The sequence below is a fragment of the Panthera tigris genome, chromosome F3 (assembly GCF_018350195.1).
Source record: "Panthera tigris isolate Pti1 chromosome F3, P.tigris_Pti1_mat1.1, whole genome shotgun sequence".
NCBI classification, from domain to species: Eukaryota; Metazoa; Chordata; class Mammalia; order Carnivora; family Felidae; genus Panthera; species Panthera tigris.
In genome coordinates this window covers 66,304,593-66,376,681 of record NC_056678.1, presented here as the reverse complement: position 1 = coordinate 66,376,681, position 72,089 = coordinate 66,304,593, and the positions used below count along the sequence as shown (strand labels likewise).

The 72,089-nt window shown below is 41.6% G+C and overlaps 2 protein-coding genes and 1 pseudogene across 2 annotated transcripts in view; all 3 read left to right on the top strand.

The window, feature by feature from the left end:
* Window positions 1-16,767: 16,767 nt before the first annotated feature.
* LOC122235849 lies at window positions 16,768-19,840 on the top strand (annotated as a pseudogene).
* Window positions 19,841-38,918: 19,078 nt separating this feature from the next.
* Window positions 38,919-43,232, top strand: LOC102949118 (T-cell surface glycoprotein CD1a-like). The gene is made up of 6 exons (XM_007084271.3): window positions 38,919-39,560; window positions 40,409-40,675; window positions 41,358-41,636; window positions 41,831-42,109; window positions 42,444-42,534; window positions 42,680-43,232. Exons 1-6 carry the CDS (start codon window positions 39,500-39,502, stop codon window positions 42,756-42,758), a joined length of 1,056 nt encoding a protein of 351 aa, XP_007084333.2. The 5' UTR covers window positions 38,919-39,499; the 3' UTR covers window positions 42,759-43,232.
* A 26,204-nt stretch (window positions 43,233-69,436) lies between these two features.
* LOC102948833 (T-cell surface glycoprotein CD1a-like) overlaps window positions 69,437-72,089 on the top strand; it is a 4,834-nt gene continuing 2,181 nt past the window's right edge. Inside the window, exons 1-3 of the mRNA XM_042976108.1 lie at window positions 69,437-70,078; window positions 70,916-71,182; window positions 71,863-72,089. The exon at window positions 71,863-72,089 is cut by the window's right edge and continues 52 nt beyond it. Coding sequence (XP_042832042.1) covers window positions 70,018-70,078; window positions 70,916-71,182; window positions 71,863-72,089 — 555 coding nt within the window. The 5' untranslated portion in view covers window positions 69,437-70,017. The remainder of the gene's footprint in view (window positions 70,079-70,915; window positions 71,183-71,862) is intronic.

The following is a 72,089-nucleotide window of genomic DNA, read 5'->3' as shown; positions in this document are numbered from 1 at the left end:
GTTTGATAAGTTCTTTATAGATTTTGGATACTAACCCTTTATCAGTTATGTCATTTGCAAATATCTTCTCCCATTCTGCCAGGAGCCAACCCATCCAGCTTTCCTGATGGCACAACCCGGGTGGTTGGTGGAAGGGCAACGCACAGCAACCCTCCAAACGGGAAGCTACTGGTATCCCTCCTGTTACTCATCATGGCCATCCCCATGGTCCAATTGGCATTGATGATTCAAAATAAAGCCTTGGGGGCAAACTCGGGGATATTTTCTGGGGATGAGGGAAAAACCATGAGAATCCAAAGACGGATAATGAAACCTTGTATCTAGTCAGTGCCACCCCTGCCTGCCCATCCCCTATCTAAAGGAAGGATAGAGCCATATATTTCCCAGCCAAGGAGGGGGGCAAATGGGTTTGAAACCCCAATCCGGCAACAAAGGAATGTATCTATGGATACAAGTTACTCCAACCCCTAGAACCACTTGGCCCCCAGGAGGCATTCCAGAGCATAACTGGACCTGGTGGGTTAAGGTACAGAATGGTTCATTAGTTCCTAGATATACATTGTCTCTCTGGGAGCACATGAAATGTGGGTTCCCAGGGCCCTCTTGGTTTCCTCCCGGCACCCCAGACCAAAGCGAATACTTTTGTTCCTTGTACCGCAAATGGTTCAAAGGAACAATTAAGAAGTCATGTCCCTGTAAATGTTCCACTTGAGGTGTTGAGAGCTAGATGACCTTTCATGAAAATAGCGAAGCAAACGCTTTATAAACTATAAATAAACATAGATACATAATGAAAGTAGTATGAAGAAATCAATCAATAAGCAAAGGGCGGGAGGGAATATTTTAAGAAAATAACTATGTTATTCCTTAATGGGTGATTATATAAAGGAACACTTTTAGAATTAGGTAATGTCGAGAAACACAGATGACGCACGCTACAAGGAAATTGCTAACAAATATGATGCCACGTTTGCCACAATAAAGTGGCCAGTCTAACCCACTGCTGTTGTCTGTGTCCATTTGTTATTTTTGCCAATGCCGTTCATCCTTCGGGAACCCCTGGACCTGCTGGGGCTGGACCTCAGCACCATTCCTTAGGCTGCTCTCAGTTTTAGTTGATAGTTTCCTTGAGTGTACAGAAACTTCTTATCTTGATCAAGTCCCAATAGTTTATGTTAGCTTTTGTTTCCCTTGCCTCCAGCAACATGTCTAGTAAGAAGTTGCTATAACCAATGTCAAAGAGGTTGCTGCCTGTGTTCTCCTCTAGCATGTGATAGTTTCTTCTCCTAAATTTGGGTGTTTCATCCATTTCAAATTTATTTTTACGTATGGTGTAAGAAAGTGGTTCAGTATCATTGTTCTACATGTTGCTGTCCTGTTTTCCCAACAGTGTGTGTTGAAGAGACATTTTTCCACTGGATATTCCTTCTTGCTCTGTTGAACTTTAGTTGACCATATAGTTGTGGGTTTTCTAATTGTTCCATTGATCTATGTGTCTGTTTTCATGCCAGTAGCTTCCTGTCTTGATGACTACAGATTTGTAAATATAGTTTGAAGTTCAGTGTCATGATGCCTCCAGTTTGCTTTTCTTTTTCAAAAGTATTTTGGCTATTCAGGGTCTTTTGTGGTTCCACACACATGTTAAGATTGATTGTTCCAGCTCTGTGAAAAATGCTGGTGGTATTTTGATAGGGATTGCATGAAATATGTAGATTGCTTTGGGTGGTATAGACATTTAAAAAATGTTTGTTCTTCTAATGCATGAGTATGAAATATTTCCCTATTTATTTGTGCCCTGTTCAATCTTTTATAAGTGTTCTATTGTTTTTAGAGAACAGATTGTTTACCTCTTTTGTTAGGTTTATTCTTAGGTATCTTATGGGTTTTGGTGCAATTGTAAATGGGATCAATTCCTTGATTTCTATTTCTGTGCTTTGTTATTGGAATATAGAAATGCATCATATTTCTGTACATTGACTTTATATCCTGGAGCTTTGCTGAATTCATGTATCAGTTCTAGCAAATTTTGGTGGAGTCTTTTGGGTTTTTTTTTTACATGGAGTATCACGTAGTCTGCAAATAGTGACAGTTGACTTTTTTCTGGATGATTTAGATGCCTTTTATTATTATTTTTCTGTTGTTGTCTGATTGCTGAGGATAAGACTTCCACTACTAGATTAAATTGTAATGGTGAGGGTGGATATCCCTATCTTGAACCTGACCGTAGAGGAAAAGTTCTTAGTTTTTCCCCACTGTGGATGAATTAGCTATGGGTCTTTGATATACGGCCTTTATGATGTTGAGGTATGTTCCCTCTATCACTACTTTTTTGAAGGTTGTTATCATGAATGGATGTTGCAATTTGTCAAATGCTTTTACTGCATCTATTGAGACGATTGTATGGTTCTTATCCTTTTTTCCATTAATGTGCTGTATCACATTGATTGATTTGTGAATATTGAACCAGCCCTGAAACTCAGGAATAAATCCCACTTGATAGTGGTTAATAATTCTTTTAATGTACTGTTGTATTTGATTTGATATTATCTTGTTGAGAATTTTTGAATCCATGTTCATCAGGGATCTTGACCTGTAATTCTCCTTATTTAGTGGGGTCTTTGTCTGGTTTTGGAGTCCAGGTAATGCTGGCTTTGTAGAATGAGTTTGGAAGTTTTCTTTCCATTTCTAATTTTTGGAACAGTTTGAGATAATAGATATTAACTCTGCTTTAATTGTCTGCTAGAAATTCCCTGGGAAACCATTTGGCCCTGGACCTTGGTTTGTTGAAAGATTTTTATTAATGATTCAATTTCTTTATTGGTTATGGGTCTGTTCAATGTTTCTATTTCTTCCTGTCTCACTTTTGCTGGTTTGTATGTTTCTAGAAATTTTCCATTACTTTAGGATTACCCAGTTTGTTAGCATATAATTTTTCATAATAGTTTCTTTTTTAAAAATTTTTAATGTTTATTTATTTTTGAGAGAGAGAGAGCGTGAACAAGAGAGGAGCAGAGAGAGAGAGAGAGAGAGAGAGAGAGAGAGAGAGAGAGAATCCAAAGCAGGCTCCAGGTTCTAGCTGTCAGCACAGAGCCTGACACGGGGCTTGAACTGACAAACCATGAGATCATGACCTGAGGTGAAGTCGGACGCTTAACCAACTGAGCCACCCAGGTGCCTCAGTTTCTTAAAACTGTTTGTATTTCTGTGATGTTGGTTGTGATCTCTCCTCTTTCAGATTTTATTTATTTGGGTCCTTTCTGTCTGGCTAAGGTTTATCAATTTTACTAATTCTTTCAAAGGACCATCTCATAGTTTTGTTGATTTGTTCTATCCGTGTTTTTCTTTGGTTCTGCTCTAATATTTTTTATTTCCTTTTTTCTGCTGGCTTTAGGCTTTATTTGCTACTCCTTTTCTAGCTCTCTTAGATGTAAGATTAAGTTGTGTATTTGAGTATTTTCTTACTTCTTGACATAGGCCTGTATTTAATATACTTCATTCTAGGACCACCATTGTTGCATCTCAAAGGTTTTGGACTGTTATGTTTTCATTTTCATTTGCTCCATGTATTTCTTTTATCTTTAATTTCCTGGAAAACCCATTTTTTTTTTAGTGGGATATTATTTATTCTCCATGTTTTTGTGATCTTAAGAAAATTTTTCTTGTGGTTGACTTCAAGTTTAATAGCGTTGGGGTCTAAAAATATGCATGGTCTCAATACTTTGTACTTGTTGAAGGCTGATTTGTGACAGCATGTGATCTATTCTGGAAAGGTACTCTGTACCCTTGAAAAGAATGTGTGTTCTGCTGCCGTAGGATGGAATATTCTGAATACATTTGTTAAGTCCATCTGGTCCAGTGTGTCGTTCAAAACCATTGTTTCCTTGTTGAATTTTTGCTTAGATGATCTGTCCATTGTTGTAAGTGGGGTGTTACTGTCTCCTATTATTATATTATTATCAGTGAGTTTCTTTATGTTTGTCATTAATTGACTTATACATTTGGGTCTTCCAAGTTGGAGGCATAAATATTTAAATTAGATCTTCTTGATGGATAGACCCTCTTATATATGATATAATGCTCTTCCTCATCTCTTGTTACAGTCTTTGGTTTAAAATCTAGTTTGTCTGGTATAAGTATGGCTACTCAGGCTTTCGTTTGGCATTCATTTATATGATAGATGATTCTCCATTCCCTCACTTTCAATCTGTGTGGGGAATAAGTTTAAGAGTTCTCTGAGCTTGCACTAATGGGTTAACCAGGCTTAGGCAGAAAGCTGCCACAGGGCAAAAGCACCCTAGTGTAGAACAAAGCATGGAAAGGAAAGCCCCTCCACAGGACAAAAGTGACTGAGAGCAGGTAGAGGCAGAAAACCATCGCAGCAGGGCAAAAACAGTTAGCGACCAGAACCAGTTAGCAAGAAAAATGCCTTGTTAAACCTGAGGTAGCATGCTCTATATGTCTTTGCCCTTAGAAAAGTTAAGATAAGTAGACACAGTGTCTGGTGCCTGTGGTAAATGGCTATGTGCTTGGTGCTGGGACTTTGATTTGTATTGACCCTAACCCCTAACACTGCATAGCTTTGAGACCCCCTTTCTCTCACACACGAGTTAATGATCAGTGTTTTATTGTCTCTTTCTGCACATCCATGATGTATGTAAGTCTTCTGATCCTACTAACTATGGAGCAAGGACCCTTACTTGGGGCTCTTTTCTCCTCCTGGACATTAGCCTCTCTCATATTCAAATCTGTATCCGCTCTCCTGCTGGACAAGAGAGAACTCCAGACTCAAAGTCTGTGACAAATCTGCAGGTGTCTTTAGGTCTTAAATGAGTCTCTTATAGGCAGCATATAAATAGGTCTTGTTTTGTATCCATTCTGATAACCTATGTCTTTTGATTGGAACATTATTCTATTTACATTCATAGTAATTATTGATAGGTATGAATTTAGTGCCATTGTGTTATCTATAAAGTTGGTGTTTCTGATGATGTTCTCTGTTCCTTTCTAGTCTTTGTTGCTTGCTCTTTCACCCCACTCTAAGTGTCTCCTTTAATATTTCTAGCAGGGCTGGTTTAGTGAACGTGAATCTTTGAGTCTTTGTTTGTCTGGGAAACTCTTTATGTCTCCTTCTATTCTGAACCACAGCCTTGCTAGATAAAGTATTCTTGGCTGCGTATTTTTCTGATTCAGCACGTTGAATATATCCTGCCACTCTCTTCTGGCCCACCACATTTGTGTGTACAGATCTGCTACAAACCTACTCTCTTTTCCTTATAGGTTAAGGAGTTTTTTTTCTCTTGCTTCTTTTAGGATTCTTTTATTATCTGTGTATTCTGTAAGTTTGACTATGTCTTGGTGATGACCAGGTTTGTTGAATTTAATGGGAATTCCCTGTACTTCTTGAATTTTAATGTCTATTTCCTCCACTAGATTAGGGAATTTTTCAGCTATAATTTGGTCAAATAAACCTTGTGCTCATTTTTTTTCTCATCTTCTGGGACTCTTATGATATGAATGTTATTATGCTTTAAGGAGTTCCTGAGATCTCTAAGTATACATTTGTGATATTATACCTTTATTTCCCACTTTCTTTCAGCTTCATTATTTCCCATAATTTTATCTTCTATTTTGCTTATTTCTTCCTCTGCATCATCTATCCTCATTGTCATTGCATCCATTTAGCTTCACATCTCAGTTATAGCATTTAAAATTTTCCTCCTAAATAGATTTTAGTTCTTTTATCTCTGCAGTAAGGGACTCTCTGGTGTCATCTATAATTTCTCAAGCCCAGGCAGAATTTTTATGATTATTGTTTTAAATTCTTGTTCCAACGACTTACTTGTATCTGTATTGATTTAATACTCAGCTGTAACTTCTTCCTGTTCTTTCTTTTGGGGTGAATTCCTCCATCTTGTCATTTAGTCGGGGTCACTGTTTTTTTTTTTGTTAATGAAGAATATAGTATTTCTGCTTCTGTGAGTAATGGCTGTATTAAGAAAAATTCCAAAAATAAAATATGAAAGGAAATGAGACTCTACATGTGTTTTGGTCTGCTTGCTAAATAAGCCAGATCCAAATAATAATAATGATGATAATAATTAATAATAATAAAAAGGGAAGCTGGATTCTATGGGTGTCTGGTTTTTAAAAGAATGCTTTTTAAAAGATAAACATGGATGCAAAAATTCTCAACAAGATACTAGCAAATTGAATTCAACCGCATGTAAAAAGAATTATTCACCATGATCAAGTGGGATTCATTCCTGGGCTACAGGGCTGGTTCAATATTTGCAAATCAATATTTGCAAATTAATACATCACATTAATAAAAGAAGGGATAAGAACCATATGATCCTGTCAATAGATGTAGAAAAACATTTGACAAAACATCTTTCTTAATAAAAACCTTTAAGAAAGTTGGGATAGAAGGAACATACTTAAATATCTTAAAAAATACTTAAAAATACTTTAAAAAGCCATATATGAAAAGCCCACAGCTAATATCATCCTCAATGGGGAAGAACAGAGCTTTCTCCCGGAGATCAGGAACACGACAAGGATGTCCACTCTCACCACTGTTGTTTAACCTAGTGTTGGAAGTCCTAGCTAGCATCAGCAGTCAGACACAAAATGAAATAAAAGGCATCAGAATTGGCAAAGAAGTCAAACTTTCACTCTTTGCAAATGACATGATACTGTACATGGAAAACCTGAAAGACTCCACAAAAATACTCCTAGAACCTGATACATGAATTCAGCAAAGTCACAGCATACAAAATCAATGTACAGAAATTGGCTGCATTTTTATACACCAATAATGAGCAACAGAAAGAGAAATAAACTGATCCCATTTACAACAATTGCACCAACAGCCATAAAATACCTATGAATAAACCTAACCAAAGATGTAAAAGATCTGTATGCTGAAAACTATAGAAAGCTTATGAAGGAAATTGAAGAAGACACAAAGAAATGCACCAAAGACATGACTAGACACTTTTCCAAAGAACACATCCAGATGGCCAACAGGTACATGAAATGATGCTCAACGTCACTCTTCATCAGGGAAATACAAATCAAATTCTCACTGAGATACCACCTCACACTGGTCAGAGTGGCTAAAATGAACAAGTCAGGAGACTATAGATGCTGGAGAGGATGTGGAGAAACAGGAACCCTCTTGCACTCTTGGTGGGAATGCAAACTGGTGCAGCTGCTCTGGAAAACAGTGTGGAGGTTCCTCAAAAAAATGAAAATAGAACTACTCTATGACCCAGCAATGGGAATTTATCCTGCTAGGAATTTACCCAAGGGATACAGGAGTGCTGATGCATAGGGGCACTCGTATCCCAATGTTTATAGCATCACTTTCAACAATAACCAAGTTATGAAAAGAGGCTAAATGTCCATCAATTGACGAATGGATAAAGAGATGTGGTTTATATATACAATGGAATACTACTTGGCAATGAGAAAGAATGAAATCCTGCCATTTGTAGCAACGTGGATAAACTGGAAGGTATTATGCTGAGTGAAATAAGTCAGGCAGAGAAGGACATATATCATATGTTTTCACTCATATGTGGAACTGGAGAAACTTAACAGAAGACCATGGGAGAGGAAAGGGGAAAAAATAGTTACAAACAGAGAGGGAGGGAGGCAAACTACAAGAGACTCTTAAATACAGAGAACAAACTGAGGGTGGATGGGGGGGTGGGGGAGAGGGGAAAGTGGGTGATGGGCATTGAGGAGGGCACTTGTTGGGATGAGCCCTGGCCGGATGGAGTGTGTTCCCACAGCAAGCGTGACTTAGCATCTGGGAGGTCATAAGCTAACAGCTCTCCTCGGAAAGCAGGAAGGCTGGAGGACAAAGGGAGGGAGAGCTGCTGAGCCCCTGGATGACAGAGCTCAGTTTGGTGGGGAACAAAGGCGCTCGCCAGCGCCATCTCCCCCGCCCATCCCCCAGCCAAAATCCCAAAGGGAACCAGTTCCTGCCAGGGAACTTGCTCGCTCCGCGCAAACACCCAAGTCTGTGCTTCAGCGGAGCCACCCCTCCGGCAGCGGGTCTGACTCCCTCCCGCTGCCACAGGGCCCCTCCTGAAGTGAATCACCTAAGGAGAAGCAAGCTAAGCCTGCCCCTCCTGCCCCCGTGCACCTTGCCTACCCACCCCGGCTAATACGCCAGATCCCCAGCACCACAAGCCTGGCAGTGTGCAAGTAGCCCGGACAGGCCACGCCACCTCACAGTGAATCCTGCCCCTAGGAGAGGGGAAGAGAAGGCACACGCCAGTCTGACTGTGGCCCCAGCGGTGGGCTGGGGGCAGACATCAGGGCTGACTGCGGCCCTGCTCACCAACTCCAGTTATACACCACAGCACAGGGGAAGTGCCCTGCAGGTCCTCACCACTCCAGGGACTATCCAAAATGACCAAACGGAAGAATTCCCCTCAGAAGAATCTCCAGGGAATAACAACAGCTAATGAACTGATTAAAAAGGATTTAAATAATATAGTGAATTTAGAATATTCTTTATTTATTAGAACTATATTTATTAAATATATTTATAAAAACTATATCTATTATATATATTTATTATATTATATTATATTATATTATATTATATTATATTATATTATTATATATTATTATAATTATATTATATATTATATATATTATATTATAATATATTATATATATTTATTATATATATATTTATAAAAACTATATTTATTATATATAAATATAAATATAAAAAACTATATTTATTAAATATTCTTTATTTATTTATTATATAAATTCTAAATTTAGAATTTAGAATAATAAAGTGAATTTAGAATAATAGTCATAAAATTAATTGCTGGGCTTGGGATGAGCCCTGGGTGTCGTATATAAGCCAATTTGACAATGAATTATATTCATAAAAAAATAAAAGAAGGCTTATTCAAAAATAAGAGAAATAAATAAATAAATAAATAAATAAATAAAAAGGAAGCTAGATTCAATTTCCTCTAGAGCAGATGCTTCGCAGCACTCTATGATCAGCAGACTTGGTATGTGAGAGGCTTCTGGGAACAGGTCATCTGTGCTGGTTCTCAGGCGAACTTACCCTAGTGGAGAATGCACCTGCTCCATACAGGAGGGTGGAGCTTGGTGTAAGAGGCTCCAGCCTCTACTGGGTGGCACTTTTTTGCTTATTGAGGTTAAACAGTGCAGAAGGGGGGTGAATGGCACCACTCTCATCTCTAGAGTGAGAAGTTGGTGCCTGCCACTCTTTGGGAAGCCTTCACAAAAGTGCAAATAATCACCACTCTTGTGTCCCTCGCTTCTTCCAGATGCCTGCCTTCACGCTGCCTGTGTCAGAGCTGTCTGTCCACCAGGCAGCACACTTTTTTTTTAAATAAATGTTTATTTATTTTTGATAGGCAGAGAGAAAGACAGTGGAGAGGGTCAGTGAGAGGGGTCACAGAGGATCTGAAGCAGGCACCATGCTGACAGTAGAGAGCCTGATGCCGGGCTTGAACACAGCAACCATGAGATCATGACCAGAGCTGAAGTCAGATGCTTAACCAACTGAGCCACCAAGGTGTCCCATCCCGTGTTTTATATAAGACACACAGCTGAGTTTTAAAACTCCAATGTTTAGAGATTGTGGACTTGTGGTAATCTTGTGGAAGAGAGTCTGTTGTGCTTTTGCTGTTTGACAGTTTGTCCCAGAGATCAGTTGCATGACTGTGCAGCATTTCAGGATTTATGGTAAAGCTCAGCCAAAATCTGGCACCAAGGTTTGCTACCCTTAGGTGGGGTCTGTGCTCCTATGCCAGTAAATAGGGCAGCACATTGGTGCCCACCAGGTTTTTCTCCCCAGAGATACTGTGCCACTTCTCTTAAAGGCACTCCAAGCAGGGGAGCTGTTTATAACCAAGGGGATACTCAGACTATGCTGACCATTTCTGGTTTCTTTGCCTTCTTTACTCACTGGGGCACCACCAAACCCACCAGGCAGGACACTGGAGATGGTGTGGACCTCCAAAACTTTAGACTCTACACTCCACTCTTATCAAAATTTGCGATGGTCAACCCCTCTTCTTTTTCCAGCCGATGGTTTTGGGGAAGGGTTCTTACTGTGAAATTCCCTACGGGCACCTTCAACTTTCTCTCTCTCTGTCCTTCACACTCTCTCTCAGCTCTCTCCTCTCTCCACGATTAAGGCTCCCTCCCTTTGCAACACCCACAGTTCTTTTGTCCCCAGATCAACTCTTTGCAGTTCTTACCTTTCATGATGTGGCCACTTTTCTACCTCCACTTCTGCAATTTTGCTCTCTCAGTCCCCAGATCAATTCCTTGTGTACTCAAAAGTGATTTGATATTCATCTAGCTGTGTTCAAGGAATGAGGCAAGCTCAAAGTCCCCCCACCATTTTTACATCTTAACTCCTCCCTGATAGACAATTTAAAGTAATTGTCATATACTCACTTGACTTGAGATAATAGAGGAGGACTTCAATGAGACCCTCAACAAAGAGAGAGAAAACATAAAAAAAGAACCAATCAGAGAAGAAAAGCTCAATACATGAAATTAAAAATACATGGATGGAATGAAGGGTAGACTATAGGAAGCAGAGGAATGAATCAGCAACCTGGAGGACAGGGTAATGAAAAGCAATCAAGCTTAACAGAAGAGAGGAAAAAAGAAAACGAAACATACTTATGGAACTCAGAGATACCATTAAGCATAATAACATCGGAATTATTGAAATCATAGAAGGAGATGAGAGAGAAAAAGGGGCAAAACTTTTATTTGAAGAAATAATAGCAGAAAACTTCCCAAATCTGGTGAAGAAAACAGAAATCAAGAATCAGAAGGCTGAGAGAGCCTCCACAAAATCAACCCAAGGAGGTTCACATCAAGACATGTAGTAATGAAAATGACAAAGCATCATGATAAAAGAGAATTTTAAAACCAGCAAGTGAAAAGAAGACAGTTGCATACAAGGGAAACCCATAAGCTATCAGCTGATTTTTCAGCAGAAACTTTGCAGGCCAGAAGGGAGTGCCATGATTTCTTCAAAGTGCTGAAAGAACAAGAACTATAAATGAGAATATTCTACCCAGCAAGGCTATCATTCAGGATAGAAATAGAGATGAAGAGTTTTTCAGACAAACAAAAGTTAAAGGAATTAATGACCACAAAACCATCAGTACAAGAAATATTAAAGGGGACCGTGAGTAAAAAGGAGAGGAAAGACCAAAGGTGAAGTAAGCACAGAAGCAGTAAAAATAAGGATAGCCATAAAAATCAGGGGATTCACAAAATAAAAACACATAAAGTATGACACCATATACCTAAAACGTGGGTCACTTTGCAATAAGTTAATATTCACTGCTATATACAGATGATATTATGTAGAAACTGAATGAAAACCACAAATCAAAAATTAGGAATAGACTCAAAAAATAAAGGGAAGGCAATCTGAGTATATCACTAAAGAACCCATCTGATCATGAAGAAAAGAGCAAAAAGGGTAAAGAAACAGAGAATACCAAAACAGCCATAAAACAAGTAATGAAATGGCAAGAAATACATACCTATCAGTAAATATATTCAATGTAAGTGGCTTACATGCTCTAATCAAAAGACAGTGTGATGACATAGATAAAAAGGCAAGTCCTATCTCTATGCTGCTTTCAAAAGACTCATTTCAGATGTAAAGACGCATGCAGATTCAAAGTGAAGGGATGGAGAAGAATTTATCTAGCAAATGGATGCAAAATGAAAGCCAGGGTAGCAATACTTGTATCACACAGAATAGTCTTTAAAATAAAAACTGTACCAAGTGACGAAGAGAGACACTATATACCACTAAAGGGAACAATCCAACAAGAAATATAACAATTGTAAATATTTCTGCACCCTACATGGAGGCACCCAAATACATAAAGCAGCTAGTAACAAAAATAAAGGAAGTAATCCATAGCAATACAATAATAGGAGACTTTAACACCCCACTGACAATGATGGACAGACCATCCAAGCAGAAATTCAACAAAGAAGCAATGGCTTTGAATGACACATTGGATCTGATAGATCTAAATGATATATTCAGAAAAATCCATCCAAAAACAACAGAATACACAATGCTTCAAGTACACATGAAATTCTCCAGAATAAATCACATATTACACAACAAAAGAAGTCTCAATAAATTAGAAAAGATCAAAGTCATACTAAGCATGTTTTTCTGACAAAAAAGAATATGAAACTACACATGAACCTCAAGAAAAAAAATCTGGAAAGAGCATAAAATACATGGAGGTTAAATAACAGGCTACTGAAGAATGAATGGGTCAAACAAGAAATCAGAGAGGAAATTTAAAAAATACATGGAGACAAAGGAAAATGAAAACACAATGGCCCAAGATTTGGGAATACAGCAAAGGCAGTTTTAAGAGGAAAGTTCATAGCAATACAGATCACTCTAAAGAAGCAAGATAAATATCAAATGAACAACCTAATCATACAACTAAAGGAGATAGAAAAAGAAGAACAAATAAAACCAAAAATCAGTAGAAGGAAAAATAAAGATTAGAACAGGAATACACAATATAGAATAAAAAAAAAAAAAAACTCAACAGAAGAACAGATCAACGAAGCCAGGAGGTGGTTCTTTAAAATATTGAAAGTTGATAAATATTTAGCCAGATACATTAAAAAAAAAAAGAGCAAGCAATAGAGCAAAGTCAAATACACAAGATCAGAAATGAAGACGGGAAACAATAAGTGACACCACTGAAATACAAAGGATTTTAAGAGAATTTTATGAAAAATTATAGGCCTCCAACTGGACAACCTATAAGTAATGGATAGATTCCTAGAAACACACAATCCCCCTAAATGAAGTGGGAATAAATAGAAAATTTGAGCAGACCGGTTACCAGCAATGAAATTAAATCAGTAGAGAGAAAATTCTGAACAAACAAAAGTCCAGGAACAGCAGTTTCACAGGAAAATTCTACCAAAAATTTAAAGAAGAAATAATATCTATTCTTCTCAACTATTCCACAAAATAGGAGAGGAAGGAAAGCTTCCAAATTCATTCCATGAGGCCAGCATTACCCTGATACCAAAAGCAGTTAAAGACACTACAAAAAGAGAGAACTACAGGCCAACACTTCTGATGAACAAAGATCCAAAACCCATCACAAAATATTAGCAAACCAAATCCAACAATATATTAAAAATTCATTCCTCATGATCACGTGAAATTTATTCTTGCTGTACAAGTGTCATTCAGTATTCACTAATGAATCAGCACAATATATGACATCATGAGAAAGGATAAAAACTGTATGATCATTTCAATAAATGCAGAAAAAGCATCTGACGCATCTTTTGATGATAAAACATCTATTGATGATAAAATCCTTCAACAACATAGATGTAGATGTAACATAACTCAACATAATAACGATTGTATGTAACAGACCCACAGCTAACATCATACTTAATGGTGAAAAATTGAGAGCATTTCCCCTAAAGTCAGGAAGAAGATAAGGATGTCCACTAACCACTGTCACCACTTTCATTCAACATAATAGTGGAAGTGTCAGCCACAGCAATCATACAAGAGAAAGACTAAAAGGCATCCAAATGGGCCAAGAAGAAAAATATTCACGATTTGCAGATGACACAATACTATATATATAGAAACCCTAAAGACGCCTCCCCCAAAACAACAAGAACCAATACATGAATTCAGTAAGGTCACAGGATACAAAATCAGTATGGAGAAGTCCTTTGCATTTCTATACAAAGATAATGAAGCAGCAGAAAGAGAAATTAAGCAAACCATCCCATTTACAGTTGCACCAAAAATAATAACATACCTAGAAATACACTTAGCCAAAGAGGTGAAAGACCTGTACTCTGAAAACTATAACACATTGATGAAACAATTGAAGGTAACACAAAGAAATGCAAAAACAAATATTGGGAACATGGATATATTACCCAAAGTGATCTACAGATTTAGTGCAATACCTCTCAAAATACCAATAGCATTTTTCACAAAACTAAAACAAGCAATCATAAAATTTTATGCCACCACCAAAGATTCTGTATGGCCAAAGCAATCACGAGAGAAAAAGGAAAAAAAAAAAAAACAAAGCTGGAGGTATCACGATTCCAGATATCAAGTTATCCTACAAAGCTGTAATCAAAACAGTATGGTATTGGGACAAAAGTAGACACAGAGACCAATGGAAGAGACTAGAGAGCCCAGAAATAAACCAACAATCTTATGGTCAATTAATCTTTGATAAAGAAAGCAAGAATATGCAATGGGAAAAAGAAAGTCTCTTCAACAAATGGTGTTGGGAAAATGGGACAGCTACATGTAAAAGACAGAAACTAGACAACTTTCTTACACCATACACAAAAAAGAACTCAAAGTGGATTGGACTTGAATGTAAGACCTGAAATCATACACATCCTAGGAGATCCCAGGCAGTAATGTCTCTGACATCGGACACAGAAACTTATTTCTAGATATGTCTCTGGAAACAAGGGAAACAAAAGGAAAAAGAAGCTATTGACACTACATCAAGATAAAAAGCTTCTACACAGCAAAGGAAACAATCAACAAAACTAAAAGGCAGCCTATGGAATGGGAGTAGATATTAACAAATAACATATCTGATAAAGGATTAGTATCCATATTATATAAAGAACTTGTACAACTTAACAGCAAAAGGACAACTAATCAAAAGACATGAATATAAATTTCTCTGAAAAAGGCATTCAGATGGCTAACAGATACTGGAAAGATGCTCCACATCACTGATCATCAGGGAAATGCAAATCAAAACCACAATGAGCTGTCACCTCACGCCAGTCAGAGTGGCTAAATCCAAACACACAAGAAATAAGTGTTGGAGAAGATGTGGAGAAAAAGGAGGTCCTGAACACTGTTGGTGGGAATGCCAATGGTGCTGCCACTGTGGAAAACAGCATGGGGGTTCCTCAAAAACTTAAAAACAGAATTACCATATGATCCATTAATTCTACTGCTGGGTATTTATGAAAACAGCATTTTGAAAAGATACATGCACCCACATGATTATTGCAGCATTGTTTACAATAACCAAGATGTGGTAGCTGCCCAAGTGTCCACGGATAGATGAATGGACAAATAAGATGTCTGTTCATGCAATGGGATATGACTAGCCATAAAAAGGACTGAAATCTTGCCATGCAACCACATGGATGGATCGAGAGAGTATGATGGTCACTGAAATTAGTCAGAGAAAGACATAATACCGTTTGATTTCACTCATAGGTGGAATTTAAGAAACAAAGCAAATGAGCAAACAAATAAGAGACACAAACAACCGCACCCCCCCCCCCCCAGACTCTTAGCTATAGGGAACTCACTGCCGGCTACCAGAGGGGAGGTGGGTAGGCAATGGGTGGAGTAGGTGAAGGGGATTAGAATTACCCATATATTGATAAGCACTGGGTAATGTATAGAAGTGCTGAATCACTATATTGTACACTTAATATAACACTGTATGTTAACTATACTGGAAATTAAAAAAAAAAAAAAACAACCAAAGGAACACTAACTCAGCACACCAAAATGAATAGTTCATGGTTTATGTGTTTTTCTTCCCAAAGAGACTAAAAGCTCCTTGAATAAAGTGATTGCATGATGAATACTGTATTTTCTTACCTTATTTTTTTTAATTTAATGTTTATTTATTTTTGAGAGAGAGACAGAGTAAGCGAGAGAGATCTTTGAGAGAGACAAAGCATGAGGAGAGGAGGGCCAGAGAGACAGAGTGAGACACAGAATCTGAAGCAGGTTTCAGGCTCTGAGCTGTCACACAGAGCCTGATGCAGGGGTTGAATCCACAAACTGTAAGATCATGACCTGAGCCAAAGTCAGATGCTCAACCACGTAAGCCCACAGGCACCCCATGAACACTATAGTTTCATGAATGTAGCAAGGTGCTTGGATCCAGGAAGCTGTTAAGTGACTGTTTGGTGAGTGAATATACATTAATGCAAGTCTGACTGAGGGGGTATTCTTCAGATGTTTCAATGTCCTGTGGTCTCTCTGATGGCAACTGATTCTCCCCTAAAATAATGGTGAACTGGTGGTTGTTGATACTGTTATACAGGCAATCATGGCGAAATTTGGAAAAGCAAATAGAGTAAGTGTTAAAAGAAACCCATGGACTCAAAATGGTGCCTTGGGCAGGCCAACTCCCCAAAACTTGTTTAACCTAACCTAAGTGCAGTCCAACCTCCCCCAGAAATGTAAGTCTTCCCCCGTCAGTGAGGAATTCTCTGTTCATCACAGTGAGGTCCTCTCTCACATGGATCCTCTCCATCCCCCAAGAGGTGAGGTCATTTTCATGATTAGACCCCTACCTTCCCAATTAGGGGAAGGTGACCTTCAAATTCATCTGGTTGATTTTGTTTTTTAGCACAAGCAGTGAGAAGTAGAGATGTGAATGAGCTAGCATGGGGTGAGACATGAAGGATGTCCATGGGGAGTGTCCCAAGGGCATGAGGGACAGGGTGACAGCAGACTCCAGGGTGGGTGCTGGGGAACTGTGTGTTTTCATGGGTTACTGTCTGGATGAGGAGAAAAGGCGCGAGAGGTAGGGTCCCTTTTCCATGCCACACAAGACTTGGTCCCCAGCACCTGAGTTAGGACCTCGGGAAACAGAATGGAGGCTGACAGGGAGAAGCTGGAAGCGGGAGAGGAGGGTCAGACCCAGAGAGGAAGTGAGAGTCTGAGTAGGTGTCCAGGGTTGAGGGTGGAGTCCATCTGCATTGTCGGGGAGACTCAGGCCAGGCGTGTGTGTTGAGAAGGAAGTCAGAAGAGAGGGGCTGCGTGTGGGGAGGTTTGTGAGAACAGACGCCAAAGACCCACTTTCGGAGAGAAAGAAAGAACATCTGCACATAAGATGCTGTTGTTGCAACTGGTGTTGCTCACGGTTCTTGTCCCAGGTGGTGACACTGATGATGGTGAGGACTCTGGGCACGCCCTGTGGGAGCACAAGCATGCACGCTTACATATGCATACCTGTGTGTGCTCATGTGAGTCATGTGTGTTTGCGTGTGTGCACATGTGTGTCTGCATGGGTACACATGTTTGTGATGTGTGTACCTGTGCTTGTGCGTCTGCATGCAAGTGTTAGTAGGTATGAGCATGTGCATATAGGTGCCTGTTTGCATGTCTCTGTGTGTCCGTACGGCTCTTTGCATACGTGTCTATGTTTGTGCATACACATGCAACTCTGAGTGTGTGTGTGTACATATGTGCATTTATCTGTGTGTGTGTGTGCGTGTGTGCACTTGTGGTGTGGGTTCCCAAGCACATTCCTGGGGAGTGAGGGATGTCAGCCTTGTTTGTTCCTGAACATCCCTGATCCCATTTCTGAAGGATGGGGATGAAGCTTGGGGCTCCGGGGCAGCACATGTCTCCTGAGAGAATTACGGCTCCCTGTCCTCTAGATTTTCGGGCCCCTCCCTGGCAACTTTCTTTGGCATTCTCTCTCCTTCCCAATGTCTATCTGTTCTTCTGGCACAGACTTCCAAGAGCCAATCTCTTTTCGAACCATCCTGACAACATCCTTTTGCAACCGTTCCTGGACACAGAATCAGGGCTCAGCTTGGCTGGATGAACTGCAGACTCGTGGCTGGGCCAGCAAGACGGGCGCTTTCATTTTTCTGTGGCCGTGGTCCAGGGGCAACTTCAGCAATGAGGAGCTAATGGAACAAGAAAAGTCATTTCACACATTCTCCACGAGATTTCCTCTGATATTTCAGGAGCATGCCAGTCAATGGCAGCTTGAATGTGAGCTCGGGTCCCTCAGGACAGGTGGGATGGAGGTGGCCTGTGTGTGTCACCATGAATTCCTTCTTCCTCCAGGAAAGAGCCTCCCCTGGCTGCTGAACCTCTCGACTCCCCATCATAAAACAGAATCACACCCCTGTGTTCAGGAGGCAGAAGCCAGACCCCGAACTTGAAAAGCTTCACGCCTTCTGCTATTTCCCCTCCTCTCCTTGACACCAGGCTGTGTTCTCCTGTCTCTCACCAGAGTCTCCCATGACCACCCCATTCCCTGGCCTCCGGCCAGAGACTCTCCTCTTCCTCACTCTGTGACTGATCCTTGAAATGTGCTTTTCTCCCCATTCAGTCCCATCAGAGACGTTTGTCTGTCTACGTGTTCCCTCTGCCTGCTGCCTTCCCCTCACCCTTGACGATTTCATCACAGCTCCCCTGTGGAGCCCTTCCTTGTTCTCTGCCCACATCCTTCCTGCTTCTCCAGCATGTGCTCCTTTCTCAGTAATTTACCTTTCTTCTGCCTCCAGCGACCACCACTTCCCCTCTGTCTGAGTCTCCACTCAAACCAAACTTTGTTCCATTCTGTCCAAAGCCCTCAACTTCTCCTCTGCTTCCTCTGTCCTTTGCTTCCACTCATCTCCTTTCATCTGTTTCCCTCTCCATTTCCTGTAACTCACATTCTCTCTTCCCAGATCCCTTTCAGGTACAGCTGGCAGGAGGCTGCGATTCTCACTTTGGAGGAGCATCAACAGGCTTCATGCAGATTGCGTATAAAGGGTCAGATCTCGTGAGCTTCCAGAACACGTCATGGTGGCCATCTCCAAAGGGAGGAAGGAAAGAGAGCTCAGCAGGTCTCCAAACTATTCAATCAGTACCATGTGGTCAACTTATGAATACAAGCAAATATTAATGACATCTGCCCCCGTTTCCTCTTGGGTCTTCTTGAGGCAGGGAAGGCAGACCTTCAACGACAAGGTCAGTCCTGCTCCCTCTCTCCAAGCATTATCTCTCCGTGCACTCATAAATTTGCACCATATTCTCAAATTTGGTGGAGTAGGGGCCAAGAGAGTCAGAGGATGATGGTGACAGGTTCCTAGAGGTGAAAAGATGTGTATTTCTAATGTGATGTGAAGACGTACCCTCTCAGTCTGAGAATGCCTGTCCTGTCTCTGCAGTGAGGCCAGAGGCCTGGCTGTCCACTGGCTCCAGTCCGGGGCCTGGCCATCTGCTCCTTGTGTGCCACATCTCTGGCTTCTACCCAAAGCCAGTGTGGGTGACGTGGATGCGGGGTGACCAGGAGCAACAGGGCACCCGCCGAGGTGACCTCTTGCCCCATGCTGACGGGACATGGTATCTTCAGATGTCCTTGGACGTGGAAGCCAGAGAGGCAGGTGGCCTGTCTTGCCGAGTGAGACACAGCAGTCTAGGAGGCCAGGACATGGTCCTCTACTGGGGTGAGAAAGGGTAGGGGTCTAGCTGGGAAAGGGGGTGGGTGGTCCTGAAGCAGAGCAGGAGAGTGAGATGAAACATTTGGGATTCTCGGGACTGCAGATCATAAAGGACATAAAATTAATAACGCAAGAAATGGAGAGCTGAAGGTGAGGATCCTACAGACGTGGGAGGAAGCAGAGTGTTTGGTGAAGTGTCCACCTCTGATCAGGGATGGGAAACAAGAAGGAGGAAGGGTGGTTGGTGAGGCAGAGGGTGACAGGAGCAAAAAGGACCAGGTAGGTGCAGGTCAACCCGGGGTGGATGGGAATTGACACCGTCTGCACCAAACCCACAGAGCAGCACCACCCGGTGGGCTTGGTCTTCCTGGTGGTGATCGTGCCCCTGGTGCTTCTGGCAGGTCTTGTGTTCTGGCTCTGGAAGCGTCGGTAAGTCTGGAACCACCTTCCTGCTCTTTCCCATGCATCTCCTTACCTTCCTCTCTGTCCTCAGCCCTCTTCCTCCCCGTGCCCCTCTCCCTGCTGTCCTCACCTACACCCGCTGCAGAGCAATTTCCAATTTGATCTTCCCAGGAAAACACACTGGAGACATCGGTTCACTGGCCTCCCTTTAGAGCAAGATCCCGGCAGCCCAGGAGTCAGGACATACTTAAACCCAGCTCAGTGGTGATGGATTTGCAAGTCTCTGTGTGCAACTTTTGTCTTTTCTCTCTGCTCGATGATGGGTTGTCAAGATGAGTTAAGTGTAATTTAGCAGGATTTCTTGTTCTGACCTGATGCTGGGGCTTAAATCTCTAATTTATCTCAGAGTAAAATGAAGTCTGAGTACCTCCATGGGTCACAGGCATCTGTGTCACTTCCTCCAGGGAGCCTTCCCTGATCCACAAGAGGAAGCAGTCTCTGCCTGGTGTGAATTTCTGCCACTTTAACCTGCACTGTGGGTAATCTGCACCTCACTTCCCATCCTTTTTGCCCCAGATTTACATCCTTTTTCCCTTCCAATTCCTAGGTCTCTTGAGTGCAAAGCCCGTGTCTTTTTAATATTTGCATCCTTGACAAGGAGTCTCACCTGCATGGAATATGTCCTCAATAAAAGTCTGTGTTGAATTGATGCCATTTTCATAGTTTTTTCTTCTTTCGCCTCCTGTCGTGTTTGTAGTACAACAAACGCACGACGTAGTACGACTACGTGTTTGTAGTTGAGACGTTTGATGTTCTTCTTGTTAAAAGTCTTTTCACTTTGTCTGGAGACTTGATACTGTTATGGTTCCTTGGTAACATCCCCGAGCCTCTGAGGAGAATACAATTTTGTCTGTGGATATTTCTATTATTTAAACACAGACACCTGTTGGAGTGGACCTGTTGTGGATGAAAGGAGGAGGGCAGATGCAGGTCCTGGCTGTTTGAGTGGCTCAGGAACAGCAGCAGAGCTGTCACCTTGGGGCTTGTTGGCAATATAGGGGCTTGGCCTCAGCTGAGGTTCACTGCATCACAATTTCCATTTTAGCAAAACCAGCAGGGGATTCACAGGTGCATAAATGTGGTGCCTGAGAGGTAGCAGTGTGAGTGCGTCCCTGGAGGGAAACGAGTGGGTCCAGAAAAGCCAGGAAGAGTGTTGTGCTCAGGAATGAACGGGAATCTGGCAGGGAGAGGGCATACAGAGCATCCTCACATTCGTGGCTGCTGTGTCACAGTCCCTGAGGACATGGAGTCAGCCACATGAGCCGTTGCTCCTGGGGGAAATACAGGGTTCCGATCTTTGAAACCTCTGCTCACAACACTTGCCCACTGATACACACATAGCCTTGTTTCATGTGTCTTTTTGTTTTAAGACAGTATATATATACTGTATATATATATATATATATATATATATATATATATATATATATACGTTTTTCCCCCAAATAATATTGTATGCTCTATTTCCCTATAGTGAAATACCAGCTCAGAAGTGTGTGACATTTCCAGGCCTGGTTTTGTCATCGCCAGAGTCTTCATCTTTCAACCTCACAACTATGCTGCCCACGATGCTTTTAGAAACAAACAAACTAGAAATCATCATCTTCTGAATCCTTGTATTTAGCTCTTTACCCCCTTTTTTGTGGCATCATCATAGCATTCTAGATGTTACTCTAGCGCTTTCTGAGTCAGCTCCACATAGACATCAGGAATTTCCTTTTCCTTTTCCTGGATTTACCGCATTGTTGATCATTACCACTGAACTCAAAGGCACAGGAGTCTGCATCGCGAGCCTGAGCAGGACGTACCTGCACAGGAGTTTTGTCAGTGAGGCTCATCTCACCTTCTTGTGCTTAGGAACACCAGTCAGCCCTGCAACTCTGGGCTTCAGGGCCTTTTGAAACACCGAAATCGCCAGGAAAGTGCATGTAAATGCGGAAAATGTGGCACCAAATAGACTATGAAAAGGACACGTGTTTACAGTGTGGGACTTACCATGGAAATGCAGAGCAGCAACTCGTTCAGCCTCACAGGACACATGCGATGGGTGACACATGTCAGAGCACTCGCCCTGCCATTCGTTATGAGTAGCAGTGAGCTGGTGGGTCTGGGGGTTACAAATCAATGTCACTAGGTGTGTCCATTAGCACAGACAGCCTCCGTAGATATTGAAGATGGATCTTTGTGACTGATTGTTTCAATGGCAGTGCTAGTGCAGATGTCCATGGTTGGACTTCAGTTACTCTAGTGTTTTAACTACCTGCACAAATCATTCTCAAGCCCCGATCATGCAGAAGGGACATTTTGGGTGGAAAGTAGCCAGGGAAGAAAAGATCATCACTGTATTTGGAGCTTAAAAGTTTTGCTTTCCTATTTGATTATGGTTTTCATTGTTGTTTCTATCCGCTTCCCTAGTATAGCAGCTTATTTCGATTCAACTTGAGAAAATGCACAAGTTCTAATTTGTTAAGGGCTTAAAGAAAGGGCTCAGGGCAGGAGAACATCCAGAGGGACCAAGTGCAGGCTCTCACTGCTGCTCATGTGGACCTTCTGGAAAATTTAGTTGAGGTGGAAGAGGTGGCAAAGATGAAAAATACAGGATGGGGGCAAATCACAGGACTTCTCTCTTCTCATTTGAATTAGACTAGTTACTTCTTCTCTTTGTTCTTGTCCACTTTGTTACCCTCACATGGCCACCATGTGGTTTTTTGTTGGTTGACACTATCCTCATTCACAGCCCTGGCTACGATCTCCTCGAGTCAATTAGGAGAAAGCACCCTTGCCAATGTGACAGGTTGAAGGATGGACAGGAAACATTGAGTTCAGCTAAATCATCAGAGAGATGCCAGTTGTCTTCATTCAGAGTGATGGTTCAGAGCCAGGCACTGGCTCTAGGTGACCAAGTCACTAGAAGACAGATTCTTACAGTTGATCAGGGGAAAGAGATCCTCTTTTTTTGTCCTGGACAGTAACATCTGGGAATCAAGCTTGAAACAATTAAAATTATTTGCAACACCAGAGAGGCAAGGATGAGGAAGAAACCTGTACGCAAAAGACAGAGAAATTTTATACATGAAAATTTCCCAGAGAGTACATCCAGAGTGTTCTCACTATGGGGAAGATAAAGAAAAGAAAAGAAAAAGAAAGAGGATGGTTAGGGAAGAGGAACTAAGATCTTAGGGTGTTACATATGCACCCGACTTCTAATGGATCCCCAGTATCTAAGACAGGGCTTGCAAGTGATAGGAGCTCAATGAGTATTTGTGAATGATTGAATAATTTGGTCCAGGCATAGAATTATTCCTAAAAATTATGGAGATATCAACATAAATTTTTGTAAGCTTAAGAAAGCATTAGTTGTAATCATACTTGATGAAATGAGAATCTTACACATTTTTCTTTAGAATAAGCCATATGCTAATAATCATGAAGTTCACACAAAAGATCCTAGTGCAAATCTCCCATTACTTGTAATAAGAAACTATGAGAATTTGTAACGCACGGAGTTAATAGAGTGTTCTGGAATGGTGTTCCCAGATTCTCTTCTTAGTATTCCTGCTAGAATGTTCCGTGGTTGTCTTATCATGAACTGGCCTCTGCTAGACATGCTGAACTACTTTATGGTGTCCTAGAGTGTTTACAGGCTCTTCAATATTTCTTGGTGCTTTATATCATCTGGATAATGTGTTTGGGCTATGTGTCTTGTTATTTCTTCGTTGACCAGTAAATGGATATAATCTCAGGCTAATGTAAGGAGGAAAATAGTTGTGGGGAAAGTTTTCATTGTAACATAGAGAGAAAAAAACTCATTCCAAAGACTCAAGATTTTGAAAAGCTGCATGATCAAAATCACTTGTTGAAGCCATTATCACCAGGGAGCATAAAGAAAGCTGACAGGCAGCAATCAGCAACCCCTTCCCCCCCCCACCAACTTACAGGTGGGATATGTGTGACATTCCTCAGGCACCCCTGGCTGCCCAAGAACAAAGGAAAGGGGGAAAACAAATGGTTAACTGATAAGATCACAGTCCTGTAGGACATGAATCTCCATCAGTTTACAAATATCTTAGTGAGTTGCAAGAAAAAGGCAGTCTTATCAATAGCCTCATCTCCAGAAACCTATAGACTCAGTTTCTTGGAGCCCCAACATCACCCTTCATAGTGATAAGGGGAACAAAGGCAAGAAGGAAATGGCAGGTGAAATTAAATTTCCTTTATGACCTACAGCCCATTGACAAATACTTGGGGCAGGCAGAGTAAAACATTTCTCCAGGAATTGCCTACTGTCTTAATGCTAATTCTTTGCTAGAAGGAAAACAACCTAAGCTTGCCAATAGCTAGGCCTCCAGTATCCTGTGAGTTGTTTTTTAGCATATGACAATCTCATTGGAAACATCCCCTCCACTTTATCTCCCCCAGCTCCCAAATATATAACCAGTCTCTCCACAGGGTCTGGGGCAGCTTTTCCTGCCCATGAGTCCTGTACCCCTACTTTAATGAAATCACCTTTTTGCACCAAAGACGTCTTCAAGAATTCTTTGTTGGCTGTTGGCTCTGAACCCCACAAACACCTCATCATTGCCCCAAAGCCTCATCACATTACAGAGCTGAGGATCAGGGCAGCTTGTTAACGCAAAATCTAGGGAAATACAGATGCCTCCAAGGAAATATGGCATGCAAACCCTTGCTTACATAGGACAGATGCCAGTCTCTATAAACCAGAAAGATTACTTCAGCTATAAGTGTTAACAAATGACTGAAGGCTAGCATGAGTCCCAGAAATTTGCTGTATCCCTAGGCTTTTCCCATCGACCTGGCCAGGGGCTCCTGACAGACTGGCATCCAGGATACCAGATTCTTTCTGGTGGTACAAGCCTGAGGTCTGACAGCAGCTCCCTCCTGAGAGGGGCAGGAAGGCCACCATCCCCCACACAGAAAGGAGTCTTCATTGGGTGTGGGAAGGGCAGAGAGCCCCACTACCTCAGGGCACAGCGAGCCACTCTGCAGCTGAGGGGAGGGGCAGTGGGGGAAGGGACAGGAACACACCTTGTCCCAGACTAAGAGGTTCCATCTGCTGAGGCGAAGGCCCAGTCTCCAAACTGAAACACGAAGCACCTGGCTGAGGAGGGGACTGGACCAGAGCAGAGGTAGTGACCTCCTCTCTGTCCCAAGCAGACCAGCCAGCAGGGAACCAAGGGCAGCTCCTGCTGGTGGGGGAAGAAGACAATGAAGATACGTGCCCTTGAGCCACATCCTGTTAGAAAAAGAAAATCGTAGACCCAAAATGATGTCATCAGCTGAGTTCCCTCCCTGGGGCTTCATACCCCTCTAACTAATTTCAGTGACCCCAGAAATGTAGCCTAAATGAGTCAGGCAGGAAATTTTTCTTTCCATCAGTACCACTAAATCTGTCACCTGGCACCTCTCCAACCCCCTAAGGAAGACAAGGTCATGCGCAGGATAAGACTCCTTGCTCTTCCCACAAGAAAACAGGCCTGAATCCTGGAACAACCCTTCTCCTTTGCTACCAGCCCCCTGGCCCCACCCTCCCTCTGTGGAAACCTTCCATTTGTACAACTTCTGAAAGTGCGTACCTGTGTGCTAGCTGGGGTGATGCGCGATTCATGGGTCATTTAATAAAGAAATTATTGCTCAAATGTATGAAGTTAAATTTTCTTATTTAACAGTTTTGATGTTTGCCTCTGGAAGATGAATGTAGACATCAAAGAATAAAAAGCTTAAAGGATGAGATTATTCATTATATGTTAAGTATCTGGACACACAGCTGCCTCTCATACATTTTGGAACCACTCTCCGAGAACATGTTTCCCATACAAATAGAAAAAGCTGAGTAAGTCATGAATGAATGAATGAATGAATGAATGATAGAATGTATGAAAGAATGAATAAATGAATGAATAGACGTATTGTGTTCAAAAGAAATCCATAGAAAATTTCCTGCATTTTGAGTATTTCACTGCCATTGCCATGACATTTCCTGGTTTATTAAAGGCTGATACAGCTTGTCCTTTCATGGCTAGGAAAACCCTGGAAGAAATTTTTACCAGTCACTTATCCAGCAGCTGAACCAGCACTCTATTCCTGATCAGTGGTTTGTTAGAAACCCACGAAAACACCCAGGATAGGGATTGATCCAGATGTCAGTGTCAATAAGACAGGGTAAGAGTGGGACAGGTGAGGACACGTGAAGAAAAAGGCAAGCAGGTAAGAAAAGGAATAGGGGAATATTTTAAAGAAAGGAAGAGAGAAGTGTGGAGGAACATTGTAAAGAAGACGCACATTAGCCCAGCATTCCCAGGGGCCACATCCACGTCCATCAGAGGGGAGCTTCCAGTCACAAAGGACAGAAAACTGCCTTGCTGGGCTGAGGCATGCAGGGAATGTATTGGCTGGTGGAACTGGGGGGGGGGTGCAAATCATTGGGGCTCCAGTCCCTTCTGTGGGTCTGTGTGTCTGCCTTCACTTTTCTGATGCTTTTGTTTCGTTGTTGCTGCTGCTTTTTGCTTCACTGGAGTATGATGACAAATGAAAATTGTACCTTTGTACAGTGTGCAGCTTTCCAACCACCCAGGGAGGAAGGCTGGGAGGCCCCACTGGCCACATGGGCCTTCGCCAGGTCTGGCAGGTGCAGCACAGCCTGCAATGTGACAAGAACAAAAGTCCTCCTGATGAAAGTCTTCCAACAACTACTCCGAGAGGACGGCCTGAAGAACGTCGGGGGCCCAGTGCACACGGCATGCAGGGAGCTACAGGTGACGCTCAGGTCCTGAGCTGTGGAGCCTCCAGTTTGACATGCAGCATTCTGACCGAAAATGAAGCATTGGTCAAGGAAATTGAATCGAGACAAATTGTGGAAAATAATATTTTATGTAGCATTCATCACCTGTTTGAATGCATTGAACTGCTGTGCAATAAACTCTGTTGTCTTTTGAAAACATAAAAGGAACTAACTGCTTGATGGTTTAGTGTATGTGGACATGGTGACATCAGGCCCACAACTAAGCTAGTTAACATGGCTATCACCTCACATCCCGACCCTTTTCTTTTTTTCCTCTTTTTAACAAAGTTTTAATTTAAATTTCTGTTAGGTAGCATATAGGGTAATGTTACTTTCAGGGGTAGAATTTAGCAATTTCATCACCGACATACAACATCACCACAATGCCCATCACCCATTTCACCCATCCCCCACCCAATCCCCTCCAGGAACCCTCAGTCTGTTCTCTGTAGGTAAGGGTCTGGTTCATGGTTTGCCTCCCTCTTTGATTCTCCTATACTTATCTGTTTAGTTTCTTCAATTCCTCATGTGAGTGAATAAAAATGGTATTTGTGTTTCTCTCACTGACTTATTTTGCTGAGCATAATACACTCTAGCTCCATCCATGGAACTGTAAACATCAAGATATCGTTATTTTATGGCTGAATGACATTCCATTGTGTGTAGATACCAAGTTCCATTCACCAGTCAATGGACATTGGGCTCTTTCCATTATTTGGCTATTGTTGATGGTACTGCTATAAACATCAGAGTGCATGTACCACTTCAAATCAGTGTTTTTGTAGCCTTTGGGTAAAGACCTAGTAGTGACATTGCTGAGTCATAGGTGGTTCTATTTTAACTTTCTGAGGAAGCTCCACACTGTTTCCCAGAGTGCCTGCACCAGTTTGCATTCCCAGGAACAGTGTGAGGTATTCCCCTTTCTTCACATCCTCTTCATCACCTGTTGTTTCTTGTGTTGTTAATTTAGCGATTCTGACCGGTGTGATCTGATGGCTCATTGTAGCTTTGATTTGTGTTTGCCTGATGATAAATAATGATGACCATCCTTTCATGTGTCTGTATCCATTTGCATGTGTTCTCTGGAAAAATGTCTTTTCATGACTTCTGCCCATGTCTTAATGGAATTATTAGCTTCTTTTGGGGGTACTGAGTTTGATAAGTTTGTTATAGATTTTGGAGACTAGCCGTCATCACATATGTCATTTGCAAATATCTTCTCCCATTTTGAAGGTTGCCTTTTAGTTTTGTTGATTGTTTTCTTCACTGTGAAGAAGGTTTTTATCTTGAGCAACTCACAATATTGTATTCTTGCTTTTGTTTCCATGCCTCCCATGACATGTCTAGTAAGAAGTTGCTGAGGCCAAGGTCAAAGAGGTTGCTGCCTGAGTCCTCCTCTAGGATTTTGATGGTTTCCTGTGTCACAGAGGTCTTTTATCCATTTTGACTTTATTTTTGTGTATGGTGTAAGAAATTGGTCCAGTTTCGTTCTTCTGCATATTTCTGTCCCGTTTTTCCAACCCCATTTGTGGAAGAGACTCATTTTTTCATTGGATATTTTTTCCTACTATGTTGGGCATTAGTTGGCCATATGCTTGTGGGTCCATTACTGGATTTTCTATTCTGTTCCATTGATCTATGTGTCTGTTTCTGTGCCCCTATGATACAGTCTTGTTCACCACAGCTTTGTAATAGAGTTGGAAGCTTGGAATTGTGATGCCTCCAGCTTTGCCTTGCATTTTCAAGATTGCTTTGGCTGTTTGGGATCTTTTGTGGTACCATACAAATTTTAGAATTGTTTGTACTATCTTTGTGGTATTTTGCTGCTGGTATTTTGATAGGAATTGCATGAAATGTGTAGATCGCTTTGGGTAGTAAAAACATTTTAACAATATTTGTTCTTCCTATCCATGAGCATTGTCATGGCCTGATTTATGACCCAGCATGTGATCTATCCTGGAGAATGTTCCATTTGCACTTGAAAAGCGTGTATGTGTTGCTTTAGAATGAAATGTTCTGCGTATATCAAGTGAATCCATCTGGTCCATGTGTCACTGAAAGCCATTGTTTCCTTGTTGATTTTTCTGCTAAGTAATCTGTCTCTCACTTAAATTGAGTATTAAAGTCTCCTACTATTTTCTATTAGTATCAGCGAGTTTCTTTAGGTTCATTACTAATTGATGTATATGTGTGCATTGTTTCATGTTGGAAGCATAAATATTTACAATTGTTAGATATTCTTCTCGGATAGTCTCTTTGATTATGATGTAGTGACCTTCTTTTTCTCTTGCTACATAAGACAGCCTTTGTCTTTGCTTTAGAATCTATCTTGTGTGATAGAAGAATGACTACTCCAGCTTCTTATTTTCTTTTGATGTTCATTAGCATGATAACTGTTTCTTCATCCTCTCAATCATTCTGCAGGTGTCTTTAGCTCTCAAATCATTCTCTTGTTAGCAGCATATAAATGTTTTTTGTTTACTTTTTAAAATACATTCTGATACCCTATGTCTTTTGATTGGAGCACTTAATCCATTTACACTCAGAGTGATTATTGAAACATATGAATTTAGTGCCATTGTGTTACCTGTGATGCTGGTGTTTCTGGTGATGTCCTGTGTTCCTTTCTAGTGTTTGTTACTTTTAATCTTTTTTCCCTCCTCAAAGAGTCCCCTTTAATAATCCTTGTGGGGCTGGCTTAGTGGTCACAACTCCTTTAGAAAATCTAAACAAAATGTTTCTCTGGGAAACTCTTTTTCTCTGCTTCTATTATGAATGGCTGCCTTTTTTTTAATTTTTCAATATATGAAATTTATTGTCAAATTGGTTTCCATACAACACCCAGTGCTCATCCCAAAAGGTGCCCTCCTCAATACCCATCACCCACCGTCCCCTCCCTCCCACCCCCCATCAACCCTCAGTTTGTTCTCAGTTTTTAAGAGTCTCTTATGCTTTGGCTCTCTCCCACCCTAACCTCTTTTTTTTTTCCCCTTCCCCTCCCCCATGGGTTTCTGTTAAGTTTCTCAAGATCCACATAAGAGTGAAAACATATGGTATCTGTCTTTCTCTGTATGGCTTATTTCACTTAGTATCACACTCTCTCGTTTCATCCACGTGGCTACAAAGGGCCATATTTCATTCTTTCTCATTGCCACGTAGTACTCCATTGTGTATATAAACCACAATTTCTTTATCCATTCATCAGTTGATGGACATTTAGGCTCTTTCCATAACTTGGCTATTGTTGAGAGTGCTGCTATAAACATTGGGGTACAAGTGCCCCTATGCATCAGTACTCCTGTATCCCTTGGGTAAATTCCTAGCAGTGCTATTGCTGGGTCATAGGGTAGGTCTATTTTTAATTTTCTGAGGAACCTCCACACTGTTTTCTAGAGTGGCTGCACCAATTTGCATTCCCACCAACAGTGCAAGAGGGTTTCTGTTTCTCCACATCCTCTCCAGCATCTATAGTCTCCTGATTTGTTCACTTTGGCCACTCTGACTGGTGTGAGGTGATATCTGAGTGTGGTTTTGGTTTGTATTTCCCTGATGGGGAGCGACGTTGAGCATCTTTTCATGTGCCTGTTGGCCATCCGGATGTCTTCTTTAGAGAAGTGTCTATTCATGTTTTCTGCCCATTTCTTCACTGGGTTATTTGTTTTTTGGGTGTGGAGATTGGTGAGCTCTTTATAGATTTGGGATACTAGCCCTTTGTCCGATATGTCATTTGCAAATATCTTTTCCCATTCCGTTGGTTGCCTTTTAGTTTTGTTGGTTGTTTCCTTTGCTGTGCAGAACCTTTTATCTTCATAAGGTCCCAGTAATTCATTTTTGCTTTTAATTCCCTTGCCTTTGGGGATGTGTCAAGTAAGAGATTGCTACGGCTGAGGTCAGAGAGGTCTTTTCCTGCTTTCTCCTCTAGGGTTTTGATGGTTTCCTGTCTCACATTCAGGTCCTTTATCCATTTTGAGTTTATTTTTGTGAATGGTGTGAGAAAGTGGTCTAGTTTCAACCTTCTGCATGTTGCTGTCCAGTTCTCCCAGCACCATTTGTTAAAGAGACTGTCTTTTTTCCATTGGATGTTCTTTCCTGCTTTGTCAAAGATGAGTTGGCCATACGTTTGTGGGTCTAGTTCTGGGGTTTCTATTCTATGCCATTGGTCTATGTGTATGAATGGCTGCCTTGATGGATAAAGTAGATTTGTCTAGACATGTTTCCCATTCAGCACGTTGAATATATTATGCCACTGTCTTGTAGCCTACCACATTTCTGAGGACAGATGTTGCAAACCTGATCTACCCTCCCTTATACGTTAAGGACTTTGTTTTCCTTTCTGCTTCAGAATCCTTTCCTTGGCTGGGTATTCTGTGAATTTGACTATCATATGTCTTGTGATAGCTGGCTTTTGTTGAATTTAATGGGAGTTCTCTGTGCTTCCTGGATTTAGATGTCTGTTTACTTCCCCAAATGAGGGAAGTTTTCAGCTACAATTTGCTCAAATACACCTTCTGTTCCGTTTTCTCTCTTCTTCTTCAGGGACTCCTATGATACAAATGTTATGATGCTTCAAGGAGTCAGTGCATTTCTTCTACTTTGCCCATCCTCACTGTCATTGCATATTTGGTTTATATCTTGTTTGTAGTTTTATTTTTATTTTTTGGCATGTCTAGTTTTAGTTGTTTTTTTTTTTTCATGCAGGAGGGGATTCTTTAGTGTCTTCTCTGCTTTTCTCAATCCCAAATAGTGTCTTTATGATAATTTTTTTATATTCTGGTTCAGATATCTTGGATTTGTATTGATTGAATCCTGGCTGTGACTTCTTTTCTTTCCTTCTTTGAGGTGAATTCCTCTGTCTTGTCATTTTATCTGGGTCACTGTTTTCATGTTAGTAAAGACATTTGTATTCTTGGTACCAGAGTAATGCCTATGTTATAAAGAAGTCTAGAAAAAAAAGAAGGTAGATCATAGGTGCGTTTTAGTCTGCTTGATAAAAGAAGCGAGATCCAAAATAATAGTAATAATAATAATGATGATGAATAATATAAATACAAAGAATTTAAAAAGTAAAAGTAAAAAAAAAAAGGAAGCTAGATCCTGTGTGTGTTTTGGAATTCTTGTTAACAGAAACTAGATTCATAAAATAATAATTAAAAAATTAAAATATAAAACAATTGAAAAAGTAAGCTAGCTCATATTTCTCCTAGAGTTGAAGATTTGCAGCAATCTATAATCAGAGGACTAAGTGCGTGAGAAGGGTTTGTGTTGGTCTTCTGGAGGTAGGGTCTCTTGCATCGATCTCAGGTGGCCTTGCCCTAGTAAGGGTGTACCTGCAGGGCTCAGAGGGGTGGGGCTTGGTGTAGCTCCGCAGTCCACTGGGTGGGGCTGTGGTGCTCACTGAGGTCAGTCAGTGCTGAGGGGTGTGTGTGGGGAAAGGGTGTCTCCACACCTTCGTGTCCCTAGAGCAGGAATTCATGCCCTCCACTCTTCAGGAAGCCCTGACAGAAGAGCAAATAATCACCCTTCCTGTGTCCCCAGCTTCTGTCAGATCCCTACCTTCACCCTGTAGGCATCAGAGCGGTCTGCCTGCCAGGACGCACAGTCCTCCACAGTACCCTTTATGCTCTCCCTCAGGCACATGGCGGCGGGGGGGGGGGGTGTTCAAAACGCCAAATTTTAGGGGCCCGCTGCCAGCAGAACCCTGCTCATCCTCTGGGAGAGGTTGTGGCCACGTTTTTGGCATTTGCCACTTTGTCATGGAAATTGGTTATGCCACCATGCGCTGATTTGGAGTTTATGGTAAAACACAGCCAAAACCTCTCATCAAGGTTTGCTGCCCTGATTTGGCATCTCTGTTCCTATGCAGTGAGTAGTGCGCCATATTGATGCCTGCAGGGTCTTTTGTTCCCAGAGAGCCCGTGCTGCCTCTCCCAAGTGGTCTCCAAGCAGGGGAACTCTTTCTCCCCATGCAATCCAGCGGACCCTCAGACCACAATGACCACTATAAGGCAACTACCCTCCTTTCCCCTGGAGTACTGTAAAGCTATCCAGTCATGAAACAGGCAATGGCTTGGACCTCCAAAATTTCAGAATTTGCATACTCGCTCTCATAAAAACGTATGGTGGACAGCCCCTCTTTTCCCAGCCAATGGTTTTGGGAAAGAGTTCTTACTGTGAAATCCCCTGAGTGTGCCTCCACTTTTTCTCTCCTTCTGTCTCTCTTCCTCTCTCTTCTCTCTGTGATCAGTTTCCCTACCTTCTGAAGTTCTTTTCTCACCCAAATCAATTCCCTGCAGCTCCTGCTTTCCACAGTGTGGCCGCTTTTCTAGCTCTGGTTGTTCAGTTTTGTTCTCTCAATCCCCAGATCAATTTCTTGCGTGTTCCAAATGATTTCATATTCATCTAGCTGCGTTCAAGGGAAGAGGCAGCCCAGGGTCCCTCTACTCCTCTGCCATCTTCACTTGTCTCTGATAGAAAATTTAAAGTAATGGTCACAAAGATACTCACTGACTTGAGAAAAAACTGGAAACCCTCAGTGAGATTCTCAACCAAAAGCTAGAAAACATAAAAAATAATCAAACAGTGATGAAGAACTCAATAACTAAAATAAAAAGTACACTAGATGCAATGAACAATAGACTAGAGGAAGCAGAAAGATGGATCAGTGACCTGGCAGACAGGGTATGGGAAATGATCAAGCCAGACAGGAGAGGAAAAATAACACAAAATGTAAATAGACCTAGGAAACTCAAGGACACCATCAAGCAAAATAACATTTGCATTATAGATCACAGGAGATGAGAGAAAAAAGGGGAAGAAGATTTATTTGAAGAAATAATAGTTGAAAACTTCTCAAATCTCATGCAGGAAATAGAAGTCAAGAATCAGGAGGCACAGAGAGCCACCAGCAAAATCAACCCAAGGAGGTCCACAACCTATTAATTGAAATGGCACAAGTAGTGATAAAGGTGAATTTTTTTTTTTTTTTTTTTTTTAAAATTTTTTTTTTTTAACGTTTATTTATTTTTGAGACAGAGAGAGACAGAGCATGAACAGGGGAAGGGCAGAGAGAGAGGGAGACACAGAATCAGAAGCAGGCTCCAGGCTCTGAGCCATCAGCCCAGAGCCCGACGCGGGGCTCGAACTCACGGACCGTGAGATCGTGACCTGAGCTGAAGTCGGACACTTAACCGACTGAGCCACCCAGGCGCCCCAAGGTGAATTTTAAAAGTAGCAAGAGAAAAGACGATAGCTACATACATGGGAAACCCATAAGGCTATCAGCTGACTTTTTAGCAGAAACTGTGCAGGCCAGAGGGAGTGGCATGATATATTCAAGTACTGAAAGGAAAAAGTCAGCAGCCAAGATTACTCTATCCAACAAGGCTATCATTCAGAAGAGAAGGAGAGATAGAGTTGTCCAGACAAACAAAAGTTAAAGGAATTCATGACCACTAACCCAACCCTACAAGAAATATTAAAAGGGACTGTGAGGGGAAGGGAAAGGAAAGACCAAAAGGAAAGAAAGCACAAAGTGGTAAAAATAAAAATATCATAGAAATCAGTCAAGAGACTCACAAAATAAAAGGATGTAAAGTATGATGCCATATACCTAAAATGTGGACGCAGAGGAGAAGAATAGAGAATGGATTCAAAGTTCAGTGACCAATAAGTTAATATTGACTGCTCTACACGGAATCTGTAAATATACACACTGATTGATATCTGTTCCAGCCAGAGCCTCAGGGATCCTATTTTGTTCTTGTATCTGCTGTGCTTCCTTTTGCTATATATCTTTTCCTTGCTCTTTCCTCTTCTTGGGATTTTCTTCTCTTTCCCTTTTGTTAAGTGTCTGTCTACAGATGGATGAATAAAGAAAAAGAGGTATGTATATAAAATGGAATGATATTTAGCCGCAAAAAAGGAAATACTGTCCTTGTGATAACATGGCTGAAACTTGAAGACTTTATGCTAAGTGAAATAGTCTAGTCCCAGACAGAAAAAAAGTGTATGATTTCATATATGTGGGTTATCTAAAATAGTGAAACTCATAGGAGCAGAGAGTAGTAGTTACCAGAGGTTTGATGGTGAGTAATTGAGGACTTGTTATTCAGTGTTGAAAGTTTCAATTATGTCAGTTGGGTATGTTAGAGATGTTCTGTACAACATAGTTCCTATAGTTAATAATACCATATTTTCCAAGAGTTAAGAGAGTAGATCTTCTGTTAAGTGCTCTTACCACAACACAAAATGAAACAAAGCAAAGGGCCACAAGGAAACTCTTTAAGGTCTTGGAGTTGTCTACTACCTTGATTGTGGTGGTGGTATCAGAAATGTTTGGTATATCTGAGCTGATCAAATTGTACATGTGAAATTTGTACAGTTCTTTATTTTTACAATTATTGTAAACCAAACTTTATACACGTACATACGCTCCTAATGAACATTAGATGATCACTCTCCACATCCATTTCTATTTTTGTTAATGTGTATAATTTTTAAAATTAATTAATTAACTAATTAATTAGTTTTTAAATGTACATCCAAGTTAGTTAGTCTATAGCGCAGCAATGATTTCAGGAGAAGATTCCTTGACATTCCTTACCCATTTAGCCTATCCTCCTCCCACAGCCCCTCCAGCAACCCTCTGTTTGCTCTCTATATTTAAGAGTTGCTTATGCTTTTGTACAGTTCTTTATATATCAGTTTTATCCTAATAAAGCCGTTAAAAATTGTAATAGTTGTGCAAAAAATAAAGAGAAAAGAATCCAAGTATATCAAGAAACCCAAGTAATCATGAGAGAAAAAAGCAAGAGGAGAAAAAACGGAGAATACCAAAACAACCATAAAACAAGAAACAAAATGGCAATAAGTCATACCCTTCAATAAATACATTGAATGTAAATGGAATAAATGCTCTAATAAAAAGATATACTGTGATGGGATGAAGAAAAAAGCAAGTCGTATCTCTATGCTGCCTACAAGAGGCTCATTTCAGATCTAAGGACACATGAAGATACACAGTGATATGATGGAGAATCATGCATCAAGCAAATGGATGTGAAATGAAATCCAGGGTGGCAATACTTGTATCAGACAAAATAGACTTTTAAAGAAAGGCTGTACCAAAGGAAAAAGGAAGACACTATAAAATAATAGAAGAAACAATCCATCAAGAAGATATAACCATTGTAAATACTTCTGCATCTCAGACGAGAGGAAGGAATAAAAGTTACCCAAAATGGCAAGGAAGAAGTAAAATGTCCACTGTTTGCAGATCACAATACTATATATAGACAACCCTAAAGACCACCCCCCCCGCCCCAATCTACTAGAACCAATAAATGAATTAAGTAAGGTCACAGGATACAAAATCAATATATAGAAATGCGTTGCCTTTGTATACAATAATAACAAAGCAGCAAAAAAAGAAATTAAGAAAACCATCACATTGACAATGGCACCAAAAAATAAGAGAATACTTAGGAATATACTTAACCAAAGGAGTGAAAGACATGTACTCTGAGAACTATAAAACACTGATGAACAAATTGAAGGTGACACAAGGAAATGGAAAGATATTCCATGCTCGTGGATTGGAAGAAAAGTGATGTTAACATGTCCATAGTACCCAAAGCAATCTACAGATTTAATGCAATGCCTATCAAAATACCAATAGCATTTTTCACAGAACTAGAGCAACCCATCTTGAAGTTTGTAAGGAACAAAAAGACTCTGAATGGACAAATCAATCTTTAAAAAGTACAACAAAGCTGGAGGTATCACCATTCCAGATTTCAAGTTACACTACAAAGCTGTAGTAATAAAAACATTATGGTACTGGGACAAAAGTAGACACAGATCAACGGGACAAAAGTAGACACAGATCATTTCACAGAGAACCAAGCAATAAACCCAGGATTTTATGGCCAATTAATTTTTTTACAAAGAGGCAAGATCATGCAATGGCAAATAGAAGGCCTCTTTAAAATGTGGTGTTGGCTCATATTTGGATCTGGAGAAACTAAACAGAAGACCATGGGGGAGGGGAAGGGGAAAAAAAAGTTACAGAGAGGGAGGGAGGAGACTCTTAAGACTGGGTCTCATAAGAGACTCTTAAGGACTGAGAACAAACTAAGGGTAGATGGGGGGGGAGAGGGGAAAGTGGGTGATAGGCAGGGAGGAGGGCACTGGTTAGGATGAGCAGTGTGTGTTGTAGGCAAACCAATTTGACAATAAATTATATTAAAAAAATGCGGCGTTGGCAAAAGTGGACAGCAACATGCAAAAGAAAGAAACTGGACCACTTTGTTACACTATATGCCATAATAGACTCAATGTGGATTCAGGATCAAAATGTGCGGGGCACCTGGGTGGCTCAGTTGATTAAGCTTCCTACTTCGGCTCAGGTCATGATCTCACGGTCTGTGAGTTTGAGCCCCACGTTGGGCTCTGTGCTGCCAGCTCAGAGCCTGGAACCTGCTTTGGATTCTGTGTCCCTCTCTCTTTCACCCTCCTCTGCTTGTGCTCTGTTTGTCTCTCTCAGAAATGAATAAATGTTAAAAAAAACCCCACAATGTGGAACCTGAAATCATAAGCATGCCAGAAGAGAGCACAGGCAGATCTGTCTCTCCATCAGCTGCAGCAATACTTTTCTAGAAATGGCTCCTGAGACAAGGGAAACAAAGCAAAGATAAAATATTGGGACTACAGGGAAATATAAAGCTTCTGCACAGCAAAGGTACCAATCAACAAAATTCAAAGGCAATATACAGAATGTGAACAGATATTTGCTAATGACATATCCAATAAAGGGTTAGTACCCAAATTACAAGGAACTTGTACAACTCAACACCAATAAAACCAATAATCCAATTAAAAACGGGCAGAAGACATGAATAGACATTTCTCCAGAGAAGACATCCAGATGGCCAAACAAACACATGAAAAGATGCTCAGCATCACTCTTCATCAGGGAAATGCAAATCAAAACCACAATGAGATGCCACCTCACTCCTGTCAGTTCGGTTAAATTCAGACACACAGGAAGCGTTGGGGAAGATGTGGAAAAGGACCCTTGTACCCCGTTGGTAGGAATGCAAACTGGTGCAGCCCCTGTGGAAACAGTATGCAGTTTCCTCAACAGTTAAAAACAGATTTCCCACGTGATCCTGTAACTCCACTACTGTATATTTACTCAAGTAATATGAAAATGGCAATTTGAAAAGATGCACGCACCCCTATGTTTACTGCGGCATTATTTACGGTAGCCAAATTATAGAAGCCACCCAGTGTCCACGGATGATGGGTGAAGAAGGACAAAGTGTGGTATATACGTATAATGGGATGTTACTCAGTCAAGTAAAGGACTGAAATATTGCTATATGCAATGACATAGATGGAACTGGAGAGTTTTAAGCTACATGAAATAAGTAAGTCTTCCAGAGAAAGACAAACACCTATTGTCTCACTCACGTGTGGAACTGAAGAAACAAAACAAATGAAAAAGACAAAAGAGAGATAAAGGAAAAAACTGAATGGGAACAATAGAGAACACATTGTTGGTCACCTGAGGGGAGGCAGGTGACGAATGAGAGAAGATGGTGAAGGGAATAGTTTTATACTTATATTGATGAATGCTGAGTAATGCATAGCGTTAACTCGAATTAAAAAAAAACAAAACAAAAGGAAGAAAAAGTAAGTCATCACACCAGAATACACAATTCTTGGTGTATGTGTTATTTCCTCCCAAAGAGACTAAAAGCTCCTTGAATAAAGTGATTGCATTGTGAAGACTGTATTTTCGTGCATGTAGCAAGGTGCTTGGACCAGGCTGGTGTTAAGTGAGTGTTTGGTGAGTGAATATACATTAGTGCAAGTCCGACTGAGTGGGTATTCTTCAGATGTTTCAATGTCCTGTGGTCTCTCTGATGACAACTGATTCTCCCCTAAAATAATGGTGAATTGGTGGTTGTTGATACTGTTACACAGGCAATCATGGGGAAATTTGGAAAAGCAAATAGAACGTGTTAAAAGAAACCCATGGACTCAAAATGGTGTCTCAGGCCAAGCCAAGTCCCCAAACCTTGTTTGATGCCTAAGCTAACGGCAGTTCCAACCTCCCCCAGAAATGTAAGTCTTCCCCTGTCAGCGAGGGATTCTCTGTTCATCACAGTGAGGTCCGTTGTCACGTGGGTCCTCTCCATCCCCCAGTGAGGGGAGGTCATCTGTATGGCTAGACCTCTAAGCTCCCCATTAAGGGAAAGTGAGCTTCCCTGAAACATTTGTTTCTTGTATTTTTCCAACTTCCTTCCTATAAAAACCTCTTATTTGTACGCTTCCTAGGGGCTCCTCTTTTCCATGCCAAATTGTATGCTCCCTCAAACTTGTATCCCTTAATGCAATCGATTAGATCTTCGAATTGACCTGGTTGATGGTTTTTAAACACAAGCAGTAACACATCAGAGATGTGGATGGGCTGGGGTGGGGGTGAGACAGGGAAGGGAGTCCATGGGGAGTGTTCCAAGGGCAGGAGGGACAGGGTGACAGCAGGCTCCAGGGCTGCATGCTGGGGAGCCGTGTTTTCATGGGTTACTGTCTGGATGAGGAGAAAAGGCGCGAGAGGTAGGGTCCCTTTTCCATGCCACCCAAGACTTGGTCCCCAGCACCTGAGTTAGGACCTTGGGAAACAGAATGGAGGCTGGTGACAGGGAGAAGCTGGAAGCGGGAGAGGAGGGTCAGACCCGGAGGGGAAGTGAGAGTCTGAGTAGGTGCCCAGGGTTGAGGGTGGAGTCCATCTGCATTGTCGCGGAGACTCAGGGCAGGCGTGTGTGTTGAGAAGGAAGTCAGAAGAGAGGGGCTGTGTGTGGGGAGGTTTGTGAGAACAGACGCCAAAGACCCACTTTCGGAGAGAAAGAAAGAACATCTGCACATAAGATGCTGTTGTTGCAACTGGTGTTGCTCACGGTTCTTGTCCCAGGTGGTGACAGTGACGATGGTGAGGACGGTGGCCCTGCTGAGGGGGTGTGTGGGTATGGATATATGTATACGTGCATGTGTGCTTGTGTCATGGGTTCCTGCATGTGTGTAGTATGTGCACATGTGCGCACATGTTTGTGTCTGCACGTGTGATGTGCTTACATTTGGGTGTCACACATGTATGTGTGCTGACAGATGTGCCTGTGTGTGAACGTGTGGTCATGTATGTGATTGTGTGTCTGCATGTGTGCATAAGTATTACGAGCGTGTGCATATAATGCCCATGTGTGTATCTCTGTGTGTGTCTTCATTTGTGCATGTGTGTATCATGTATGTATATGTGCTTGAGTGTCTCCATGAGTGTAAGCATGTATGAATGTGTGTGTATAGGTGCCTGTGTGTGTCTCAGTGTGTATCTGCATGTGTGTCTGTGTGTGTGTCCTGTGTGTAAAAGTGCTTGTGTGTCTGTATGTTTGTATTTTAATATGTGTGTGTTTGTACTTGTGTGTGAATGTGTGCATGTGTATCTGTGTATGTTAGTTTGTGCAAGACTGTGTGACTATAACTTTGCATGGGTGTGTCCATGTGTTTGTACACACTCGCTTGTGTGTACACTCGTGGTGTGGGTTCCCGAGCACACACGTGGGGAGTGAGGGATGTCAGCCTGGTTCCTTCCTGAGCATCCCTGACCCAAGGGCCCTGTGCTCTTCTGAATGATGGGTGCCAAGCCTGGGGCTCTGGGGCAGCACATGTCTCCTAAGAGAACCATGGCTCCCTGTCCTCAGGGCCCCTCCCTGGCCTCTTTTCTGATTCTCTCTCCTTCCCTCTGCCCTCCTCTTCCTCACTCTATCTGTTCTCCTGCCACAGACTTCCAGGAGCCGAGCTCCTTCCGAATCATCCTGACAATATCCTTTTACAATCATTCCCGGACGCAATATCACGTCTCAGCTTGGCTGGATGAGCTTCAGACTCATAGCTGGGACAGCAAGAAGGGCATTTTCGTGAACAAGCTCCCTTGGTTCAAGGGCAACTTCAGCAACAAGGAGCTGATGGAACAGGAAAGGGCAATACAGGCGGCTTCCATTAGAATTCCTCTGATATTTCAGGACCACGTCAGTCAATGGCAGCTTCAATGTGAGTTCAGGTCCCTCAGGGCAGGGGGGATGGAGGTGGCTGGTGTGTGTGTCACCTTGAGTTCCTTCTTCCTCCAGGAAAGAGTCTCCACTGGCTTCTGAAGTCTCCACTCCCCATTGTGAAACTGAATGACACCCATCTGGGCAGGAAGCAGAAGGCAGTCCCCACTTCTTAAAAGCTTTATGTCTTCTGCTCCTTCCCCTCCTCTCATTGACCTCAGGCTGTGCTCTCATGCCTCCACTAGTGTCTCCCTTGGCCACCCCATTCCCTGGACTCCACCCAGATACCTACTTCTCCGTCACTCTGTGACAGATCTTTGAATTGTGCTTTACTCCCCATTCAGTCCCCTCAGCAAACTCTATCTATGTACTCCATGTATTCACTATCCTCCTTTCACCCTGGATGGTTTTATCCCAGCTCTCCTACTGAGCCCGTCCCTGTCCCCTGCCCACACCCTTCCTGTCCCCCCCCAACAGTTGTTCCTCCCTCAGTCATTCACTTCTTCCTCTGCTGCAGTGACCACCACTTCCCCCTGTCTGAGCTTCTGCTCAAACCAAATTTGCTCCATTCTGTCCACCTCTCAACTTCGTGCTCTGCTTTGTCTGTCCTTGGCTTCCACTTATCCCATTTCATCTTTTTCCCCACATTTCCCCATCGTGTAACTCACAATCTCTCTTCCCAGATCCCTTTCAGGTTCAGGTGGTCAGAGGCTGTGAGCTGCCCGTTGGAGAGGCACCAGTAGGATTTAAGCGGATTGCGTATGAAGGATCAGATCTCGTGAGCTTCCATAACATGTCATGGTGGCCATCTCCAAAGGGAGGAAGGAGGGCTCAGCAGGTCTGCAATCTATTCAATCAGTACCACGTGGTCAACATGAGAATACAGACACTTATTAATGACCTCTGTCCCCGTTTCCTCTTGGCTTTACTTGATGCAGGGAAGGCAGCTCTGCAGCGACAAGGTCAGTCCTGCTCCCTCCCTCCAAGCTTTCTTTCTGCACTCAGAAACTTGAAACATTTGCTCAAACTCAGGGAGAAAAGGGGCCAAGAGGGAGAGGGCTGATGGTGACAGGTTTCTAGAGGTGGAAAGGTGTGTATCTAAAGCGATGTGAGGATCTTCCCTCTCAGTCTGAGAATACCTGTCCTGTCTCTGCAGTGAAGCCAGAAGCCTGGCTGTCCACTGGCCCCAGTCCGGGTCCTGGCCATCTGCTCCTTGTGTGCCATGTCTCTGGTTTCTACCCAAAGCCCGTGCGGGTGACGTGGATGCAGGGTGAGCAGGAGAGGCAGAGCACCCGACGAAGCGACGTCTTGCCCCATGCTGACGGGACATGGTATCTTCAGACGTCCTTGGATGTGGAAGCCAGAGAGGCAGCTGGCCTGTCTTGCCGAGTGAGACACAGCAGTCTAGGAGGCCAGGACATGGTCCTCTACTGGGGTGAGAAAGCAGTGGGGGCTGGCTGGGAACATGGGTGGGTGGCCCTTCAGCAAAGCAGAAAAGCCAGCTGAAAACTTTGGGATTCTAGGGACTCCAGATCATAAAGGACTAAAATTTAGTGACCTAAGAAATGGAGAGCTGGGTGTGAGGGCCCTGTAGATGTGGGAGGAAGCAGAGGATTGGGTGAAGGATCCTTCTCTGAGTAGGGATGAGAGAAGAGAAAGAAGAAGGGTGGTTGGTGAGGCAGAGGGTGACAGGAGCAAAAAGGACCAGGAAGGTGCAGTTGAACCCAAGATGGATGGGAATTGATACTCTCTGTGCACCAAACCCACAGAGCAGCACCGGCCCGTGGACTTGGTCTTCCTGGCGGTGCTGGTGCCCCTGGTGCTTCTGGCAGGTCTTGCGTTCTGGCTCTGGAAACGCTGGTAAGACTCTGGAACCATGTTTCTGCTCTTTCCCGCTTATCTCCCCACATTCCTGTCTGTCCTCACCTTTCCTCCTCCCAGTGCTCCTCTCCCTACAGTCCTCATCCCCACCTGCTGCAGAGCATTTCCAATCTGTTCCTCCTAGCAAATCACACTGGAGACCTCAGTGCACTGGCCTCCCTTTGGAGAGAGATCCCAGCAGCCCAGGACCAGGACGTCCCTAAACCCATCTCAGCAGTGATGGACCAGCAAGTCCCTATGTGCAGCTTTTGTCTTTCCTTTCTGCTCAGGCATCAGTTGTCAGTATAAGCTGAGTGTCGTTTAACAGGAATTCTTGTTCTGACCTGAGTCTCAGACTTAAATCTCAAAATTATCTTAGAGTAAAATGAAGTCTGAGGACCTCCATGGGTCACAGGCATCTTGTGTTACTTCCTCCCACGCACCTTCTCTGGTCTGCATAGTGGAAGCAGTCTCTGCTTGGTGGGAATTTCCACCACTTTAACCTGCACTGTGGATAATCTACACCCAGTTCCTATTTGTTTTTGCCCTGCATTTAGGTCCCTTTTCCCTTCTAATTCCTAGGTCTCTTGAGTGCAAAGCCCACGTCTTTTTAATATTTGTATCCTTGGCAAGGAGTCTCGCCTGCATGGAATATGTCCTCAATAAACGTCTGTGTTGAATTGATGCCAATTTCATAGTTTTTTCTTCTTTTGCCTCCTGTCGTGTTTGTAGTAGTTGAGACATTTGATGTTCTTCTTGTTAAAAGTCTTTTCACTTTGACTGGAGACTTGATACTGTTATGGTTCCTTGGTAACATCTCTGAGCCTCTGAGGAGAATATAGTTTTGTCTGTGGATATTTCTATTATTTAAACACAGACACCTGTTGGAGTGGACCTGTTGTGGATGAAAGGAGGAGGGCAGATGCAGGTCCTGGCTGTTTGAGGCCCTCAGGACAGCAGTAGAGACTTCACCTTGGGGCTTGTTGGCAATATAGGGTCTTGGCCTCAACTGAGGTTCACTGAATCACAGTCTGCATTTCATTTGATTTATTTTTATTTTTTTTTTTAAAACATTTATTCATTTTTGAGAGACAGAGAGAGACAGAGCATGAGTGGGGGAGGGCAGAGAGTGAGGGAGACACAGAATCTTAAGCAGGATCCAGGCTCTGAGCTGTCAGCATACAGCCTGACACAGGGTTCGAACTCACAGACCGCAAGGTCATGACCTGAGGTGAAGTCAGCCACCTAACAAACTGAGCCACCCAGGCGCCCCTCACAATGTGCATTTTAACAAAATCATCGGGGCATTCACAGGTGCATAAAATGGGATGCCTGAGAGGTAGCAGTGTGAGTGTGTCCCTGCAGGGAAATGAGTGGGTCCACAAAGGAGAACAAGAGTGTTGTGCTCAGGAATGAATGGGGATCCAGCAAGGAGACGGCATACAGAACATCCTCACATTCGTGGCTGCTGTGTTACAGTCACTGAGGACAGGTTCAGCCACTGGGAGCTGTTGCTCCTAGGGGAAATATAGGGTTGAGTTCCTGAGAGCCTCTGCTCACAATGATTACCAACTGATGTATACACAGCCTTGTTTCATGTGTGTTTTTGTTTAAAGACAGTTTATTATATATATATTTCCTAATAACTTAATGTATGCTGTATTTCCCTATATTGAAATACCCAGAAGTATAGCCCAGAAGTATATAACATTTCCAGGCTTGGTTACTGTGATCGCCAGTGTCTTTGGCTTTCAGCCCCACAGCTGTGCTGTCCATTATTTAGAAACAAACAAAGAAGATATGGTCGTCATTTCATGAGTTCACATATTAAGTTCTTTTTTCCCCTTTTCTGTGGCATCATCATAGCATTCAGACATTACTTTAACATTTTCTTAGGTGGCTCCACATAGACATCAAGTATTTCCTTTTCCTTTTCCTGGATTTACCACATTGTTGATTCATTACCACTGAACTCAAAGGCACACGACTCTATCGCGAGGCTGAGCAGGACCTACCTGCACAGGAGTTTTGTCAGTGAGGCACATCTCACCTTCTTGTGCTTAGGAAAACCAGTCAGCCCTGCAACTCTGGGCTTCAGGGTCTTTTGAAACACTGAGATCACCAGGAAAGTGCATGTAAATGCGGAAAATGTGGCACCAAAGAGACGATGAAAAGGGCACATGTTTACAGTGTGGGAATTACCATGGAAATGCAGAGCAGCAACTGGGTCAGCCTCACCAGGACCCATGCGATGGGTGACGCATGTCAGAGCACTCTCCCTGCCATTCATTATGAATAGCAGTGAACTGGTGGGCCTGTGGGTTACAAATCAATGTCACTAGGTGGGTCCATTAGCATAGACAGCCTCTGTGGATAACAAAGATGGACCCTTTGGGATTATTTCAATGGCAGTGCTAGTGGCAATATCTATGGGTAGACTTTAGTTAGTCTAGTTTCTTAATTACCTCAACAAATAATTCTCAAGCCCTCACCATGCAGAAGGGAAACTGAGTGTAAAGTAGTGAGGAATGAAAAGATCATTACTTTCTTTGGAGCTTGAAAATTTTGCTTCCCTATTTGATTATGGTTTTCATTGTTGTTTCTATCTAGTGTTAGCATAGCAACTTATTTTGGTTCAGTATGGGTGAAAGCCACAAGTTCTAATTTGTTTAGGGGCTGAGAGGGGGGCCCAGGGCAGGAGAACATCCAGAGGGACCAAGTGCATGAATCCACCACAGTACATATGTGGACTTCCTGTAAAATAACGTTGAGATGGGAGATGTGGCAAAGGTGAAAAATACAGGATGTGAGCAAGCAAATCACAGGACTTCTGCCTTCTCATCCGAATTAGAGTTGCTGCTGCTTCTCTATGTTCTTGTCTACCTTGTCATTCCCAAATGGCCACCATGTGCTTTTTGCTGGTTGGCCCCACCCTCATGCATAGCCCTGGGCCTTGATCAGCTTGAGTCCATCAGGAGATTGCATCCTTGGCCATGTGACAGGATGAAGGATGGACAGGTGACATTCAGTTTAGGTCAGTCATCAGATAGATGTCACTTGTCCTCATTCAGAATGATGGTTCAGATGGCTATAGGTGACCAGGTCACACGAAGCCTGATTCTTTCATTTGATGTCAGGGGAAAGAGATCCTCTTTCCTGTCCTGGATAATAACATTGGGGTATAAAGTTTGAAATAATTAAAATCCATTTGTCAGCACCAGAGAAGGAACGCTGTGGATGAAACCTGTATGGAAGATGGCAGAGAAATTTTATACATGAAATTTGCCAAGAGATAGATCCCAAGTTTTCTCTTTACAAGACAGATAAAGAGAGGAAAAGAAAAAGGAAGAGGATGGTCAGAGAAGAAGAGCTAAGATGGCAGAATAGTAAGAGCACCACAGGTTTGCCTCATCCCTGAACACAACTAGATAAATATCAAACTACTCCGAATACTCGAGAAATCAATCTGAGGACTAAGAGAACAAACTGCACAACTAGAGGGAGAGAAGAGGCTACATCATGGAAAGTGGGAGGTGTAGAGTTGTGTTGGGGAGATACAGATCACAGGTCCTGTGGAAGGGAGGGAGCCCTGGTCTCAGACAGAGGAGAGAGTGAGCAAGGGAGAGAGAAAGAGAGAGAGAGAGAGAGAGAGAGAGAGAGAGAGAGAGGGGTACAGGGTATCATAGAAGGAAACCATTTATCCAAAGCCATTGACTGGGAACAGGAGAGGGGCTGATTGTCATGAATTTTTACAACCACTGTTGCTCAAAGACTGGAGCATTAGAAATACATGCTGTGGCCAGTGTCAAACACAGTGGTTTTGCAGTGCTCCTGTGGACAAAGACAGAAGACCTGGTGGCAGAAGGCAGGAGCTGAGGAGTCCCTGGGGCATGCTGGGAGAGACTGTTCCCCCTTCTTGGAGTGCATCTGGGAGAGGTAGAATTGTCTCTGTGGGGATAATAGTGCTGGCAGGCACCATTACCCTTCCCCACCTCTTAGCATATGCACAGAGATACTTGCACAGGGCAGCTAACATAGATGGTCTTTGCTGTGCTTTAGTCCAAATACACACCCTGTGGTTTGATGCTACTGACCTTTTGGGAGAAACCTGCACCAGTTCCAGAATAGTGAGAACCTCCCAGGACCAGTGTGGGTCCATTTCATGCCAGGTCCTTAAAGTTTGGAGTTTTAAAGCTCAGTCTTCCTGCCTGAGACAGAGCACAGGGGCATTGCACTGCTGGGTGCACAGATAGTCTGGAAAAGGTAGGGTGAAGGCAAGGATCTGAGTGATTCCTAGGACACATGAGGGGAGACAGTTTGCTCTTCTGAGAGCGATTCCCTGAGAGCTGCAAGCACGGAGTACCCGTCCAGGGATGAGGGAGGGGGCTGGTGCCATTTCCCTTTGTCCCCCCAGCATCAACTAAGTTGAGCAAGCAGCACAGTACCAACAGCAGCAGCACAAACTGGTGGCACCAAGCCCCCCCCTCTGTGCTCTGCAGGTGCTGCTATTCTTGGGCAGGTGTGTCTGTGAACCAGAGCAGTGAGCCCCTCCTCAAGAAGACCAGCAGAAACTTCTGCACTCACCATATCTACTGACCATAGCGTCCTGGAGATCTTCAGCTATAGTGCAAATAACATCTCATTGAATAAGCAGACCAGAACACATCTAGATAAAACTTGTAACAATCTGGACAAAGTCCAAATACTCCCAACTGCAGGCAAGGAGATCTGCCAACAACAGATCTGAGAGGAAAAGCAGCCAACATACAGCAGCAGAATACACGCAGCATGTTACAGAGACGTTCCCTGAAAGAACAGGCCCTGGAGAGTGTCGACCTCTTTTGAATAAATCCATTACTCTCAGGAGCAGGAAACATAATAGGCTTTCCTAATACACAGAAGAAGACAGAGACCTAGAGAAAATGCCAAGAAGGAGGAATTCATCCTAAAAGAAAGAACAAGGAAAGGTCATGGCCAGGGATCTAATAGAAACAGATGCAAGTTATATGCGTGATCCAGAATTTAAAGCTTCAATCATATGGATACCCGCTGGCCTAGAGGAGAGCAGAGAAAATACCAGGAATCCCTTACTGCAGATATAAAAGACCAAAAAACTAGTCAGGCCAAAATGAAAAATGCAGTAGCTGAGATTCAAACAGACTGGACACAATAACCACAGGATGGAAGAAGAGGAAAGAAGAAGTGATATAGAACATGAAATTTTGGAAAATACTGAAGCAGAAAAGAAGAGCAAAAGAAAAATATTGGATCATGAATGTAGACTTAGATTCCTAAGTGACTGCATAAAGCATAATAACATTATTATCCTAGGAGTCTGGGAAGAAGACGAGAGGGATAAAGGGGCAGAAGTTTTGATTGAGCAAATTATAATTGCAAACTTCCCTAATCTGGGGAAGGAAACAGGCATCTAAATCCAGGAGGCACAGAGAACTCCCACCGAAATCATCAAAAGCAGGCCAACAGCAAACATATCATAGTTAAAACTGTGGAATATAATAATAAAGAATAAGTCCTAACAGCTACAAGACAAAATAAGTCGCTATATTACATTGTAAGACAAATAAGGTTAGTGGCTGATCTCTCAGTGGAAACTTGGCAGGACAGAAGGGAATGACATGATATATTTGATGTGCTGAGTGGGAAAAAGATGCAGCCAAGAATTCTATATCCAGCAACACTATCATTCAGAATAGAAGGAGATATAAAGAGTTTCCCAGACAACGAAAAACTAAAGGAGTTTGTTATCATTAAGCCAGCACTGAAAGAAATATTAAAGGGGACTCTTTGAATGGGGATAGAAAGACCAAAAGCAACAAAGACTAGAAAGAAACAGAAAATGTCCAGAAACAAAAACAAAACAAGTAGTAAAATGGAACTAATCCATATCTATTCAATAACCACTCTGAATATAAAGACTAAATGCTCCATTCAAAGACATAGGGTAAAAATATAGGACCCATCTATTTGCTGCCTTCAAGAGACTCATTTTAGACCCAAAGACAGACACCTGCAGAAGGAAAGTCAGGGGATGGTGTACCATCTACCATACCAATGGACATCAAAAGGAAACTGGAATAGACATACTTGTATCAGACAAACCAGATTTTAAACCAAAGACAGTACCAAGAGAGGAAGAAAGGCATTGCAAAACAATAAAAGGGACTATCCAATAAGAATATCTAGCAATTATATTTATGCCCCCAACTTGGCACAACCCAGATATGTAAATCAATTAGTAACATACATGAAGAAATTCTTGAGAAGAATACAAAAATAGAAGGGGACTTTAATACCCCACTTACAACAATGAATAGATCATCTTGGCAGAAAATCAACAAGGAAACAATAACTTTTAAGAATACCTTGGGCCAGATGGACTTAACAGACATATTCTGAACATTTGATCCTAAAGCAGCAGAATATACATTCTTTTTGAATGCAAAATGTAACATTCTCCAGAATAGATCCATATTGGGTTACAAATCAGGCCTCAACAAACATAAAAAGATTGAGATCATACAATGCACATTTTTTGACCACAACACTAAGAAACTTGAAGTCAACCCCAAGAAAAAATTTGGAAAGACCACAAACACATGGAAGTTAAAGAACATCCTACTAAAGAATGTTTGGGTCAACGAGGAAAGTAAAAAAGAAAAAAAAATACATGGAAACAAATAAAAATGAAAACACGACTGTCCATACTCTTTGGGATGTGGCAAAACTAGTCACAAGATGAAAATATATAGCAATAAAAGCCTACCTCAAGAACAAGAATAATCTCAAATACACAACCTAACCTTACACTTAAAGGATCTAGAAAAGAACAGCAAATGAAGTCTAAAGTCAGCAGAAAGAACAATGGAAATAATAAAGATTGGAGCAGAAATAAGTTACATACTAACAACAACAAAAAAACCGTACAGTAAAATAAAGTAATAAAATCAGGTGCTGATTCTTTGAAAGAATTTTTAAAAATTGATAATCCCATACATTGACTTATCTAAAAGAGGTAAGACTCAAATAAATAAAATCATGATTGAGAAAAGAGATGTAACCAACACCACAGAAACAGAATTTATAAGGGAATATTATGAAAAATTATATGCCAACAAAGTGGCCAATCTGGAAGCAATGGATAAATTCCTAGAACCATAGAAACTACCCAAACTATTGAAACAGGAAGAAACAGAAAACTTGAACAGACCCACAACTAGCAAAGAAATTGAATCAGTCATCAAAAATCTAACAAAATTTCAGAATCAGAGGGCTTCTATGGATTTTCTATGAAACATTTAAAGAAGATTTAATATCTATTCTTTTCAATCTGTTCCAAAAAATAGAAATGGAAGGAAAAACTTCCAAACAAATTCTACAAGGTCAGCATTACCTTGCTACTAACACCAGACAAGACCCCAGTAAAAAGGAGAATTACAGGCCAAGGTGTCTAATGAACATGTATGCAAAAAATTGTCAACAAGATACTAGCAAATTTAATCCAACAGAACATTAAAAGAAGTGTTTACCACAATCAAATGGGAATTATTCCTGGGTTGCAGGGGTGGTTCAATATTTGCAAATCAATTAATTTAATAAACCACATTAGTAAAAGAAAGGATAATATTCGTGTGATCTCTTCAATAGATGCTGAAAAACATTTGACAAAAGACAGCATCCATTCTTGATAAGAACCCTCAAAAATTAGGGATGGAGGGAACAGCCCCAACATCATAAAGGCCATATATGAAAGACCCACAGCTAATCCTCAATGGGGCCAAAGTGAGAGCTTTACCTCTAGGGTCAGAAACAAGACAGTGATGTCCACTCTCACCATTGTTATTGAACATAATACTGGAGGTGCTGGCCTCAGCAATCAACAACCAAAAGAAATAAAAGGCATCCACATTCACAAGGAAGAAGTCAAACTTTCACTATTTGAATACAACCTGATTTTCTATGTGGAAAACCTGAAAGACCACACTGAAAAATTGCTAGATCTGATACACAACTTCAGTAAAATTGCAGGATACAAAATCAACCTACAGAAATCTATTGTCATTTCTATGCACCAATAATTAACCAGTAGAAAGAGAAATCAAAGAATGAATCCCGTTTACAATTACACCAAAGACCATAAGATACCTGGGAATAAATCTAACCAAATAAGTAAAAGATTTGTACACTGAAAACTATAGAAAATTTATGAAAGAAATTGAAGAAGACACAAAGAAATGGAAAAACTTCCCATGCTCATGGATGGGAAGAACAAATATTGTTAAAATGTCTATGCTACCCAAAGCAATCTACACATTTCATGCAATCCCTATCAAAATAACACCAGAATTTTTCACAGTGCTAGTGCAAACAATCCTAAAATTTGTATGGGACCACAAAAGATCTTAAATAGCAAAAGCAATCTTGAAAAAGATAAGCAATTATGGAGACATCACAATTCCGGACTATAGACTACATTACAAAGATAGTCATCTTTGGTACTGACACAAAAATAGACATATAGACCAATGGAACAGAATAGAAAACCCAGAAATGGACCCACAACTACAGGGCCCACTAATTTTTGACAAAGCAGGAATTAATATTCAAAGCAAAAAAGACAGTCTGTACAATAAATACTGTTGGTAAAACTGGACAGCAACATGCAGTAGAATGAAACTAGACCATTTTCTACTCCATACACAAAAAGACCTCAGTATCCTAGAAGAGAACACAGACAGCAACCTCTCTGACATTGACCATAGCAACTTCTAACTAGACGCATCTCCAGGGGCAAGGGAAACAAAAGCAAAAAATGAACAATTGGGAATTCATGAAGATAAAGAGCTTTTGCACAGTAAAAGAAACAATCAATAAATCTAAAAGGCAGACTATGGAAAGGGAAAAGATATGTGTCAATGACACATCTGATAAAGTGTTTGTATACAAAATCTAGGAAGAACTTACCAAACTCAACACCCAAAACACAAATAATCCAGTTAAGAAATGGGCAGAAGACATAGACATTTTTCCAAAGACGATATACAAATGGGCAACAGACACATGAATAAAAAAGCTCAACATCACTCATCATCAGTAAAGTACAAATCAAAATGAGATACCCCCTCACACCTGTCAGAATGGCTAACATTTACAACATAGGAAACAACAGTTCTGGAAAGGAAGTGGAGAATGGGGAACCCACCTACACTGTTGGTGGCAATGCAAAGTCATACAGCCACTCTGAGAAACAGTGTGGAACTTCCTCAAAAAAGTTAAAAATAGAACTACCCTACAATCCAGCAATTGCACTACTAGGTATTTATCCAAAGGCTACAAAAATACTGATTCAAAGGGGTGCATGGTCCCCATGTTTATAGCAGCATTATCTATAATAGCCAAAGTACAAAAAAAGCCTAAATGTCCATTGACTGATGATGAATGGATAAAGAAGATGTGATATATATATGTAGTGACAGTTTGACTTCTTATATACCTACACACACACACACACACACACACACACACACACACACACACACACACACACACACGAATATTCCTCAGCCATGAAAAAGAATGAAACCTTGCCATTTGCAACAATGTGGATGAAGCTAGAGTGTATTATGCTAGGCAAAATAAGTCAGAGAAAGACAAATACCATCTGTTTTCTCTTATATGTGGAATTTTTTTATATTCAAGTTTGTTAACATACAGTGTAGCCTTGGCTTCAGGAGTAGAACTCAGTGATTCATCTGTTACATATGACACCCAGTGCTCATCCTGAAAAGTACTCTCCTTAATTACTGATACCCATCTAACACACCCCCCTTCCAGCAACCCTCAATTTGTTCTCTGTATTTGAGTCTCTTATGGTTTGCCTTCCTCTTTGTTTTTACCATATAGTTTTCTTCCCTTCCCCGTGTTCATCTGTTGAGTTTTTCAAATTCCACATATGAGTGAAATCATATAAGTATCTTTCTCTGACAGACTTATTTCACTTAGCATAATACCCTCCAGTTCCATCTACATTGTTGCAAATGGCAAGATTTTATTCTTTTTTATTGCCAAGTAGTATTCCATTGTATATATGTACCATATCTTCTTAATCTATTCACCAGCTGGTGGACATTTGGGCTCTTTCCATAATGTAGCTATTTAAAAAAAATTTTTCTAATGTTTATTTATTTTTGAGACAGAGAGACACAGAGCATGAACGGGAGAGGGGCAGAGAGAGAGGGAGACACAGAATCTGAAGCAGGCTCCAGGCTCCGAGCTGTCAGCACAGAGCCTGATGCAGGGCTCGAACTCACGGACTGTGAGATCATGACCTGAGCCGAAGCCAGATGCTTAACCGACGGAGCCATCCACACCCTCCAATAATTTAGCTATTGTTGATAGTGCTGTTATAAACATTGGGGTTCATGTTCCCCTTTGAATCATCATTTTTGTATCCTTTGGATAAATTCCTAGTAGTGCAATTGCTGGATCATAGGGTAGTTCTATTTTCTAATATTTTGAGGAACCTCCATACTGTTTTCCAGAGTGGTTGCACCAGTTTACATTCCCACCAACAGTGCAAAATTGTTCCCCTTTCTCCATAGCCTTGTTTCCTAAGTTGTTAATTTAGCCATTCTGACCAGCGTGAGGTGGTATCTCACTGTGGTTTTGATTTGCATTTCCCTGATAATGAGTGATGTTGAGCATCTTTTCATGTGTGTGTTTGCTACTGGGATGTTTTCTTTGGAAAAGTGTCTATTCATGTCTTCTGCTGATTTCTTCACTGTATTATTTGTCTTTTGTGTGTTGAGTTTTGTAAGTTCTTTATAGATTTTGGATACTAACCCTCTATCTGACAGGTCATTTACAAATATCTTCTCCCATTCCATTGGTTGCCATTTAGTTTTGTTGATTGTTTGCTGTGCAGAAGATTTTTACCTTGATGAGGTCCCCATAGTTAAATTTTGCTTCTATTTCCCTTGCTTCTGGAGACATGTCAAGTCAAAAGTTGCTATGGCCTAGGTCTAAGAAGTTGCTGCCTGTTCTCTCCTGTAGGATTTTGATGGCTTCCTGTCTCACACTTAGGTCTTTCACGCATTTTGAATTTATTTTTGTGTATGATGCAAGAAAGTGGTCCGTATATTTTTCTGCATGTTGCTGTCCAGTTCTCCCAGCACCATTTGCTAAAGAGACTGTCATTTTTTCATTGGAGACTCTTTCTGTTTTGTCGAAGATTATTTGCCCATATGTTTGTGGGTCCATTTCTGGGTTCGCCATTCTATCTCATTGATCTATGTGTCTGTCTTTGTGCCAATGCCCTACTGTCTTGATGATTACAGCTTTGTAATACAGGTTAAAGTCTGGGATTGTGATGCCTCCAGCTTTGATCTTCTTTTCTGACACAACTTTGGCTATTTGGGATTTTGTGGTTCCATACAAATTTAGGATTGTTCTGGCTCTGTGAAGAATGCTTGTGTTATTTTGTTAGGAATTGCATTGAATGCATAAGACTGCTTTGGTTAGTATTGACATTTTAACAATAGTTGTTCTTCCCTTAAATGAGCATGGAATGTTTTTCCATTTCTTTGTACTTCTGTTTCTTTCATAAGCTTTCTATACTTTTCAGCATACAGATCTTTTACCTCTTTGGTTAGGTTTATTCCTGGGTATTTTATGTTTTTTGGTGCAGTTGTAAATGGGCTAAATTCCTTGATATCTCTTTCTGTTGCTTCATTTTGGTGTATAGAAATGCAACTGATTTCTGTACATTGATTTTATATCCCATGACTTTGCTGAATTCATGGATCAGCTCTAGCAGGTTTTTGGTGGAGTCTTTCCAGTTTTTCATTTAGAGTATTATGTCATTTGCAGAGAGAGAAAGTTTGACTTCTTTGCCAATTTGGATGTCTTTTATTTCATTTTGTTTGATTTCTGAGGCTAGGACTTCCAACACTATGTTGAATAAGTGTGGTGAGAGTGTACATCTCTGTCGTGTTCCTGATCTCAGGATGAAACCTCTCAGTTTTTCACCATCAAGGATGATATTATCTGTGGGCCTCTCATATATGGCTTTTATGATATTCAGGTATGTTCATTCTATCCTGACTTTCTTGAGCGTTTTTATCCAGAAAGGATGCTGCATTTTGTCAAATGCTATTTCTACACCTATTGACAGGATCCTACGGTTCTTATTCTTTCTTCTATTAATGTGGTGTATCATGTTGATTGATTTGTGAACATTGAGCCATCCCTGGAACCCAGGAATGAATCCCACCTGATCATGGTGAATAATTCTTTTAATGTACTGTTGAATTCAATTTGCTAGTATCTTGTTGAGAATTTCTGCATCCATGTTCTTCAAGGATACTGGCCTGTAATTCTCCTTGTTAGAGGCATCTTTGTCTGGTTTTGCAGTCAAGGTAATTTTGGCTTCATAGAATAAGTCTGGAAGCTTTCCTTCCATTTCTATTTTTTTGGAACAGTTTCAGAAGAATAGATATTGACTCTGCTTTAAATGCCTGGTAGAATTCCCCTGGGAAGTCATCTGGTCCTGGACTCTGATTTGTTGGGAGATTTTTGATAACTGGTTCAATTTCTTTGCTTGTATGGGTATGTTCAAATTTTCTATTTCTTCCATTTTGAGTTTTGGTAGTGTGTGAGTGTCCAGGAATTTGTCCATTTCTTGCAGATTATCCATCTGTTGGCATATAATTTTTCATAGTAATCTCTTACAATTGTATTTCTGTGGTGTTGGTTGTGATCTCTCCTCTTTCATTCATGATTTTATCTATTTGGGTCCTCTCCTTTTTGAGAAGTCTGGCTAGGGGTTCATCAATTTTGTGTATTCTTTCAAAAAACCAGCCTTCGTTTCATTCATCTGTTCTACTGTTTTTTTTTTTTTATTCCATATAGTTTATTTCTGCTCTAATCTTTATTATTTCCCTGCTTCTGCTGGCTTTGGGCTTAATTTGCTGCTGTGTTTCTAGCTCCTTTAGGTGTAATATTAAGTTGTGTATTTGGGACCTTTCTTGCTTCTTGAGACAGGCCTGGATTGCAGTGTACTTTCCTCTTCAGCCTGCCTTTGTTGCATCCCAGAGCACTTGGACTGTCATGTTTTCATTTTCATTTGCTTCTGAGTATTTTTAAATTTCTTCTTTAATTTTCTGGTTAACCCATTAATTCTAAAGAAGGATGTTCTTTAATCTCCATGTATTTGGAGGCTTTCCAAATTTTTTCTGATGTTTGATTTCAAGTTTCATAGTGTTGTGATCTGAAAATATGCATGGTATGAGCTCAACATTTTTGTACCTGTTGAGGGCCATTTTGTGACACAGTAAGTGATCTATTTTGGAGAATGTTCCATGTCCACTTGAGAAGAATGTGTATTCTGCTGCTTTAGGATGAAATGTTGTGATTATATCTGTTAAGTCCAATGGGTCCAATGTGTCATTCAGTGCCATTGTTTCCTTATTGATTTTCTGCCTAGATGCTCTATCCATTGTTGTAAGTGAACTATTAACATCTCCTACCATTTCGGTGTTATTATCAATAAGTTTGCTTACGTTTGTGATTAACTGATTTATCTGTTTGGGTGCTGTATGTTGTGGACATAAGTATTTATAATTGCTAGTTCTTCCTAATGGATAGCCCCCTTAATTATGATATAATGCCCTTATTCATCTCTTGTCACAGTCTTTTTTAAAATCTAGTTTGATATAAGTATAGCTACTCCAGGTTTTTTTCTTTCTTCTTCTTTTTTTGACATCCGGGAGAGTGACAGATGGTTCTCCATCCCCTTACTTTCAATGTGCAGGTGCCCTCAGGTCTGAGATGAGTCTCTTGTTGGGAGTGTATAGAAAAATCTTATTTTTTAAATTCATTCTTATACCCTATGTTTTTGATTGGGGCATTTAGTTCATTTACATTAAGAGTAATTATTGAAAGATATGAATTTAATGCCATTGTGTTATCTGTAGATCTTATGTTTGTTGTGATGTCCTCTAGTCCTTTGTAAATTTTGGTGCTTTCCACTCACAGAATCCCACTCGGGAGCTCTTGCAGGGCTGGTTTAGTGGTCACAAACTCCTTTAGTTTTTGTTGTTGTTGTTGTTGTCTGAGAAAGTCTTTATCTGTCCTTCCATTCTGAATGATAGCCTTGCTGGATAAAGGATTCTTGGCTGCATACTTTTCCAATTCAGCATGTTGAATATTTCCTGCCACTCCCTGCTGGCCTGCCATTTTCAGTGGACAGATTTGCGACCACACTTATGTGTCTACCCATGTAGGTGAAGGACCGTTTTTACCAAGTTGCTTTCAGAATTCTCTCTTTATGTTTATATTTTGTCAGTTTCACTGGTGGTTCATGTCATGATGTTCACCTGTTTTTGTTGATTTTGACAGGAGTTTTCTGTGCCTCTTCGACTTGGATGCCTGGTTCCTTCCCCCGAATAGGGAAATTCCCAGCTATAATTTGTTCAGGTAAACCTTCTGCCCCCTTCTCTTTATCTTCTTCTTGAACTCCAATGATGTGGGCATTGTTTTGCTTCATGGAATCACTTAGTTCTCTAATTCTCTGCTGGTGATCTAGTAGTTTCATTTCCCTCTTTTTTAAGCTTCGTTATTTTTTTCTAATCATATCTTCTATTTCACCTATTCTTTCCTCTGCTTCTTCCATCCTTGCTGTCCCTGTATTTAGTTTATTTTGCATCTCAGGTACAACATTTTTGAATTCACCCTGACTGGTTCCTAGGTCTTTGATCTCTCTAGCAAGAGTTTTCTCTGGTGTCTTCTATGCTTTTTTTTTTTTTTTCAAGCCTGGCTATTAGTCTTATGACTGTTATTCTAAATTCTTGTTCAGATATATTATTTATATCAATTTTGAGTAATTTTCTGGCAGTGATTTCTTCTTGAACTTACTTTTGGGGAGAATTCCTCTGTTTTATCATTTTGGCCATATTTCTGTCTTGTGTGTGTTTCAAAAGCTTGTTATATGTCCTTCACCTGAGAGTACTACTATATTAAAAAAGGGTTATACACTGTCCAGGATCTCACACTCCAGGAGGTGTTTTTGGTGTATGTTGTGTGGACTCTGCTGTTGTTTTTTGGCTGTTCTATCCCACTGCTGAGTCCTCTGTAGAGATCCTCTTTGCTTGCAGTGGAGTGTCTGCACCTTCATCCAGATGTGCTTTACTTTGTTTGTTGAAGTGTGCGTGGAAAAAAAAAAAAAGAAAGGTATAGGTTGGGGTAGGCGGAAGCCTGATCCCATTAAAAGAGAAAAATGAAAGGAGTGAAAATAAATCCAAACAGAGAACCAAATAAGTATAAGGCTAAATCCAGAGAAAGAGAGAAGAAAATAAAGAAGAATAAGAAAGAGAGAAGGTGGAAAATGAATAGAATAAGAATGCCTGATCAATAAAAGTATTGACCAAAACAAACCAGAAACTATGAGCTTGATTTCAAAAGAAAAAAAGAAGAGGAAAGAAAGAAATAGAAAAGAAAAGAAAAAAGAAAGAAAATAAAAGAAAAAAGAGAGGCACCCGGGTGGCTCAGTCAGTTAAGCGTCCAACTCTCAGTTTTGGCTGATCATGACCTCATGGTTTCATGAGCTTGTGCCCTTCATTGTGGTGGATCTATGCTGAAAGTGAAGAACCTGCATGGGATCCTGTCTCTTTCTCTCTTCCCCTCCTCCTCTCACTCTGTCTCTGTCTCTCTCCAAATCAATAACTAAAACATTAAAAAATTAAAAAGAAAAGAAAAGGAAAAAGAAAGGAAGACAAACAAGCAACAAGAAAGTTGTCTGCTGGTACCTGGGACTGGCAGCTGGAGGAGAGGCTGTCTGGTTGTCTCATTGTCAGTCTTGCTCCACTAGATAAGCAGGTGCCAGGCACGAGGGGTGGCGTTTGGTGTTGGTGGTCCTGCTCTGAGATTAGTAAATCTCCCTCCCAGATGCCCCATGCGTATTTCCAACCGCGGCTTCTTTGCTATAACTCGGTGGGGCTGTTTCTTGTGCCATTTCTTTAAGAGCAGGAGCACTCAGTTTCCTCTTGAGTGCCCCAGAGCTGAGCCTGCTGGTTTTTATATTCCGGGTGTTAAGCCCCACAGAGTATAGGAACTCCAGAAACTATACCTTTCTGGTTTTCAACGCCAAGTGTTATGGGAATTCTTCCCAGGTGGGCTCCCTGGTGTGGTCCCTTTCTATCCTTTATCAGGGCCTCTGCACCTCTTCCTCCTGTGGACACCGGGCATCCTGTGTGTCCCCTGAGTTCCCTACCTCGCCTCTATCCATCCTACCCTGTTCTATATGACCTCTGTGGACAGTTAGTGCTGCCACTCTTTGAGTCATTTTCTGCGTCATTTAAACTGATATGGGGGTTTTGTAGTTGGGAAGAGGTGATATCAACACCTACAACACCACCTTCCCCAGAACTGCAGATGCTGTGTTTGATTATAATGTACAGACTCTACCCAAGAACACAACTGCTTGAAACAATATGTTCTACTACTTTAAAGTTTATTTATTTTGTTTTGAGGGAGGCAGAGACACTGTGAGCAGGGGAGGAGCAGAAAGAGAGAGAGAGAGAGAGAGAGAGAGAGAGAGAGATCGATCCAAGCAACTCCACACTGCCGTGGGGAGATGATCGAACCGAACTAATATTTTTTACAGTGGTTACATTTAAGTGATATTTGCCCACTGAGAATTGTGACCTCATTGGTCACCTTAGGGTGTTAGATACACATCCCTCTTGTAACGGATCCCCATTATCGAGGAGAGGGCCAGCAAGTGATAGGAGTTCTATGATTATTTCTGAATGATTGAATAATTTTGTGTCGGCATACAATCATTCTTGAAAATTATGGAGATATCAACATAAATTTTTGTAAGCTTAAGAAAGCATTAGTTGTAATCATACTTGATGAAATGAGAATCTTACACATTTTTCTTTAGAATAAGCCATATGCTAATAATCATGAAGTTCACACAAAAGATCCTAGTGCAAATCTCCCATTACTTGTAATAAGAAACTATGAGAATTTGTAACGCACGGAGTTAATAGAGTGTTCTGGAATGGTGTTCCCAGATTCTCTTCTTAGTATTCCTGCTAGAATGTTCCGTGGTTGTCTTATCATGAACTGGCCTCTGCTAGACATGCTGAACTACTTTATGGTGTCCTAGAGTGTTTACAGGCTCTTCAATATTTCTTGGTGCTTTATATCATCTGGATAATGTGTTTGGGCTATGTGTCTTGTTATTTCTTCGTTGACCAGTAAATGGATATAATCTCAGGCTAATGTAAGGAGGAAAATAGTTGTGGGGAAAGTTTTCATTGTAACGTAGAGAGAAAAAAACTCATTCCAAAGACTCAAGATTTTGAAAAGCTGCATGATCAAAATCACTTGTTGAAGCCATTATCACCAGGGAGCATAAAGAAAGCTGACAGGCAGCAATCAGCAACCCCCCCCCCCACCAACCTACAGGTGGGATATGTGTGACATTCCTCAGGCACCCCTGGCTGCCCAAGAACAAAGGGGGAAAACAAATGGTTAACTGATAGAGATCACAATCCTGTAGAACATGAATCTCCATCAGTTTACAAATATCTTAGTGAGTTGCAAGAAAAAGGCAGTCTTATCAATAGCCTCATCTCCAGAAACCTATAGACTCAGTTTCTTGGAGCCCCAACATCACCCTTCATAGTGATAAGGGGAACAAAGGCAAGAAGGAAATGACAGGTGAAATTAAATTTCCTTTATGACCTACAGCCCATTGACAAATACTTGGGGCAGGCAGAGTAAAACATTTCTCCAGGAATTGCCTACTGTCTTAATGCTAATTCTTTGCTAGAAGGAAAACAACCTAAGCTTGCCAATAGCTAGGCCTCCAGTATCCTGTGAGTTGTTCTTTAGCATATGACAATCTCATTGGAAACATCCCCTCCACTTTATCTCCCCCAGCTCCCAAATATATAACCAGTCTCTCCACAGGGTCTGGGGCAGCTTTTCCTGCCCATGAGTCCTGTACCCCTACTTTAATGAAATCACCTTTTTGCACCAAAGACGTCTTCAAGAATTCTTTGTTGGCTGTTGGCTCTGAACCCCACAAACACCTCATCATTGCCCCAAAGCCTCATCACATTACAGAGCTGAGGATCAGGGCAGCTTGTTAACGCAAAATCTAGGGAAATACAGATGCCTCCAAGGAAATATGGCATGCAAACCCTTGCTTACATAGGACAGATGCCAGAGTCTCTACAAACCAGAAAGATTACTTCAGCTACAAGTGTTAACAAATGACTGAAGGCTAGCATGAGTCCCAGAAATTTGCTGTATCCCTAGGCTTTTCCCATCGACCTGGCCAGGGGCTCCCGACAGACTGGCATCCAGGACACAGACCAGAGAACTGCTTTATGGTGGTACAAGCCTGAGGCCTCTGAGCAGCTTCCTCCTGAGAAGGGCAGGAAGGCCACCATCTCCCACACAGAAAGAAGCCTTCACTGGGTGTGGGAAGGGCAGAGAGCCCCACTACCTCAGGGCACAGTAAGCCACTCAGGAGCTGGAGGAAGGGCCAGTGGGGGAAGGGACAGGAACACACCTTGTCCCAGACTAAGAGGCTCCATCTGCTGAGACAAAGGGGGGAACTCTCAGAAGGCCCAGTCTCCAAACTGATACACGAAGCACCTGGCTGAGGAGGGGACTGGACCAGAGCAGAGGTAGCGACCCCCTCTCTGTCCCAAGCAGACCAGCCAGCAGGGAACCAAGGGCAGCTCGTGCTGGTGGGGGAAGAAGACAATGAAGATACGTGCCCTTGAGCCACATCCTGTTAGAAAAAGAAAATCGTAGACCCAAAATGATGTCATCAGCTGAGTTCCCTCCCTGGGGCTTCATACCCCATCTAACTAATTTCAGTGACCCCAGAAATGTAGCCTAAATGAGTCAGGCAGGAAATTTTTCTTTCCATCAGTACCACTAAATCTGTCACCTGGCACCTCTCCAACCCCCTAAGGAAGACAAGGTCATGTGCAGGATAAGACTCCTTGCTCTTCCCACAAGAAAACAGGCCTGAATCCTGGAACAACCCTTCTCTTTTGCTACCAGCCCCCTGGCCCCACCCTCCTTCTGTAAAAACCTTCCATTTGTACAACTTCTGAAAGTGCGTACCTGTGTGCTAGCTGGGGTGATGCGCGATTCATGGGTCATTTAATAAAGAAATTATTGCTCAAATGTATGAAGTTAAATTTTCTTATTTAACAGTTTTGATGTTTGCCTCTGGAAGATTGAATGTAGACATCAAAGAATAAAAAGCTTAAAGGATGAGATTATTCATTATATGTTAAGTATCTGGACACACAGCTGCCTCTCATACATTTTGGAACCACTCTCCGAGAACATGTTTCCCATACAAATAGAAAAAGCTGAGTAAGTCATGAATGAATGAATGAATGAATGATAGAATGTATGAAAGAATGAATAAATGAATGAATAGACGTATTGTGTTCAAAAGAAATCCATAGAAAATTTCCTGCATTTTGAGTATTTCACTGCCATTGCCATGACATTTCCTGGTTTATTAAAGGCTGATACAGCTTGTCCTTTCATGGCTAGGAAAACCCTGGAAGAAATTTTTACCAGTCACTTATCCAGCAGCTGAACCAGCACTCTATTCCTGATCAGTGGTTTGTTAGAAACCCACGAAAACACCCAGGATAGGGATTGATCCAGATGTCAGTGTCAATAAGACAGGGTAAGAGTGGGACAGGTGAGGACACGTGAAGAAAAAGGCAAGCAGGTAAGAAAAGGAATAGGGGAATATTTTAAAGAAAGGAAGAGAGAAGTGTGGAGGAACATTGTAAAGAAGACGCACATTAGCCCAGCATTCCCAGGGGCCACATCCACGTCCATCAGAGGGGAGCTTCCAGTCACAAAGGACAGAAAACTGCCTTGCTGGGCTGAGGCATGCAGGGAATGTATTGGCTGGTGGAACTGGGGGGGGGGGGAGGTGCAAATCATTGGGGCTCCAGTCCCTTCTGTGGGTCTGTGTGTCTGCCTTCACTTTTCTGATGCTTTTGTTTCGTTGTTGCTGCTGCTTTTTGCTTCACTGGAGTATGATGACAAATGAAAATTGTACCTTTGTACAGTGTGCAGCTTTCCAACCACCCAGGGAGGAAGGCTGGGAGGCCCCACTGGCCACATGGGCCTTCGCCAGGCCTGGCAGGTGCAGCACAGCCTGCGATGTGACAAGAACAAAAGTCCTCCTGATGAAAGTCTTCCAACAACTACTCCGAGAGGACGGCCTGAAGAACGTCGGGGGCCCAGTGCACGCGGCATGCAGGGAGCTACAGGTGACGCTCAGGCCCTGAGCTGTGGAGCCTCCAGTTTGACATGCAGCATTTTGACCGAAAATGAAGCATTGGTCAAGGAAATTGAATCGAGACAAATTGTGGAAAATAATATTTTATGTAGCATTCATCACCTGTTTGAATGCATTGAACTGCTGTGCAATAAACTCTGTTGTCTTTTGAAAACATAAAAGGAACTAACTGCTTGATGGTTTAGTGTATGTGGACATGGTGACATCAGGCCCACAACTAAGCTAGTTAACATGGCTATCACCTCACATCCCGACCCTTTTCTTTTTTTCCTCTTTTTAACAAAGTTTTAATTTAAATTTCTGTTAGGTAGCATATAGGGTAATGTTACTTTCAGGGGTAGAATTTAGCAATTTCATCACCGACATACAACATCACCACAATGCCCATCACCCATTTCACCCATCCCCCACCCAATCCCCTCCAGGAACCCTTAGTCTGTTCTCTGTAGGTAAGGGTCTGGTTCATGGTTTGCCTCCCTCTTTGATTCTCCTATACTTATCTGTTTAGTTTCTTCAATTCCTCATGTGAGTGAATAAAAATGGTATTTGTGTTTCTCTCACTGACTTATTTTGCTTAGCACAATACACTCTAGCTCCATCCATGGAACTGTAAACATCGAGATATCGTTATTTTATGGCTGAATGACATTCCATTGTGTGTAGATACCAAGATCCATTCACCAGTCAATGGACATTGGGCTCTTTTCATTATTTGGCTATTGTTGATGGTACTGCTATAAACATCAGGGTGCATGTACCCCTTCAAATCAGTGTTTTTGTAGCCTTTGGGTAAAGACCTAGTAGTGACATTGCTGAGTCATAGGTGGTTCTATTTTAACTTTCTGAGGAAGCTCCACACTGTTTCCCAGAGTGCCTGCACCAGTTTGCATTCCCAGGAACAGTGTGAGGTATTCCCCTTTCTTCACATCCTCTTCATCACCTGTTGTTTCTTGTGTTGTTAATTTAGCGATTCTGACCGGTGTGATCTGATGGCTCATTGTAGCTTTGATTTGTATTTGCCTGATGATAAGTAGTGATGACCATCCTTTCATGTGTCTGTAGCCATTTGCATGTGTTCTCTGGAAAAATATCTATTCATGACTTCTTCCCATGTCTTAATGGAATTATTAGGTTTTTTTTGGTGTTGAGTTTGATAAGTTTGTTATAGATTTTGGACACTAGCCTTTCGTCACATATGTCATTTGCAAATATCTTCTCCCATTTTGAAGGTTGCCTTTTAGTTTTGTTGATTGTTTTCTTCACTGTGAAGAAGGTTTTTATCTTGAGCAACTCACAATATTGTATTCTTGCTTTTGTTTCCATGCCTCCCATGACATGTCTAGTAAGAAGTTGCTGAGGCCAAGGTCAAAGAGGTTGCTGCCTGAGTCCTCCTCTAGGATTTTGATGGTTTCCTGTGTCACAGAGGTCTTTTTATCCATTTTGACTTTATTTTTGTGTATGGTGTAAGAAATTGGTCCAGTTTCGTTCTTCTGCATATTGCTGTCCAGTTTTTCCAACCCCATTTGTGGAAGAGACTCATTTTTTCATTGGATATTTTTTCCTACTATGTTGGGCATTAGTTGGCCATATGCTTGCGGGTCCATTACTGGATTTTCTATTCTGTTCCATTGATCTATGTGTCTGTTTCTGTGCCCCTATGATACAGTCTTGTTCACCACAGCTTTGTAATAGAGTTGGAAGCTTGGAATTGTGATGCCTCCAGCTTTGCCTTGCGTTTTCAAGATTGCTTTGGCTGTTTGGGATCTTTTGTGGTACCATAGAAATTTTAGAATTATTTGTACTATCTTTGTGGTATTTTGCTGCTGGTATTTTGATAGGAATTGCATGAAATGTGTAGATCGCTTTGGGTAGTAAAACATTTTAACAATATTTGTTCTTCCTATCCATGAGTATTGTCAAGGCCTGATTTATGACCCCGCATGTGATCTATCCTGGAGAATGTTCCAATTACACTTGAAAAGCGTGTATGTGTTGCTTTATAATGAAATGTTGTGCGTATATCAATTGAATCCATCTGGTCCGTGTGTCACTGAAAGCCATTGTTTCCTTGTTGATTTTTCTGCTAAGTAATCTGTCTCTCACTTAAATTGAGTATTAAAGTCTCCTACTATTTTCTATTAGTATCAGCGAGTTTCTTTAGGTTTGTTACTAATTGATGTATATATTTGTATACTCTCATGTTGGGAGCATAAATATTTACAATTGTTAGATATTCCTGTCGGATAGACCCCTTGATTATGATGTAGTAACCTTCTTCATCTCTTACTACATAAGACAGCCTTTGTCTTTGCTTTAGAACCTAGCTTGTGTGATACAAGAATGACTACTCCAGCTTCTTATTTTCTTTTGATGTTCATTAGCATGATAAATCTTTCTTCATCCTTCAATTTCAATCTGCAAGTGTCTTTAGCTCTCAAATCATTCTCTTGTTAGCAGCATATAAATGGTTCTGTTTACTTTGTTCTTTCTTTCTTTGAGGTGAATTACTCTGTCTTTTCATTTTATCTGGGTCACTATTTTGATGTTAGTAAAGACTTTTGTATTCTTGCTACTGCGAGTAATATCTATGTTACAAGGAAGTCTAGACAAAAAAAGAAGCTAGATCCTAGGTGTGTTTTAATCTGCTCATTAAAAGAAGTGAGATCCAAAATAATAATAATAATAATAATAATAATAATAATAATAATATAAAGAACTTAAAAGGAAAAAGTAAATTTAAAGAAAGTAGAAAGTCTCAAGTCTCAACAAATTCAAAAAGTTCAAAGTGTAGCCAGCATCTTTTGTCACCAGAACACTGTGAAACTACAAATTAACCACAGTAAAAAAACCCAAAAAACAAACAAAAAACCCCAACAAACAAAAAAACAAAACAAAACAAAACCTTGAAATAGCATAAAATACATGGAAGTTAAATCACATGCTACTAAACAGTGAGTGGGTCAAACAAGAAATCAAAGAGGAAATGAAAAAATACATGGACAGAAATGAAAATGAAAATACAATGGCCCAAAATCTTTGGGGTTCAGCCAAAGGTGTTCTAAATGGGAAGAGTATAGCAATATAGGCACACCTCAAGAATCAAGAAAAATCTCAAAGAACTACCTAACTTTATAACTAAAAGAGCTAGAGAAGAAGAACAAATAAAACCCCAAAGCAGTAGAAGAAAAGAAAGAATAAAGATTAGAGCAGAAATAAATGATATAGGAAATTAAAAAAGTACAATAGAACAGATGGTCACATATATAGCAGTGATGTCACAGCTATCATCAAATTTATTAGTGAAAAATTGAGCGCATTTGCCCTAAGGACAGGAAGAAGACAAGGATTTCCTCTCTTGCCAATTTTATTCAATATTATACTGGAAGTCTCAGCCACAGCAATCAGATGTGAGGAAGGAATAAAAGTTATCCAAACTGGCAAGGAAGAATTAAAATGTTCATTGTTTGCAGATGACACAATATTACATATAGACAACCCTATAGACACTCCCCCCAAACATACAGAACCAATAAATGAATTCAGTAAGGTCACAGGATACAAAATCAATATATAGAAATGCACGCATTTCTATACAATAACGGAGCAGCAGAAACAGAAATTAAGAAAGCCATCACATTGACAATGGCACCAAAAAATAAGAGAATACTTAGGAATACACTTAACCAAAGGGGTGAACGACATGTACTCTGAGAACTATAAAACACTGATGAACAAATTGAAGGTGACACAAGGAAATGGGAAGATATTCCATGCTCATGGATTGGAAGAAAAATAATGTTAACATGTCCATAGTACACAAAGCAATCTACAGATTTAATGCAATGCCCATCAAAATACCAACAGCATTTTTCACAGAACTGGAGCAACCCATCTTGAAGTTTGTATGGAACCAAAAAGACTCTGAATGGACAAATCAATCTTTAAAAAGTACAACAAAGCTGGAAGTATCACCATTCCAGATTTCAAGTTACACTACAAAGCTGTAGTAATAAAAACATTATGGTACTGGGACAAAAGTAGACACAGATCAATGGGAGAGAGCAGAGAACTAAGCAATAAACCCAGGATTTTATGGCCAATTAATTTTTTTACAAAGAGACAAGATCATGCAATGGCAAATAGAAAGTATCTTTAAAATGTGGTGTTGGCTCATATTTGGATCTGGAGAAACTAAACAGAAGACCATGGGGGAGGGAAAGGGGAAAAAAAAGTTACAGAGAGAGAGGAGACTCTTAAGACTGGGTCTCTTATGAGACCGAGAACAAACTAAGGGTAGATGCGGGGGGGAGAGGGGAAAGTGGGTGATGGGCAGGGAGGAGGGCACTGGTTGGGATGAGCAGTGTGTGTTGTATGCAAACCAATTTGACAATAAATTATATTAAAAAAATAAAATGCGGCGTTGGCAAAAGTGGACAGCAACATGCAAAAGAAAGAAACTGGACCACTTTGTTACACTATATGCCATAATAGACTCAATGTGGATTCAGGATCAAAACGTGTGGGGCACCTGGGTGGCTCAGTTGATTAAGCTTCCTACTCCGGCTCAGGTCATGATCTCACAGTCTGTGAGTTTGAGCCCCACGTTGGGCTCTGTGCTGCCAGCTTAGAGCCTGGAACCTGCTTTGGATTCTGTGTCTCCCTCTCTTTCTCACCCTCCTCTGCTTGTGTTCTGTCTCTCTCTCTCAGAAATGAATAAATGTTAAAAAAAAACCCCCCACAATGTGGAACCTGATATCATAAGCATGCCAGAAGAGAGCACAGGCAGATCTGTCTCTCCATCAGCTGCAGCAATACTTTTCTAGAAATGGCTCCTGAGACAAGGGAAACAAAGCAAAGATAAAATATTGGGATTACATGGAAATATAAAGCTTCTGCACAGCAAAGGAAACAATCAACAAAATTCAAAGACAATGTACAGAATATGAACAGATATTTGCTAATGATATATCTGATAAAGGGTTAGTATCCAAACTATACAAGGAACTTGTACAACTCCACACCAATAAAATCAATAATCCATTTAAAAAGAGGGCAGAAGACATGAATAGACATTTCTCCAGAGAAGACATCCAGATGGCCAAACAAACACATGAAAAGATGGTCAGCATCACTCTTCATCAGGGAAATGCAAATCAAAACCACAATGAGATGCCACCTCACTCCTGTCAGTTCGGTTAAATTCAGACACACAGGAAGCGTTGGGGAAGATGTGGAAAAGGACCCTTGTACCCCGTTGGTAGGAATGCAAACTGGTGCAGCCCCTGTGGAAACAGTATGCAGTTTCCTCAACAGTTAAAAACAGATTTCCCACGTGATCCTGTAACTCCACTACTGTATATTTACTCAAGTAATATGAAAATGGCAATTTGAAAAGATGCACGCACCCCTATGTTTACTGCGGCATTATTTACGGTAGCCAAATTATGGAAGCCACCCAGTGTCCACGGATGATGGGTGAAGAAGGACAAAGTGTGGTATATACGTATAATGGGATGTTACTCAGTCAAGTAAAGGACTGAAATATTGCTATATGCAATGACATAGATGGAACTGGAGAGTTTTAAGCTACATGAAATAAGTAAGTCTTCCAGAGAAAGACAAACACCTATTGTCTCACTCACGTGTGGAACTGAAGAAACAAAACAAATGAAAAAGACAAAAGAGAGATAAAGGAAAAAACTGAATGGGAACAATAGAGAACACATTGTTGGTCACCCGAGGGGAGGCAGGTGGGGAATGAGAGAAGATGGTGAAGGGAATAGTTTTATACTTATATTGATGAATGCTGAGTAATGCATAGCGTTAACTCGAATTAAAAAAAAACAAAACAAAAGGAAGAAAAAGTAAGTCATCACACCAGAATACACAATTCTTGGTGTATGTGTTATTTCCTCCCAAAGAGACTAAAAGCTCCTTGAATAAAGTGATTGCATTGTGAAGACTGTATTTTCGTGCATGTAGCAAGGTGCTTGGACCAGGCTGGTGTTAAGTGAGTGTTTGGTGAGTGAATATACATTAGTGCAAGTCCGACTGAGTGGGTATTCTTCAGATGTTTCAATGTCCTGTGGTCTCTCTGATGACAACTGATTCTCCCCTAAAATAATGGTGAATTGGTGGTTGTTGATACTGTTACACAGGCAATCATGGGGAAATTTGGAAAAGCAAATAGAACGTGTTAAAAGAAACCCATGGACTCAAAATGGTGTCTCAGGCCAAGCCAAGTCCCCAAACCTTGTTTGATGCCTAAGCTAACGGCAGTTCCAACCTCCCCCAGAAATGTAAGTCTTCCCCTGTCAGCGAGGGATTCTCTGTTCATCACAGTGAGGTCCGTTGTCACGTGGGTCCTCTCCATCCCCCAGTGAGGGGAGGTCATCTGTATGGCTAGACCTCTAAGCTCCCCATTAAGGGAAAGTGAGCTTCCCTGAAACATTTGTTTCTTGTATTTTTCCAACTTCCTTCCTATAAAAACCTCTTATTTGTACGCTTCCTAGGGGCTCCTCTTTTCCATGCCAAATTGTATGCTCCCTCAAACTTGTATCCCTTAATGCAATCGATTAGATCTTCGAATTGACCTGGTTGATGGTTTTTAAACACAAGCAGTAACACATCAGAGATGTGGATGGGCTGGGGTGGGGGTGAGACAGGGAAGGGAGTCCATGGGGAGTGTTCCAAGGGCAGGAGGGACAGGGTGACAGCAGGCTCCAGGGCTGCATGCTGGGGAGCCGTGTTTTCATGGGTTACTGTCTGGATGAGGAGAAAAGGCGCGAGAGGTAGGGTCCCTTTTCCATGCCACCCAAGACTTGGTCCCCAGCACCTGAGTTAGGACCTTGGGAAACAGAATGGAGGCTGGTGACAGGGAGAAGCTGGAAGCGGGAGAGGAGGGTCAGACCCGGAGGGGAAGTGAGAGTCTGAGTAGGTGCCCAGGGTTGAGGGTGGAGTCCATCTGCATTGTCGCGGAGACTCAGGGCAGGCGTGTGTGTTGAGAAGGAAGTCAGAAGAGAGGGGCTGTGTGTGGGGAGGTTTGTGAGAACAGACGCCGAAGACCCACTTTCGGAGAGAAAGAAAGAACATCTGCACATAAGATGCTGTTGTTGCAACTGGTGTTGCTCACGGTTCTTGTCCCAGGTGGTGACAGTGATGATGGTGAGGACTCTGGGCCTGCTCAGAGAGTGTATATGTGTGTGATGTGTGTACATGTGTGCATGCAAATGCGTACATGCGCATGCACACGTGTATCATGTGTGCTCACGTGTCATGTGTGCATGTTTGTGCCTACACACGTGTGATGTGCATACATTTGTGTGTCAGTGTGTGAACATGTGTGTCATATGTGTGCTTCTGTGCCTGCATGCGTGTGTTATAAATGTGTGCTTTTAGAGGCCCATGTGTGCATCTGTGTCTGCATGTGTGCACGTGTGCATCATTTATGTCCATGTGCTTGTGTGCCTACACGTGTGCAAGTATGTATGAGTGTGTGCGGATAGGTGCCTGTGTTTGTTTCTCTCCGTGTATCTGCATGTGTGTCTGTATGTGTGCAAGCCTGTGTGTGACATGCGTGCACAACTGCTTGTGTGTCTGTATGGTTGTGTTTTAATAGGTGTATGTGTGTATTTGTGTGTGAAGGTGTGCATGTGTATCTGTGTATGTTAGTTTGTGCAAGAGTGTGTAATGTAAGTTTGCATGGGTGTGTCACTGTGTTTGTACACACTCGCCTGTGTTTGCACTCATGGTGTTGGTTCCTCAGCACATATCTGGGGAATGAGAATGTCCACCCGGTTCCTTTCTACACATCCCTGACCCCAGGGCCCTGTTCTCTGCTGAACGATGGGTTCAGATGATGGGCTCAGAGCTTTGGGCAACACGTGTTTCCTGAGAGAACTATGGCTCCCTGTCTTCCAGATTTCAGTGCCCCTCGCTGGCACCTTTTTCTGATTCTGTCTTCTTTGCAATGCCTCCCTCACTCTATCTGTTCTGACACAGACTTCCAGGGGCCGAACTCCTTCCGAATCATCCTGACAACATCTTTTTACAACCGTTCCTGGACACAAAACCTTGGCTCAGCTTGGCTGGATGAGCTTCAGACTCATGGCTGGGACAGCAAGACCGGTATTCTCATACACCTGCGACCTTGGTCCAAGGGCAACTTCAGCAACAGGGAGCTGATGGAACAGGAAAGGTCATTACATGCAGCATCCATTGCATTTCCTCTGATATTTCAGAACCACGTCAGTCAATGGCAGCTTGAATGTGAGCTCGGGTCCCTCAGGACAGGTGGGATGGAGGTGGCCGGTGTGTGTCGTCTTGAGTTCCTTCTTCCTCCAGGAAAGAGCCTCCCCTGGCTGCTGAACCTCTCGACTCCCCTTCATAAAACGGAATCATACCCGTGTGTTCAGGAGGCAGAAGCCAGACCCTGAACTTGAAAAGCTTCACGACTTCTGCTATTTCCCCTCCACTCCTTGACCTCAGGCTGTGTTCTCCTGTCTCTCACCAGAGTCTCCCATGACCACCCCATTCCCTGGCCTCCAGCCAGAGACTCTCCTCTCCTTCACTCTGTGACTGATCCTTGAATTGTGCTTTACTCCTCGAGTCCTCTCATCAACATCTGTCCATGTGTCCCCTGTACCCACTACCCCCCCCTCACCCTGGATGGTTTTATCACAGCTCTCCTGCTGAGCCCTCTCCTGTTCTCTGCCCACAGTCTTCCAGTCTCTCCTCCAACAGTTGTTCCTTCCTCAGTCATTCACCTCTTCCTCTGCTGCAGTGACCACCACTTCCCCTCTGTGTGAGCCTCCACCTAAACCAAACTTTGCTCCATTCCTTCCAATACCCTCAACTTCTCCCTCTGCTTCCTCTGTTATTGGCTTCTACTTACCTCATTTCATCTCTTTCCCTCCCCATTTCCTATAACTTACAGTCTCTTTTGCCAGATCCTTTTCAGGTACAGCTGGTCAAAAGCTGTGTGCTGCCCTTTGGAGAGGCACCAGTAGGATTTTTGTGGATTGCGTATCAAGGATCAGATCTCGTGAGCTTCCAGAACACGTCATGGTGGCCATCTCCAAAGGGAGGAAGGAGGGCTCAGCAGGTCTCCAAACTATTCAATCAGTACCATGTGGTCAACTTACGAATACAAGCACATGTTAATGACATCTGCCCC

What these genes read in the sequence shown, in the direction of transcription:
- LOC102949118 (XM_007084271.3), top strand. Translation starts at nt 39,500, where the DNA reads ATGCTGTTGTTGCAACTGGTGTTGCTCACGGTTCTTGTCCCAGGTGGT. An exon ending in GGCAGCTCTGCAGCGACAAG is followed by an intron (nt 41,637 to 41,830) that starts GTCAGTCCTGCT and finishes CTGTCTCTGCAG; the next exon opens with TGAAGCCAGAAGCCTGGCTG. An exon ending in TTCTGGCTCTGGAAACGCTG is followed by an intron (nt 42,535 to 42,679) that starts GTAAGACTCTGG and finishes TGTTCCTCCTAG; the next exon opens with CAAATCACACTGGAGACCTC.